General features: G+C 52.2%; 3 protein-coding genes across 29 annotated transcripts; all 3 read right to left on the bottom strand.

Annotated features, from left to right (window-relative positions):
- Positions 1-12,410: 12,410 nt before the first annotated feature.
- USP11 (ubiquitin specific peptidase 11) lies at positions 12,411-26,629 on the bottom strand. 4 transcript variants are annotated; one of them, XM_008272547.4, is made up of 21 exons: positions 26,424-26,629; positions 21,346-21,455; positions 21,027-21,157; positions 20,579-20,696; positions 20,032-20,177; positions 19,855-19,916; positions 19,634-19,730; positions 19,126-19,299; positions 18,865-19,023; positions 18,255-18,479; positions 18,047-18,130; positions 17,843-17,937; positions 16,214-16,420; positions 15,542-15,594; positions 15,083-15,346; positions 14,919-14,989; positions 14,533-14,645; positions 13,461-13,610; positions 13,238-13,353; positions 12,994-13,082; positions 12,411-12,910 (listed from the first exon to the last, which is right to left on the bottom strand). In XM_008272547.4, exons 1-21 carry the CDS (start codon positions 26,570-26,572, stop codon positions 12,788-12,790), a joined length of 2,736 nt encoding a protein of 911 aa, XP_008270769.3. In that variant the 5' UTR covers positions 26,573-26,629; the 3' UTR covers positions 12,411-12,787. The 4 variants fall into 4 exon arrangements, with proteins under 4 accessions (XP_008270769.3, XP_069923085.1, XP_069923084.1 ...); XM_070066984.1 differs by lacking the exon at positions 26,424-26,629 and adding an exon at positions 25,993-26,131; XM_070066983.1 differs by lacking the exon at positions 26,424-26,629 and adding an exon at positions 25,783-26,121.
- Positions 26,630-29,455: 2,826 nt separating this feature from the next.
- CDK16 (cyclin dependent kinase 16) lies at positions 29,456-41,187 on the bottom strand. Of its 14 annotated transcripts, none has more exons than XM_070067003.1 (16): positions 40,755-41,174; positions 35,390-35,597; positions 34,639-34,772; positions 34,414-34,539; positions 34,270-34,326; positions 34,056-34,170; positions 33,329-33,423; positions 33,177-33,239; positions 32,801-32,924; positions 32,527-32,647; positions 32,321-32,418; positions 32,131-32,236; positions 31,999-32,062; positions 31,766-31,856; positions 30,823-30,900; positions 29,456-30,740 (listed from the first exon to the last, which is right to left on the bottom strand). In XM_070067003.1, the coding sequence occupies exons 2-16, from the start codon at positions 35,589-35,591 to the stop codon at positions 30,703-30,705; spliced, it is 1,512 nt and encodes a 503-aa protein (XP_069923104.1). In that variant the 5' UTR covers positions 35,592-35,597; positions 40,755-41,174; the 3' UTR covers positions 29,456-30,702. The 14 variants fall into 14 exon arrangements, with proteins under 14 accessions (XP_069923104.1, XP_008270768.1, XP_069923108.1 ...); XM_008272546.4 differs by having other exon boundaries at positions 29,456-30,433; XM_070067007.1 differs by having other exon boundaries at positions 31,999-32,041.
- Positions 41,188-44,179: 2,992 nt separating this feature from the next.
- On the bottom strand, positions 44,180-67,070 carry UBA1 (ubiquitin like modifier activating enzyme 1). Of its 11 annotated transcripts, none has more exons than XM_070066310.1 (27): positions 66,889-67,070; positions 60,074-60,198; positions 59,801-59,917; positions 59,637-59,695; positions 59,366-59,534; positions 59,151-59,285; positions 58,079-58,185; positions 57,703-57,793; positions 57,466-57,598; positions 56,877-56,974; positions 56,612-56,758; positions 56,323-56,499; positions 56,118-56,222; positions 55,949-56,029; positions 55,466-55,621; positions 52,873-53,038; positions 52,559-52,755; positions 49,791-49,855; positions 49,358-49,553; positions 48,573-48,647; positions 48,263-48,452; positions 46,930-47,018; positions 46,537-46,629; positions 46,212-46,403; positions 44,880-44,981; positions 44,673-44,773; positions 44,180-44,506 (listed from the first exon to the last, which is right to left on the bottom strand). In XM_070066310.1, the coding sequence occupies exons 3-27, from the start codon at positions 59,915-59,917 to the stop codon at positions 44,371-44,373; spliced, it is 3,177 nt and encodes a 1,058-aa protein (XP_069922411.1). In that variant the 5' UTR covers positions 60,074-60,198; positions 66,889-67,070; the 3' UTR covers positions 44,180-44,370.
- Between the last annotated feature and the right edge of the window lie 1,682 nt (positions 67,071-68,752).

The following is a 68,752-nucleotide window of genomic DNA, read 5'->3' as shown; positions in this document are numbered from 1 at the left end:
TCCTCCACAGCATTTTTAAGATTTGAGAGCAGAAAGAATAGCAGAGAGAGCCACTATGGTCACAAATAACTGATGGTCACAAATGCGCGATCATGAACACAGAATCTCTTATAGATTAAAATTTGATTCACTAAAATGAGTAAAATGTGCACACATGTAATCAAGAGATCAAGAGACGTTGCCATAGCAACAGTCAGCCATATTGTGCCCCTCTTCATCGTTTATCATTGCTGGGGAATACAGTCACTATAATTGTATTCTTTCTAGAATATACACACACACTCAGGCTAAATACAATCCAATGACACATTCCAATACAATTGAGGCTCCACTGTTATTTCATTTGTGTCTTTGGAACCATGAAAACTCAGAAGAGCAAGAGCTCTATTCAGAGCACCATTCCACACACGATCATCCTCCGAGATCTGGCAGGTGGGCTCCAGGACTCCCCAGAGATTGCCAGATGCGTGGATGCTCAAGTGTCTTATATAAAATGATGTAGTATTTGCATGCCCTCTATGTGCATCCTCCCACACATTTAAGATCATCTCCAGATGGCTTATGAGACCCAATGCTTTGCGTATAGTTGTTGTAGACTGTATGCTTCGGGGAACGATGACAAGAAAAAAACTCTAATGTTCAGTGCAATTGCAATTTTTAAAAATGATTTCCAGGGGCTGCCGCTGTGGCATCGCGGGTAAAGCCACTGCCTGCAGTGCCGACATCCCATATGGGCGCCGGTTCTAGTCCTGGCTGCTCCTTTTCCAATCCTGCTCTCTACTATGGCCTGGGATAGCAGTAGAAGATGGCCCAAGTCCTTGGGCCCCTGCGCCCACGTGGGAGACCTGGAAGAAGCTCCTGGCTCCTGGCTTCAGATTGGCGTAGCTCTGGCTGTTGTGACCAACTGGGGAGTGAACCAGCAGATGGAAGACCTCTCTCTCTGCCTCTCCTTCCCTCTTTGTGTAACTCTGACTTTCAAATAAATAAATAAATCTTAAAAAAATGATTTCCAATCCATGCTTGAATCTGACGATGTAAAATGCAATTGGTGTGGAGGGCTGACAGTGTTACTTTCGTAACTGTTCAGAATGAGGTCAAGGCCAGAAAGGGAAGTTAGGAACGAGGTGCTGATGAGAAGCCAAGTGCACTTCTCTTAATCCTTAGAGAAAGAAGAAGTGGAAGCGACATTTGGAAGATGCTAACTTCAGACAGAGGAGGCACCCTGTGACATTGGAGAATGGTATCTCTCATACATGAAGCCTATGTGGAGGCTATGACGGAGCTCTAGAACGTGAACTGCTCTTTTATCTCTAATGTTATCATGCAACAATGCTTCAAAACCCCAAACGGCACTTTGGGAAGCTATTTATCAGGGAAATTAACAAGTGACTGCGGCAGTTTTTAAAATTGTACTTTTAAAGATTATTTATTTGAAAGAATTACACAGAGAGAGAAGAGACAGAGAGAGATCTTCCATTTGCAGGTTCACCACCCCCCTAAAATGGCTGCAACAGCCAGGGCTGGGCCAGGCCAAAGCCAGGAGACAGGAGCTTGTTTCAAGTTTCCTATGTGGGTGGCAGAGGCCCAAACACTTAGGCCATCCTTCACTGCTTTCCCAGGTACATTAGTAGGGAGCTGGATCGGAAGTGGGGTAGCTGGGATACAAACCAGCACCCACATGGGATGCTGGCACTACAGGCGGTGGCCCTCTAAAAATTGCATTTTCAAAAGACACAGAACTCTGGAATGCTTGGGAATACTCATACAATTTTTAAAAAAATTTATTTATTTATTTGAGAGGAAGAGTTACAGACAGTGAGAGGGAGAGAGAAAAAGAAATGTCTTCCTTCCATTGGTTCATTCCCTCAATGGCTGCAATGGCTGAGCTATGCCAATCCAAAGCCAGGAGCCAGGAGCTTCTTCCTGGTCTCCCATGTGGGTGCAGGGGCCCAAGGACTTAGGCCATCTTCTGCTTTCCCAGGCCATAGCAAAGAGCAGGATTGGAAAAGGAGCAGCCGGGACTAGAACCGGCGCCTATATGAGATGCCAGTGCCACAGGCGGAGGATTAACCTACTACGCCACGGCGCCGGCCCCCATACAATTTTAACTTAAAAAAATAACCAGGCGGCTGGCGCTGCAGCTCAATAGGCTAATCCTCCACCTGCGGCGCCGGCACACCAGGTTCTAGTCCCGGTCGGGGCACCAGATTCTGTCCCGGTTGCCCCTCTTCCAGGCCAGCTCTCTGCTGTGGCCCGGGAGTGCAGTGGAGGATGGCCCAAGTGCTTGGGCCCTGCACCCCATGGGAGACCAGGATAAGTATCTGGCTCCTGCCTTCGGATCCGCGCGGTGCGCTGGCCGCGGTGGCCATTGGAGGGTGAACCAACGGCAAAAGGAAGACCTTTCTCTCTGTCTCTCTCTCACTGGCCACTCTGCCTATCAAAAACACAAAAACAAAAAAAAAAAACAAACAAAAACAAACCAGGGATGGGTGTTAGGTACAGAGGTTAAGATGCCACTTGAGGGAATGGGGGCAGCATCGTGGCTCAGTGGGTTAAGCCACTGCCTGCAATGCCAGAATCCCACATGGGTGTTTGTTCAAGTCCCGGCTGCCCCAACTCCAATCCAGCTCCCCTTATTGTGCCTGGGAAAGCAGTGGATGGCCTACCTCTAACAAAACATTTTCTGTTGGAGCTTTCTACTGCGTTTTTAACAGCAAGAGAGATATAATGTATGCTTTGGAATATGATTAATATAAACTATTCATTCTACAAATTTGAGGGTACTTCAAAAAGTTCATGGAAGTGGAATTAAAAGATAAGTTCATAGGGCCAGCGCTGTGTCGTAGCAAGAAAAGCCACTGCCTGCAGTGCCAGTATCCCATATGGGCGCCAGTTCCGGTCCTGGCTGCCCCACTTCCGATCCAGCTCTCTGCTATAGCCTGGGAAAGCAGTAGAAGATGCCCCAAGTCCTTCGGTCCCTTCACTCGGATGCATGGGAGACCCAGAAGAAGCTCCCGGCTCTTGGCTTCAGATTGGCACAGCAGTCATTTGGGAAGTGAACCAGTGGATGGAAGACCTTTCTTTCTCTCTCTCTGCCTCTCTCTGTAACTTTGCTTTTCGAATAAATAAATAAACCTTTAAAAATTTTTAAAAGATAAGTTTATTTTAGTGCAAAGAAATTGAAAGGGCTGGCATTGTGGCTCACTTGGCTAATCCTCCGCCTGCAGCGCCGGCACCCTGGGTCTAGTCCCGGTTGGGGCACCAGATTCTGTCCCAGTTGCTCCTCTTCCAGTCCAACTCTCTGCTGTGGCCCGGGAAGGCAGTGGAGGATGGCCCAAGTGCTTGGGCCCTGCACCCGCATGGGAGACCAGGAGGAAGCACCTGGCTCCTAGCTTTGGATCGGCGTAGCACGCCAGCCGCAGCACGCTGGCCGTAGCGGCCATTTGGGGGGTGAACCAACAGAAAGGAAGAACTTTGTCTCTCTCTCACTAACTCTGCCTGTCAATAAATAAATAAATAAGTAAAATTTTTAAAAAGAGTGCAGATTCACTTTAAAAAAAAGAAATTGAAAGGATCCATGCATATTTTTTAAGATTTATTTATTTGACAGAGTTACAGAAAGAGGTAGATACACACACACACACAGGTCTTCTATCTGCTGATTCATTACCCAAATGGCTGCATGCCAGGAGCTCCTTCAGGGGCCCAAGGACTTGGGCCATCTACTGCTTTCCCAGGCCACAGCAGAAAGCTGGATTGGAAGTGGAGCAGCCGGAACTCAAAGCGGCACCCATATGGGATGCTGGCACTGCAGGCTGGGGCTTTAACCCGTTGTGCCACAGCACCAGCCCCCATGCATAGTTTTTACATAATGTACATTCTCATGAATTTTTGTAGTTCCCTTGTGTACATGGGATAACCTCTTATGCAAGATTATTTACAAAATAATCTATTTTTCTGGTATGTAAATGACCCCACCAGAACGGTGGCCATTTCCAGTGCAGCACAATCTGAAGCTTTCGTTGCTTCTATGTCCTGTAAAAACATGGAGGCAGCCCTGTGGCTTTGGTTTCCTTGTGGAAGTCTCCAGAACATGCCAAAGAAAGTGAGCAGACAGAGCCGACTTGCCTTGTAGCAGTCAAAGCATATGTTCAGGCTCTGTGCAACAGAATAACAACTGCGAGTTTTTGATTCCGGGCTAAGACAAAGCAACCATAAATAGCTGAAATTTGAAAAAGAATGTTGGAGAGAAAGAATGCTTTGTTAAATTGCTTACTTTCACAAACAAGCATTAAGCCCATGCTTGAGACACGTACATCCCATATTGGAGAGTGCTGGATGGAGTCTTGGCTACTCTGCTTCTGATCCAGCTCGCTGCTAACACACCTGAGAGGCAGCAGAAGATGGCCCATGTAGTTGTGTCCCTGCCACACACGCCAGAGACCCAGGTGGCGTTCCATGGCACCTGGCTTCAGCCTGGTCCAGCTCCAGGCTTTTGGATGGCAGATCTCTCTCACTCTCTTTCTCTGTCACTCTTTCAAATAAATATTTTTTTCTAAACTGCTTCCTTTCAAACGTCATGCCAGAACCATGGAAAAAGCAGCAATCTCGACAATCCCATGAGGCCAGGGCCTTGCCCTTCCCAGGCTGAAGAGTGCTTCACCACCAGGGCAGCATCCATCCCACTGTGGCCGTGGGAAGAGAGATGAGGCCAAGGAATGAAACGATCAAAGATAAGCAACAGGTTTCTAGAGCTGACCCCACCCACATGGCTCAGCCCTGCAAATGGCAGGAATCCGAGGGGGTTTCAAAGAGTTCACAGAGAAGGGAAGCTAAAAAGTGTTTATTTTGGTGCAAGTGAATGTGGAAATGTATCCGCAGTTTTCCCATAACACACGTTTTCCGTGAACCTTTGGAAGACCCCTCGTATACACGGATTCCAACATATTTTGCACGACGAACTTTGTCAAGGACCCTCCTACATTTCCTTTTCTCATCAGCAGAGTTGAAAAGTACTTTCTTTTTCTGTAAACGAACTAAAATGCTTTGGGGCACATGTTAGAAGAAACAGTAGAGGGACTGGTGCTATGGCGCAGCGGGTTAAAACCCTGGCCTGCAGTGCCGGCATCCCATATGGGTGCTGGTTCGAGTCCTGGCTGCTCCACTTCTGGTCCCGTTCCCTGCTATGGCCTGGGAAAGCAGTGGAAGATGGCCCAAATCCTTGGGCTCCTGCACCTGCGTGGAAGACCCAAAAGAAGCTCCTGGCTCCTGGCTTTGGATCAGTTCAGCTCTGGCCATTGTGGTCATTTGGGGAGTGAACTAGCAGATGGAACACATCTCTCTCTCTCTCTCTCTCTCTCTCCCTCCCTCTTTCAAATAAATAAAATATTTTTTTTAAAAAAAGGAAGACGAAACAGTAGAGAGTGAGGCCTTGGATAGGGCACCTGCCTAATGATACTTTTTTTTTTAAAGATTTATTTATTTGAAAGGCAGAATTACAGAGAGAGGGAAAGATGAGAGAGAGAGCGAGCGAGAGCGAGAGAGAGCACCTCCTTCCACTGGTTCACTCCCCAATGGCCACAACAGCTGGGGCTGGGCCAGAGTGAAGCCAGGCAGCTGGAACTCCATCCAGATCTCCCACGTGGGTGCAGGGGCCCAAACACTTGGGCCATCCTCCACTGCTTTCCCAGGCCATAGCAGGGAGCGGGACCAGAAGTGGAGCAGCCAAGACTCGAACTTGGCAGCTCAGTGCACCACGTTAGCCCCTGTAGGAGTCTCTTCACCGGCTTAACTCCTGTACTGGGCCTAACAGACCAAAGCACTATAGAGTGTAAACACAGCAACTAAGCTTGGTTGCTTGCAGGAGGCCCTGCAATTAAGTTGTAATGACCAGTTAAGCTGAAACCAACTAAGCTGTAGCCAATTAAAGTTGTACTCTATGCCTCACTTCTGTGTTCCTATAAATGTTGTGAGATCACCTTATCAGTTGGAATTCCCAGAATCTGCTTTAGTTCTGGGAGTTGATGGAAGCAGCAGATGGAAGATCTCTGTTTCTCCCTCTCTCTGTAACTCTGCCTTTCAAATAAAGAAAGAATTCATTAAAAAAAAATAGACTCCTACAAAACTTTATTTAACAGTCTCTTGGAATCCTGGGTACAGACTTAAAACACCAAAAACCTAGTCACATCTCTATAGTGTGCTTATGTATTGTTTTTACCAGTTGCTAACACAGGCAGTGACCAGCTCAGCTGGGCAACAGCTGAATGCGTCTGAACCAGGCCCAGCCATGCCACGTGTCACATTCTATGCACACCAGAACCTCAGGCCCAGAAGCCATGCGGGATTCCATGCCATTTCTGGAAGCCTTGTCCATGTGCTGCTTATTTTTCCTATTTTTCCATTCTCCCTTTTCCTGATTTTCTTTTTCCTTCATTTTTTTTTGGTCAAATGCCTTTATTTGTTTAAATAAAGACAGCAAATTTGGAGCAACTGAGTGTTAAACACCAAGCTAATGAAATGTGCTAGGGGGAAGTGAAAAGTCAGTTTACAAGAAACATAATTAACGCGTTCTTTGACTTTCCCTAAGCCTTTGTCTGGCGGAGGACAAGACAGAGGAACCATACTCAACCTTAATAAAATGAACGATGGTGTCGAGGCAAAAGGGGAGCAAAAAAGTTTGCATGGGAAACAAAAGCCAGAGAGGGGGTCCTGAGTTATCATAAACATGTTTCAGAAAAGCAAATCTTGGGGCCGGTGCTGTGGCACAGTGGATTAATACCCTGGCCTGAAGTGCCGGCATCCCATATGGGTGCCAGTTCTAGTCCTGGCTGCTCCACTTCAATCCAGCTTTCTGCTATGGCCTGGGAAAGCAGTAAAAGGTGGCCCAAGTCCTTGGGCCCCTGTACCAGTGTGGGAGATCAGGAAGAAGCTCCTGGCTCTTGGCTTCAGATCGGCACAGTTCTGGCCATTGCGGCCAATTGGGGAGTCAACCATCAGATGGAAGATCTCTCTCCCTCTCTCTCTGCCTCTCCTCTCTCTTTGTAAGTCTGACTTTCAAATAAATAAATAAATCTTTAAAAAAAAAAAAAAAAAAAAGAAAAGAAAAGCAAATCTTTTGTTTCCTTGTTTTGAGTCAGCAGCCATTTTCTCCTCCCCAAATTGGAAGCCTTCACATGGCCCTGACTCCCAATAAACTCTTCCCCTCATCACCCCTTGGAGAAAGTGAAATAAGACATTAGAGTTTTGGTGCTCGCACTGTGGCATAGCGGGTAGAGCCTGCCGCCTGCAGTGCCGGGATCCCATATGGGCACTGGTTTGGGTCCCGGCTGCTCCACTTTTGATCCGGCTCTCTGCTATGGCCTGGGAAAGCAGTAGAAGATGGCCCAAGTCCCTGGGCCCCTGCACCCATGTGGGAGACCCGGAAGAAGCTCTTGGCTCCTGGCTTTGGATTGGTGTAGCTCTGGCCATTGTGGCCATCTGGGGAGTGAACCAGCAGATGCAAGACCTCTCTCTCTGCCTCTTCCTTCTCTCTCTGTGTAACTCTTTCAAATAAAATAAACCTTTTAAAAAAAGACATTAAAGTTTTAGTGATCTCATATTGTCACCTTCATCTTTTTAACTTCCACATTTCTGTTTCCTGTCTCCTTATTGCACTAAAAGAATGTACACTTTTTAAAAGGGGCAATATGAAACAAATTCAAACAATATGGATAGCAACCTTTATATCTGTTTTTGTCCAGTTGTTACAGCAACTTTTTTAAAGATGAGTGCTACTGTGGCACCCAAAACTAAACATTCCACAGGTAGATGAACTTTTTAGGGATTTAAAGAATTTAAAGAATCCAACAGCATTAGAAGTAGTAAGTTTATGTATATGGAATTCTTACAACCCATATTTCTGCCTTTTAGTATATAGGACTACAAGTATATCAAGGCAAAAAGTTTGAATAATTATTGAGCTAAGACTCCATCTCAAGAAGTGAGAAAAAGAGCAAAGTTTTTTTTTTATTTTGAAAGATTTATTTATTTATTTGAAAGGCAGAGTTACAGAGAGAGAGAGAGAGAGAGAGAGAGAGAGTCTTCCACCTGCTGGTTTACTCCCCAAATGGCCACAAAAGCCAGAGCTGGGCCTTTTTGAAGCCTGCAGCCAGGAGCTTCTTCCAGGTCTCCCACATGAGTGCAGGGGCCTAAGCACGTGGGCCATCTTCTGCTGCATTCCCAGGCCATTAGCAGGGAGCTTGATGGGAAATGGAGCAGCCAGGACTCAAACCAGTGCCCATATGGGATGCTGGCACTGCTGGTGCCAGCTTTACCCACTACACCACAGTGCTGGTTCCACAGAATAAAAATCTACAAGTTGAAGGAAAGCACTTCTGCTTCCAGCCAAGACAGAGCATCATGGGCAAGACTTCGCTTCCTGTTTAAAACAATAGACCCAAACAAAATACATGTAACATCAGTTTTCAAAACAATGGACATTGGAAAAATAAGACAATAGAAACAAATGAGGTGAGCCCTGGGTACCTCCCCAGCTGCTGTCTTGACAGATTTTCAGGTCACTGATCAGGGAAGGAAACCCAGGCAGAGCTCTGCAGACTCTGAGTACAGCAGTCATAGCTGAGAGTCCACAGCAACCAGCACGGGATGTAGAATCAGACAAGAGTGCCGACAGAGAGGCTGGCACTGTGGCGTAGCGGGTAAAGCCACGGCCTACAGTGCCAGCATCCCATATGGATGCCGGTTGGAGTCCTGGCTGCTCCACTTCAGATCCAGCTCTCTGCTATGGCCTGGGAAAGCAGTGGAAGATGGCCCCAACTCCTTGGGCCCTTGCACCAGTGCGGGAGACCAGGAAGAAGCTCATGGCTCCTGGCTTCGTATCAGTGCAGCTCCGGCCGTTGCGGCCAGTGGATAGAAGACCTCTCTTTCTTTCTCTCTGCCTCTCCTTCTCTGTGTAACTCTTTCAAATAAATAATAAAAATAAATCTTAAAAAAATAGAGTGCCAACAGAAAGAAGCCAGGAGATGGGCAGAGGGTCCTCCTCCAGTCTTCAGCAGAGTTTGCTCAAGCACTGCGCGTGTGTGAGTACACTGCCTGAGGTTGGAGCAGCCATCCAAAAGGATTGCGTGAACAGCACCTGGCACTCATACAGAGTGGGAAACAGCGGCTGATCCCACTTACCCATCTGGAAATGTTCACAGGTAATTGAACAGAGAACTCGGAATGGTCTTGCCTCAGTCATGGGGAATAATTAGTCCTACACTGAATATCTCTTTGGAATCACCTAGCAAATCATAAAAGGAATACCTTAAAAGAGCAAACTGTTTCTAAGAAAATTAAATACTCCATACTATCCAAAGTGATCTTCAGACTCAATGTGATTCCTACCAAAAGACCAATGGTGCTCTCCACAGAAATAATCAATCCTAAAATTCATATGAAGTCACAAAAGACCCTGATTAGTCAAAGCAATCTAGAGAAAGAAGACCAAAGCTGGAAGCATCATATCACCTGATTTCAAACTATACTACAAAGCTAGAGTAACAAAAACTGCATCGCACTGGCATCAGATGAATATTTCAACTAAGGGAATGGGACAGAGATCCCAGAAACAAATCCACCTGTTTACAGTCAATTGATTTTTTACAAAAGTGCCAAGAACACACAGTGGTAAAAGGACAGTCATTCCAATAAATGGTGTTGGGAAAACTGGGTATCTATATGCAGAATGAAATTAGACCCTACCTCACACCATATACTAAGTCGACTCAAAATGGATTAAGACTTAAATCTAAGACCGAAAACTATGAAGCTACTAGTAGAAAACAGAGAAGCTTCATGACATTGGTCTGGGCAACAACTCTTTTGTACAAGACACCAAAAGCACAGGCCACAAAAGTAAAAGCAGGAAAGTGGGATTACAATCAAACTAAAAATCTTCTGCAAAGCAAAGGAAACAATCAACAGAGTGGAAAGACAACCTACAGAATGGGGAGAAATAGCAGCAGAAGATGGCCCAGGTCCTTGGGCCTCTGCACCCAAGTGGGAGACCCGGAAGAAGCTCCTGGCTTCTGGCTTCGGATTGGCTCAGCTCCAGCCATTGCAGCCATTTGGGGAGTGAACCAGCAGATGGAAGACCTATTTCTACCTCTCTCTATAACTGTCTCTCTTTTTTTTAAGATTTATTTATTCATTTGAAAGTCAGAGTTACACAGAGAGAGGAGAGGCAGAAAGAGAGAGAGGTCTTCCATCTGATGGTTCACTCCCCAATTGGCCGTAATGGCCAGAGCTGCACTGATCCAAAGCCAAGAGCCAGGAGCCTCCTCTGGGTCTCCCATGCCAGTGCAGGGGCCCAAGGACCTAGGCCATCTTCTACTGCTTTCCCAGGCCATAGCAGAGAGGTGGACAGGAAATGGAGCAGCTGGGACTCAAACTGGCGCCCATATGGGACGCCGGCACTGCATTGGCGGCTTTACCCGCTACGCCACAGCGCTGGCCTGGAGCCAGTTCTTTATACCTGCTTCCTCATCTGCAAAACGGGGCGACACCAGTGCCTAAGTCATACACGTGGTCTACGTAAGGATTCGACGGCAGCTTTTGTTTTCCTGGATCCAGGCATACTGAAACTAGCGTTTCTGGTTATTTTGCTGCAGTCTGAGTTGGGTTCCTTAACAGCAACCGCCTCCATGACCACCTGTGTCAATGAAGTGACTGGGAGGCTGGGGGGCGGGGCGCTGGGCAGTGGTAAGGCCGGTAGCTGTCACGGAGCAGGAGCCCCTAACTTGGTGTGAAAGGCTTGGTGGTTTGCTCACGTCCAGATGCCACTCGTTTGTCCGCCCTCCTCAGCTCCAGAGTTGTTCCCCCGGGGAGCCCGTTTCTCCGCAGTGACAGCGCCTGTGGGGGAGGTTGAGTGGAAAACGTTCCGCGCTTGAAGGGCACCTCAAGCTCAGAGACACCATGCCTGCCTGCTTAGGCATCGTGCCGGAGCAGGCGCTCCTCTTGCTCTTCTCTGGGGTGAGGCGGGGAGAACCTGCGTGGTGGGGGTGCGGAGGCCACGGTGGGAGGACGGTCGGGGGCAGTGCGGACAGGCTGGCCAGGTCTGCGAAGCTCGTGTGCAGGGGTGCTCCTAGGGGGCTGTGAGGTGCTCTGGTGGGATCTTTACACCCGGAAAGCACTCGTACACAGGGAGGCCCGTCTGTCCAGGTGCGTTCCTTCCACACGAGATGTGGTGCCACTTGTGTTCAGGCACAGATCTGTGGTCCTGGGTCCAGACAGGCCAGAGACCCCAACTGCGAACTGACGAGGTCATACTGACCTAACTGAGTCAGAGCAATTCCTGGACTCCTGTACATCTCTCTCCCCTTCTGAAACTGGAGATAGCAACTCCCACGAAAGACTGTTCTAAGGTGAGTGTTATTATGAGTCAAAATCAATTAAAAAAAAAAACTGGGCATATAGCTGGTTCTTACCACTTGGAACAGGGGATGGCTGTTGTGGTATTTGGGGGAGTTAACAAGTGGACAGGAGAGCTCTCTCTCTCTGGCATGGAGGGGCAAGAGGGATAAAAGGAGTTTGGATTAAAAAAAATTAGGAGAAGCTGGGTGTGGCTCACTAATTGTGACAAAGATATTAAGATGAGAGGTTAATAGGGGAAACAGGCTGAGGGGTATATGGGAACTTTTGGTTTTACTACCTCACAACTTTTGTGTTGCATATTTAAAACTATTCTGAAATAAAATGTAAAAAAAAAGATCTCTCCATCAGTATTTAGACAAGGCCATAAGCAAAGTGGAAGTTCTCCCTTCCATAACTTTGGCAGCTCATGGCAAGAGCCTCAGGTGATCACTGACATCATAAATAAGAGTGTCAATTGTTAAATTAATAACAGGAGTCAGGACCTCTGTCCAACGAGTTGTATCATGAGAATTAACTGCAAAACTTGTTCTCAAACAGTACTTTCTATGTTGTGTGTGTGTGGGTGCAAAGTGTTGAAATGATTACTTAGTATAAAGTTGGTCTTCGGTATATAAAGTTACTTAGAAATGAACCTTAATGAAGAATGGGATGGGAGAGGGAGTAGGGGGTGGGACGGGAGTGGGGGTAGGAGGGTGGGTATGGGGGGAAGAGCCACTATATTCCTGAAGTTGTACCTATGAAATTTGCATTCATTAAATAAAAGCTTTAAAAAAATCTCTGTCACTCTGCCTCTCAAGTAGAGGACAACACTTTGTCAAGATAAGGAAAAGTGCTCAGAGTAGCAGCACGTGGCACACGCTTGGTGCTCAGCGAGAACTTGGAGCAGCAAACTTGATACACCCGGCATTCGGGAAGCGCACCAACAGTCAGGTATAAACCCGTGCTTAGTTAAGCACGGGGTGGGGGGCAGGGTGGCGGGGAAAGAACCCACACCGCAGGACAGGGAACACAAGGCGCTTTATATATAACACACACAGCAGAAGGTACAGGATCTCAATAAGAAAATACACTCTCTGTTGAGGTGAACCCCCATAGCAGCCACTCAGAACACTCCAGGGTGAGGAAGAGGGAAAGGGACAACCATAAATAAAGACCAGGAGGGAGGGTACTGTTCTAAGGGGCACACACAGGCCGGGGGAGACACGACCTTCTCTCCCCGGGAAGAGCGCAATGCAGCGGCACAGAAAAACGGTAGCCACAACTAAGCCTTGTTAACGCCTGATGGGGGCACCGAGCACAGAGAAGAGAGTGGGGGGTGGACACAAGAAGCAAGGTGGCAGGGGGCTTCCTTCCCTGTGGCAGGCCCCAGGGCCGCTCAGTTAACTTCCATGAACTCCGCGCTGGAAGTGGAACTGCAGGCAGGGGAGGCCGGGGCCTGGGGCTGCAGGCGGCGCACCACATCCTGGCGTTGGTAGAAGAGTACGTAGGCTGCCTTGGACTGCCGGGAAAGCAGAGGAGTCAGTGTGGACTTCAGGGGGCATGGGCACACGGGGCAGGGAGGAGAGGGCACTGAGGCTGTACCTCAATCTGATTCTCATTCACAGGGGACACGCTGCTGTCATCAAAATAGTGCCACTGGCCGCTGTCCTTGTTGCAGGCAAATGTTGTGTCTGGAAGGGAGAGCGAGCCATCCTCATCCTCCCTCCCGCCCCGAAGAGGTCTGTTCAGGCTCACCCACCACCTAGTCAACCCGCTCGGGGCATCCTTCTGTGCCCAAGTCCAGACCCCTCCCAGGGCACGCCCCTGCCCGCAGCCTGGCACATACAGTGTCCATCGCGCATGCCCCCATAGTGGTTGGAAACCGCGATCAGGTCGTATTTGTACAGCTCGGGAGCCGACTCGTTCTGCGGTTTGATGACAAAGTCAGAGAAGTCCAGATCCCTGTGGGTGAAGACAGGGCCATGAATACCGGTGCCACTGCCCGCCTGCCCGCCCGCCCGCCCTTGCTCCCCACCTCTCCCCTGCCTCACACCCCCACCGCTCCTCACCGGATAGGAAACTGCACGAGGGTGTCCAGCTTCTCCCGGGAAAATTTGGAATAGGAGAAGCGCTTCAGATGAATGATGAGAATCTCCGGCAGCATCCACAGGTCCAGCTTCTTGGTGGCCAGCTGGTGCCGCTTGCAAGAGGGGCAGTACCTAGACACGTAGCCGAGCCGGGGAAGAGACACGTTCTGAGCACCTACTGCAGGCCTTGGTACTGTCTGGCCCACAGACACACTGTCCCAGCTGTAGCCCGCCCGGGGACATTAGTTAGGCTGCTCTCTCCTCGTTCAAGTCCCTCCCATTCACTGAGTCTCTCCCGCCTGCCTCCTGTATCCGTGCAGTTTCTGTACTGCTTTGTATTTGTGTCTGCTTTCTGGCCCGTGAGATGCCAGTCTTTAGTTTACACTCTTTCTGTATCTCTCGAGTTTTCTCTCTTCGTGTTTTAGGCATTCATTCGCTCCCCAGCTATCTGTTCATTGCCTACTGTTTCGCCCCTTGGGGCTATTTTATATTTCTGCTCTGTGGAGATGCTGCTGTTCCTTTTTGTATTTGGGAGACTGGCTTCCACATGGTCCTCTCCGCTCTATCCTGCCAGTGTCTGCACGTCTGCTGAACACCCGACACCAGGGTAAGCAGTTAGGAACCGAACTGGAAAGCCTCTCCCCTTGAGGAAGTTCTCTCTAGTGGAGAAGGCAGGGAACACAAACAGGGATCCCGGACATGATGTCAAGTGGCACTACTGAGCTAGAAAGAAAGGCAGGCTTGGCTGGAAGGCAGGCGCGCAGAGAGGGAATAGGGGGCGGACAGCGGGGGAGGGGTGGCGTTCGGCAGGGTAGTAAGAGGCGGCCTGCCTGACAGGTCACATTTGTCCAAAGACCCAAGCCCAGAGGTAACAGGGCAAAGAACACCCGTGGGAGCAGAGACAGCCCAGGTAAAGGCGTGCAGCAGGGAACGTGCTCACGGTGCCAGTGGCCAGTGGGGCAGGCGGGGTCTCCATCCGGGGGCCAGTGGAAGGAGACACGTTTCGAGAGGCAGCTGCCCTGGGCCCCGCCCACGCCCCACTCCAGGGCCTCACCAGGGGTTCTCCTTCTCCAGGGTCTCCATGGTGGTGAAGAGCTCGATGCACTCCTGCAGCTGCACCGGCGCCTTCTTCAGCACGTACCCGACACAGTCGTGCTTCACGTAGCCCTGGGGTGGGGTCAAGCGGTGGCCGTGGGGCCGGGCATGGGGGGGGCAGGGGGTGGGGTGGGGTGGGGTGGAAGACACAGGCTGAGGAGGAGGGGTCAGAGCACAGGCTTTGACTCTAGGGACCTGCTGCCCTGGAACGCTCAGCGCCACGTTCAGGTTCCAAGGTCAGGCAGCACCTGGACCTCGATCTGCTGGCTCTGCTCCCAGCTGGCAAAGGTGGGGGTGGGGGTATGCACTCTGAGCACCCCCGATCAGCCCTGGGATCTCATTTACCTCAGCCTCCACCTCATCATAGTAGCGCCGCTTCATCTCTGGTTCCCAGTCGATGGCGATGTACGGCTGGGCTGGGGTGAGGAGGGGTTGGTCATGGTTCCCGTTCCCAGGCAATCCCACCTCCCTGTCCCCTCCAAGCCCAGCTCCCGGCCAGAGGGAAATACTTTGAACGTCCTCAGGGGAAGTGGTACGGTCGCTGGTCCCATTGGAGTTCACCGTCTGCAGGGTGAACAGCTGCTTGCGCCGCCGCCGCGGGGGCCACTGGGATGACCGAAGGCAGTTGTCCAAGAGGAATGGGCACCTCCTTGTGACCCCAGAGCTGGGCCCAGCCTGCTCTGGCTCAGGTTCTCGGAGGCTGCCCCTAGTGGAGGGCCCAGGCATAGCATCTTTATCCTCGTCATCGCTGTCATCGTCGTCGTCCTCGTCACCTAGAATGGAGAGGATGTCAGAAGATTGGCCTGTGGGAGCCCCAGGGGATTAAGCTGCAGTGCACATCCAGAACCCTGGGTGGGTTAAGACCTGTCCCAGAACCCCCACCCGCTGAGCCCTGGCCCCTCACCCCCCACTCAGGCCATGGGACCACCTGGAAGGACCCTCATCCTCATCAACCGTCTCTCCCTCACCTTTCTCATCCCCATCGTCCTCATCATCTGAGCTGGGTTTGGTCACGTAGCGTCTGCGACAGAGCAGAGGAGACTCCCAAGGCAGGGCACAAAGACAGTGGGGCAGGGGGTGGGGGCGGGGCGGCGGGGGCAGAGCCTGGAATTTGACTGATGATGATGGGAAGTCACTGGTACACCCACACATCAATGGTTCTTACTTAAGGGCCTGGCAGGTCTAGAAGGTGACAGGCGATTGGTGGAGAGGCTAGCGTGGCAGCAGGGGCCGGAGGGCATAGCACCCTGTGAGCCACAGTCAGGAGCACGCATCTCACACACCACAAGTGCAGCCTCAGGAGGGAACTTTTGAGGGTAAAAAGAAGATGAAGATGACACATGGCTTTGCCTGGATTTTAGGCTATGATGAAAATCTTTCGGTAAAAACACAACCGGGTCTCTCCAGGGAGGAGACAGTGAAACGTGAAGATGAAGCTGTCTCTGCACTTTGTCCTGTTCACCTCTGTGTCTCTAGCACTTAAGACAGGCAGTAAGCAAAGCCAGAGATCTCGACAAAGCAAGAGCCCTCCAAATCCTTTGGCCGTGGGAAGTCTGAACTGCCTTGGGGATGTATCAACACGCAGCTGAATACCCAGGTCAGCCCGCACCTCCCTCAGCCCCCAGGAAGGGCACACTTACGAAAGCCGGTACATCAGGATGTTATACAGGCCCTCCCAGGAGAACCGGTCCCGGGGCACCGACACCAGGAGCGGGTGCCCAAAAAGCATCAGTCCATAGTAGGAGTTGTTGTAGTCTCGGGCTGGGGTGCGCTCCCGCATGTAGACAGGAACCACAATGTCCTCTCTTGAGCCCTCGATAGCCTCAATGCGACCTGTCACCTCATATCTGCAGAAGGCGGACAGCAGGTCATGCCCGATCACAGCAGCTCAAGGACTCCCTGACTCTGTCCCAGTTGCTCCACCCACTCCCTTCTTATAGTCTGGGGAAAAAATCCCTGTTTGATGCTTTACAAACTGTGAAATGACTTACACAGCACGTGACTTAGAAGTTGTTTTATAATGTACTCTAGTACGGCACTGAGGGGGTTAACAAAAACTTTTAGTGACAAAGGAATTTAAAAATCATCTATTAAAAAAACACTTTTCCAGGATCAGCACTGTAGTGCAGTGAGTTAAGCCATGGCTTCCAATGCTGGTATCCCATGTTGGAGCACGCGGCTGCTCTACTGATTCAGCACCCTGCTAATGCACCTGTAAAAGCAGCAGACGATGGCCCAAGTGCTTGGGCCTCTGCACCTACATGGGAGACCTGGAAGAAGCTCCAGGCTCCTGGCTTCAGCATGGCCAGCCCTGGCCGCTGCAGCTATTGGGGAGTGAGCCAGCAGACGGATGATCCACCCCCGAACCCTAACTCTGCCTTTCAAATTAAATAAATAAATAAGTAAATAAATATTAAAAAAAAAAAAAAAACACTTTTTCAGGGCCAACACTGTGGTGCAGTGAGTTAAGTGGCTGCTTGCAACAATGGCATCTCCTGTTAGAGCACTGGTTCAAATTACAGCTGCTCCACTTCCGATCCAGCACCCTGCAAATGTGCCTGGGAAAGCAGCAGAAGAGGCCTGAGCCCCTGCCACCAACCAGGGGGTCCTAAATGGAGTTGCAGGCTCCTGACTTCTGCCTGGCCCAGCCCCTGGCTGTTTAGACCATTTGGGGAGTGAACCAGCATTTGGAAGACCAATCTGCATCCCTCCCTCCCTCCCTCTCTCCCTCTCTCTCTGCCACTCACCTTTCAAATACACAAATAAATAAAAACACACACACAAAAAACCATTGCTTGGCTTACAAAGAACTTTTCTGCTCACAAAGCATGTTTAGTTTTTACTCAAAAACTGAAACAGATTTAAAAGTTGTTCCAAATGCTCCTGTGTTCAAAAATCATCTTAGTGTTCTGTATTTCAAAACCCCCTTTTTGTTCTGAAGACTTCAACAGAGTAAGGAACTCAGCTCAGAAGGCACAGAAGGAGCCCCGTGAGTGCTCAGTGAAAGAAAGGAACAGCGGCTTCCCTCCCATAATGAGGAAGAAAACACCCACAGACACCCTGTATTAAAGCTGTGTCCCTCAACACTCGCCTCGCTGACAGCACACACACGCCCCGGCCCTGCCACAGCACATGGCCAAAGGTCTACGCAGGGTGCCCGGCGAGGGAGGCCGAGGAAGGAAGAGGGCAGGTGGTGAAGGTAGAGCCACTACAAAGCAGCAGACCAGCTTCCCAAGGAACCAGCGTCTCCCCCTGGGCCCCTCACTCACACAAAGATGTCATCCCGGTCCAAGATGGTGCTCAGAGAGTCCTCCAGCTGGTAGAGCTTATAGAAGCGGTGGCTGAAGACATCGGCCACCATCATCTGAGAACAGGATAGGGGGACACTGGTCAGCCCGCAAGGTGTCCCCTGGCCCTTCTGCCTCCCCACCCTCTGAATCCCACCCCCGTGGGGCCTCCTTCTGCAGTCTCACCCTATCTGGTGCAATACCGGTGTGTTTGGACAGAGCCACGCACAGATCTGAGATGTTGCCTTTCTTGGGGACCACAACGCGGTGCTGAGGGGACAAAGAGTATCCACAAAAGATCAAAAGGGTCTGTGGTGAGCTGACACAGCGAACCTTAAGGTAGGGCACAGTGCCACGCTCCTGACCACCTGTCCTTCCCTGCGTCTCCCCATACCTGCTCGGGCTTGCGCCGGGGATCCATAGGGATGAAGAAGACCTCCATGACCCTCTTGTGGCTGACAGGAAGTGGGACACTGAGGTAGCAGAACGGGTCAAAGGTCACAGACACATTGCCACAATCAGGGCACACCAGAGTGGACTTGAAGAGGCCGTGGAACGTGTCCACGATCACAGAGTCGTTCCGCCGCTTGTGGTTCTGCCAGGCCTCCTGAGCCACCTCCTGTTGACAGGGTCATGATGGTGTGCGTGTGGCGGGAGGAGGGGCTCGCCCAGGGCAGGGCAGAATCATGGTTTCGGGTGGATTTGTACAGGGTTAAAGGGGAGGCTGCTGCTGAGGGCCGGCAGCACAGTTACAACTAAGCACATCTACTGCTCGCTCCGAGGGCTGGAGTTTATTTGGGGCAGGAGCTTGGGTTGGGGACAACTCTGAGCAGGTGCAGAGGCAGATATGGTGCTGGAGCTACGGGCCGAGACTGAGGCTGGAGTGGACGTCCAGGGTAAAGGAACTTAACAGCAAACAGGGGGATGCTGGGTACTCGGCGGCAGGCCAGAGAACTCCCGAGGCAGAGGCCGTGGGGGCTTCCGTGGGACTGAGGAGCACCCACCTGATCTGGCCGCCCAGCAGCGTCGCACAGCTCCACGTACTCCTTCTTCTTGACCCGGTTGAGGTCCTCATGCAGCCCATCCAGGAGGAATGACAGCAGCTCCTGCGAGTCGTGCTGCTGGTAGCCCAGAAACTGGGAGGCAAAATGGCCGACTTTGTTCTAAGGTGGGCAGGGCAGAGAGAGTGTGAGATGAGACGGAGGGAGTCAGCAGAGGCAGGAGGGGCGGCGGCGGGGTGAGGGCGCCCCAGGGTAGCGCCGCACCTTGAACACGTGCGGCACGATGGAGCGGTGGTGGCCCGACCACGCCTGCTTCACCAGGTCTGCGTAGGCCTCTGCGAGCTCCCCCTTCATGCCCAGCGGGTTGCGGAAGTTGAGCTCCTCCAGGTAGCGGTTGTTGAGGAAGTACTCAGTGAGCTGTGGCACGTTGCTGAGGCACTGCAGGGGCGGCAGGGCCAGGAGAGAGAGGAGGTGGCCAAGGTGTGGACAGGGAAAAGGAAAGAAAGAGGGAAGAGAAAGGGAAATCGGGAAAAAGAAGATATTAGTATTGCCCGAGGAGGAAGTGGTGGGAGGGGGTAGAGGGGAGGCTAGAGAAAGCAAGGGACAAGCAGAGAGCGAAGGGATTGGTGTTTCAGGGGTGCATACGGGCATGCTGACGCAGGCTTGTGAGGCCTGAGCTTCCAACCTGAGCCCTTGCCCCAGCCCCCTACTCTGTCCCCAGGTCTTGCCACCCACCCTGTGGCAGTGCCAGAAATGGTTGTAATGGCCAAACCTGTAGGGCTGAGTTCATGAAGCACGTGTTGCCCAGATTGGTAAGACCACAGATGCCCGGCTGGCCCTGGAAGTCCTCATCTTCTTCCGCTATGCTCCTGAGTTGGATGAGAAACGTGTCAGCGGAAGGCCTACTACGTATGGGGACGAGGGGCACATGGGTGCAATCACTTGGCTGACTGTGGGCCACCCCCACTGTGGACCAACCACCCAAAGGCTTACATGACATGCAGCTGCGCGCTGGGCCAAGTGCCATCTCTGTTTCGGGTCTCCATAATAATCAGCTGGGTTGGAAAAGGAGAAAGAAGGGATGCAGAGGCATTCATGGAGGGCCTGGTGGGCACTTCCTCCTCTCTTCCCCCCAGCCTACCTGAGCAGAAAAGTCCTCCCTACTCTTACCTGCCCAGACTCTAGGGCAGCGTCCAGCACTGTGACGTGTGGGTCACACAGGCGATCTAGAGTGCCTTCTGAGTTCTTGACCCAAAGCCGCGTGTCCACGTGAGATTCCACCAGAAACTGCTGCCGTGCTGTCCGTAGTATTAGGTCTGTGAGGGTTGATGGGGCACATTCAAGATTTTCTTGGGCCTCAGAACTGACCCATGTTAGCATCCCCGACTCATCTTCACATTCTTAGTCAATACTCCATGTCCCCAGACCAATCTCCAAGTGGCTGATCCACACTCAGGACTTCAGATTCCCAGCAAATACCCTCTGCCCTACATCTAAACCACTGGGGTGCTGCTCACACAACTCTGGAAACTCTAGCAGAACCCCCTCCCCCACGCCGAGTGTCTCCCACTAACTTGAGCGATGCCTTCCTGGTCCTCCAAGGTCTGATGGGTGCACTCTCAAGTGTGCCACAGCCTACTCCCATGCACACTCATGTCACTGAGCTATGACTCACAGCTGGGAACACCAACAACCATTCCATGCGCCCTGGACTCACCAACAGAATCCGTGTGGCTGAATTGAACAGTGCGAGGTGAGCTCATATCATTGTGCTGGACAAGCAGCAGTTCCACCGGGTACACCTCAACCTTCTGGATGCTAGGCAGTTCTATGACCTGTGAAGACAGTGGTACATACACAGGCATGCTCACATAGGATGCACACAGACACAAGCACAATAACCCGAGGTCAAAGGAACAAACACGCTGGCTTTTGATAGTAGCAGATGACGACACACAGCCATCTGTAAGTGGAGCTGAACTCACACAACAGACACATGCAGACACCTGCAGCACGAGCTGTGAGCCGAGACACAGGTGACTCTACCCGGAAAACACGGATGTGCACACACACGTGGGTCTGGACCCACCCCGGACCTCTAAGGCCTTCCTCGCACCCAACCTCCCATGGAATCTACCTATCGGCACCCTCCCAATCCACTATACCTTGCGTTCAATGGGTGGCTGGCCATGCTCTAAACCATACCAGCTGACCAGGTAACGCCAAGCAGCTGCTGGCAGCAGTACGTAATCCTTGCCTTCCACCAAGCCCTGCTTGAGGCGCCAATTTATTTGATCTGTGGGGTGGGGGAGGGGGAGGGAAGGGTGGTTAAAAAAAAGAATCAGGGAAGGAATCTGACAAGTAACTCTGGCCATCCTACCCATGAGCTAGCACAGAAAATGGGCTTCCGGCCATCTGTAGGGACAGAGGGCACAAGATCTCCAGGGCTAGGTTAGTGAGAAGGACGCAGGAGAGGCCTGATACCTTCAAAGAGCTTGGCATTGTTGATGCAGCCAGGAAAGGTGCAGGAGTCCTGGTTGCCTTCCTGGACGTACAGCTCCCACTGTTTATACCAGTCTCGCTCCACAAGGAACCTAGGGCCAGACAGGGAAAAGGGTGTTACATGGTTACCTGGAGATTCAAGTTACCTGGAGATTCGCGATTCATGTACAACTTCCACCAACATACTGCAATTCAACATGAGAACTGTCAAATCATACAAATATACATCAGAAGCAAAAGTTAGTCAGTGTGGGACCGGCGCTGTGGCGTAGCGGGTAAAGCTGCTGCCTACAGTGCCGGCACCCCAAATGGCACCGGTTTGAATCCTGGCTGCTCCACTTCCGATCCAGCTCTCTACTATGGCCTGGGAAAGTGGTAGAAGATGACCCAAGTCCTTGGGCCCCTGCACCCGCATGGGAGACCTAGAAGAAGCTCTTGGCTCTGGGTCCAGCTCAGCTCCAGCTGTTGTGGCCACTTAGGAAGTGAACCAGCAGATGGAAGACCTCTCATCTCTCTGTCTCTCTCTTAACTCTGCCTTTCAAAAAAACAATAAATATTTGTTTTAAAAAAAGAAAAATGCTGAGACATTCTAAAGTCTGGAATATACTCATCATGTAGTAAGCGTTACTGCTCTGACCCCAAGGCCTGAATGTAAAAGTGTAGACACAGAAACATATAACCTTCCTCCCACACACAACTGCTTTGCTATGAACTTCTGATGCATAAAAAGGCTGCCTTAAATATTTAACAGCCCCAAATGAACACTTTTTAGAAAATAACCAAATTGATGGAATACGCATAACATGGTCCTGGTCTGTTTCCCAGCAGTTTAATCTCATAAATGTTGATCTCTTACACATCAACGTTTTCTTGTTCATAAAAGCATCGGAGAGGTGGGAGTTGGGAAGCACAGAACAATCTTGGAATAGACTAGAATTCACCTGACTACTGTGGAGTTTCTTGCCCAGTTTGGATGGTTTGTTTTTTGTTGTAGTGACCGCTCCCAAACCCTGCCACAGTGCTCACATTTTTCTCATTTCTGAGAAAATCTGGTTATTTTAGTTATGCTAATGATTTACATAAATGGGTTAATTATATAATAATGACAGAAAAATAGAAACATGGATATAAGAAATGGTTCCCTACTTGTTTCTTAAAAGGCTGTTGGTTTATTCAGATGGTTAATGTAACACTGTTGTACTAAATTTTATTATACCTGTATATGCCTAAATACATATATATATATATAAAGGCATATTAACAAATCCTTTACTGTAAGTTGTTAAATGACTAACATACCAAAGGTGGAAAACTAGATTTGGGGTCTTTTTCTGTAAGACAACTATATGGAGTCCAGGGCAATACTGCTAAGATGTTCCTCAAAAAGATCTGAGCTTGCATCAACAAAGGAAGGGCAGTAAGAACAATCACATTTCTCCAACATGGTCCAAATAGTAGTTACTTTCTAACTTTAATTAGTTTACAATTTTTATATGAGCTTTCATTTTTCCAACTAAAAAAGAAGTTTAGCTTCCTATGTCAATTATAATCAGATATAATCAGATATGCTAACATAAGTATCTACCAATGTTTCTTGGGTCAATCTCCTATGAGACACTGTTGCCTTCCATTCACCCACTGCTGCAAGGCTCTGAACTCAACCACTCTGTTTCCTTCACCTAAACAGGAACCCTGGGACTGCTTACCTCTGCTGGCCAACTATCCACACCCTGCCCAGACCTGCTCGACTCCCTGGTTACAGCTCATTTCATTGTGTTCATAGGTGGTTCACACTCGAAAAGAAAAACTACCAATTTCTGAAGATATACTGTCATAAATTTGAATTTACTCCTAAAATATAAGCTGTGCCCAGAAGTCATATCAATTCAGACAACCAAATTATTAATTGCCCTCGTCCAGATCTGGCAACTGACACAAGATACAAAGTGCAAATAACAATATTCATACAAGGTCTGTGATTTGGGGTTAACCCATGACTTCAAGATGCTTTGTAAACATGTATTTCTTGACCATTGCAGCCAATCCCTAAAAAACGGATAGCAAAGTAACCTTGAGATGCTTTGTCGTCACCTAAATAGATCAGCATTTAAAAAGTGGAGTTTAGCAAAAATGCTCCATAGTGCCCACAAGAGCTGAACCGGCACTGGTGTGATAATTTTTTTTAATAAGGTAAAATTCACATAACATAAAACTAACCATTTTAAGGTTAACCGGTAATGCAGTGGGGTTTAGAACATTCACAATGTTGTACAATCATGACCTCTACCTAGCTCCATTCATCACTACAAAAGGAAACCTGGTACTGGTGGGTAATTGTAAAGAGTGCTGCCAAGGATGACAGGGTCTCATGGCCTACCTACCAAATGACACAGTCATGACAAGGCTGTCATGGTAGGAAGGGTCCGAGAAACCAAGCCTGGAGCCCTCTGAAACATCTCCAAGCGGGCTATAACACATTCTGCCTACTGTTTGTTTTCAAGACCCGCTGAGGCTTTTCCCTGCTGGAGAGCTATGAGGTAATGGCAGAGAAACATTGTTTGGTTTTTGTATCCCTATCTGGGGAATCTCAATGTATCTCTCCAGTAACAGGGACCACACTTCACTGCTACTGTTACTGAAGGACTCAATGCAGGAAAGCCTCACTAGAAAGCCCTCTGAGGTTTCACGTGGCTGCCAAACAGCAGGAGACCAACATGGCTGACCATGACGGAGAAAGAGGGAGGGAGTGTGTCATCAGGGAGGTGGCAGTAAGAAGTAGAATGGAAGCAGGGGACCAGCCTCTCAAAGCCCTGTAAGCCACTTACACAGCATGAGATGCGAAGCTAGGAGAATACTGTGAGGAATGGACATGATACATAGTTCAAAAATCCCTTACTGTGTGCCTAAAGAGAAAACTGGCGCCCTTTGTAGCCCAGAAACTAGCCTAACAAGCATCCAGGTTAACATCACAAATGCTGCTGTCATGTGGAGCCCATGGATAGCCTGACAGGACAAGGGCTCACAGTATGTATCCAGCACGAATTCCTATGTGTCATATATGAAGTCTGATTTCATACATATATACATACACACACTCTGTATGTGCCTAGGGAGCAAATACTATTTAGGGATGCATACACAGGAGGTAGAACACTGAAGCAAAAGGAGAGCTAGTTAGCTTGGAATTCAGGGTAAGAGCTGCTCCTCCCCGGATGGGGGAGGAGAATGTCCCTCTGGGAGGGGCCCAGAAGGGTATCTTTAAGGTGATGTTCCCAATGCTAACCTCGGTGGTCACTTCACGTGTTTTTCCTTTATCATATTTCAGGTTGTTTTTTTTTTACTTTGACATAGACTAAGAAAAGTGGCAGAAATAATATACAAATTACTCCCTGTACGCTCTGCACCCAGAGTCCCCAAATCTAACATCTTACCCATTTTCTCAATTATTGCATTTGGGGGATGTTTTTAATGTATTTTAAAATCGACAAAAATCCTGCCTGTTTGTGTTGCTGCAGCCGGATGTTTTGACATGTGTATACACTGTGGACTGATTAAAGCTAATGAACATATCCATCACACCATGTACTAATCACTTTTTTCTTGTAATGAGAACATTTAAATCTGCCACTTATTTTCAAAAATGTAACACACTATTATTAATGTGAATCACCACGGTTTACAACAAGCCTCCCGAACTTCACTCCTCGGATTTTGTATCCTTTCACCAACATCTTCCCAATCCCCCTCATGTACATTTTCTGCAATATACTATTTTTTTTTCAATCATTTGGGTATAAGCTTGGTTACATGACGGTTCTTTACCTCTACATTTTTCAGTACCTAAGTCCTAAAAACAAGGATATTCTTTCAAAAAGACTATGTTCACAACCAAGAAATGAACAGTACTCATAGCTAACCTATGGACTTCAGGCACATTTCACCTTTTTTTCCCATCGTCTTTTTCAGTAAAAGATAAAAAGACAATTTTATAAGAAAAACAACCCTCATGGATCCAACTGAGGATCACATGTTGCATTTAGTTATCAGAACTTGTTCAACTAAATCAATTCTCTCACTCTGGAATAGTTCTTCAGCCTTTGTCTTTCACAACCATGACATTTTTGAAGAATATAGGCGGTTTATGTTACTAGGATGTCCATCAATCTGGACTGAATAATTATTTTGTACCATAATCTTTTTACGTCTTACGTATTTCAGAATTTCAAAGGCGAGATGCGATTCGGTGAAAATGAAGAAAAAAACAGAACATTTCAGAAGTCATTCATTAGAGAAATCGATAAAATCCGATTTATCGCTAGGCAGTGATTTTTACTGCTTATTTTTTCGGATTGTAAGAAGAAAAAGAAGTACTAAAAAAGAAACCGAATTTAACATCAAGGTCCCTCCCACGTTAATCACCTGCTCTTCCTCCCGTCCTGGGAAAAATACCTCCTCTCAACTCAAAAACCTCGCCGCCTCACAAACTTTACACCTTCGCAGGCGCCATTTTCTGCCTCTTCGGTACCGCCTCCTCTCCAGTCTGTCCCAGCCTCAGGCCACGCCCCTCGGCCCACGTCACGAACTTGGCTTCGCTCTTTCACACGTAATCCCTCGCTCCCAGCGACCTACAGCGGTTGGCCCCGATCCTGCTCTTCTGCTGACGTCCCAACGCTCGCCGCGTTCGCAAGCTCCCGAGAGCAATCGCAAACCGCTTAGAACCCTGAGATACTCCCTTACGCAACGCAGGCCACGCCCCCCGCCTTACGTCGCAGAGCCCGCCTTCTTCCCAAGCAGGCGGGGTTCCACCTCCATAGACGGCTCCCTTTGGGCCCCGCCCCCACAACTAGCCCCATTTTGTTCTCAGTCGTCAGGTTGTACCTCATAGGCCCCTCCCCTTTCCCAGACACTGCCATTCATCTCAAGCACGACCCCGCCCCTCTCTCCCGCTGTCCGCCCCCCCAGCCCCTCCCCCGCCCCCTCAAGCAGTTCTCCGCGGACCTCGGCTGCCAAACCCTCCGCGGTGGTTATCGCCCCCACCGTCCGCGGCAGCCCAACCTCACCAGCTTTCGCCGGCTCGCAGAGGACGCTCTCGCCCATTCTCGCCATTCTCTATCTGGTGTCGCTGGCTGTCGAGGCCGGGCACAGCTTCGCGTCGTGGCTGTCTGGCCGCGGCCGCGGCCGCAGCTCGATCCGCTGCGACCGCCGCCATCGCCGTTCGTCCTCTCTCTGCCGACGCAACTGGAGATAGGAAGACCCTCGATTGCCACTTCCGGATTCTGGTACCGGAAACGGAAGCAGAGCCCCCCGAACAACCAGGGGACTACTGCCATCTTGGAAATGGGCCCCAGGCTTAGACGAGTTGGGGGGCTGGGCGTACATCGGGGAGAGGCGGGGTAAAACATCCAGTTGGGAACGAACACAGACAACTAAACAAGGGTTGTGGGACTCTAACGCCATGTTGAGTTAGGGTAAAAGGTTGCATGGAAAGCAGAGGCCGAGGCTCTAGAGGTGGGCGAGGGCAAGTTGGGAGTGTTGTGGTCACAAAGGCCCTGAGTTTTCCCAGCCGTGTGCTTTTCTGAGAACCGCGGACCCCGACCTTGGGGACAATGTTTCTGTTATCCAGACTGGAATGCTCTCCCTTCATGGCACTACTGTTCTCAGCTGTGAAAACTCAATGCATCCCCAGAGAGAGCGGCCCAGGCCTGCCATTGTGTCTTCAGAATCCCTGTTGAAGGCAAAGTAGCCCCGGGCCCTGGGTGTTTGTTGGAGTCACAACAAGCGGTAACTAATAGTCTGGCCAGTTTAAGTGCTTTATTGAACTTAAATAGTAGCCTCAGGTAGCAGGTACTATCTTGTTGCTCAGGGGCAACTATGGGGGAAGCTGGGGACCAGAAATGTTACCTCACTGCCTCCTGGCTAGTTAAGTGGTAGTGCTGTGTGTGGTTCCTGCCGGTGGAAATCTGGTTCCGGGGCTGTCACCTTAAACACCAGGCCAGGAATTCTCAAACTGTGGTCCGAGGCTATCTATTGGTCCAGGAAACCTTCTCGGGGGATTCACAAAGTCAAAACTATTTTCACAGTACTTTCCATTCTCTGATGCGTGTACAGAATTATCTAGAAGCTACCTGATATAAGAAGGAAACTCTTTGGGTGTCTTCAATCTTTAATATAAAGGGATCCTGAGACCAAAAGTTTGAGAACAGTCGACAAGGCCGGGGTTTTTTAATCTCAGCACTGTGATTTATGTGTTGTAGAGAGGATGTTTAGTTGCATTCTTGGATTCTACCACCAGATCACCCCTCAGGACAAGGAATTGGCTCCCTGCCAGATGCCCACCCCACTCCCGGGCTTGGGGTAGGGGCTGTCCTTGGCTGAGAGCCACTGCACTGTGCTATGCTCTTTCTCTGTTAGGGCTCCCAGTTCTACCTGTTGGTGGTACCTTTAATGTATTCCTCTGTGGTTCCTAGCATCTAGCTGCCTATTGGCTGTCTTCATCCAGCCGTGCCTTAAGTTCCCCAGGACAGGATCATGATTCTTGCTTGGGCTGTTTGTGACTTCCTTCACTGTCCCCACAGGCAAAAACAAACCTTACCTTTTCTACACCCCTGACCCATGCACACACAGGTGTCTCTCTCTCTCTCTGCAATACCCCCCCCAATCATTTCCCCACAGGATCTCCTAATTTACCCCTTATTTTCAGTTAACCTTGGTGAGGCAGAGATTGTCTTTATTACTGTGATTCTAAACCCTGAGGAAGAGAAGCCCTTTCACTTGGTGGGGGGCGGGTCCCCAAACAAAGTGGCATGAGTTGGGTCTGGCACATGGCAAACAGCTGATCTTCGAGCCCTTCTGAATCTTGTCAGCTACTCAGAATTGATGCTCCTCATTGCCCATCTGCAGAATCCCCCCTCTTCGTTTACCTGGGCTGCCAGGTAAATCCAATCATCTCCTGGCCTTGACTTAACTTTCTCCACTTCCCAGAGGCCAGCTTCTGCCCACATCCAGACCCTACCACTTCTCAGAGCAGTTGGGCGATTTCTAGTCCTGAGTCCAGCCTGGCAATGTTATCCTCTTGCAAGGTCTTCAGTTTCCCAGCTACCCTTGCTGCCAGAGGTGGCTGTGTCACCAGATTCTAGCTAAGGGATGGCATGGGAAGTCTGCTGAGCCTGTGGAAGTTCCAGCCCTGTTTCAAGAAAATAGGTGGGACTCCTGTTTCCTCAGTTTGCTTTGCCACCTCTGGGGACACAGAAGCCATCATGGCACCTTGAAGCTGCAAGCTATCACTGAAGTACTTATAAGGACACAGCAGAGAGACTAGAGAACCACAGGCTCCCACTGCTGGGCTTCAGTAAACAATCACTTAGGCTTGCTATTACTCGCACTATTTGCCGGCCCCATCCAGTGCACCTCTTCTGCCCGAAGTCTATCCTTGCCTTTACCCAGGATGGTGGGGACAGGGGCTTGAATTCACAGGAAAAAGAAAACCAAAACCTCAACTATCCTCACACCTGAGGGCAAGACCCAGACTAGGCCATCTGACCTCTACCCTTACAATCCATAGCATCCTTCCCAGGGTCATCTCATCCATGCCTGTGGTTCCCATTACTTCCTGGACACCAATAATCCATACTTCCAGTTCTATCACCCCATGTATTAGACTCCCCTAATCCGCTTAGTGGTCTAGAACCTACTCTCTCACATTCCCTCTCCCAGTGCCCCAGACACATACGTGGCGATATTAGGCCTCTCTGCCACATCCTCCAACCCCTGCTTCTATTGGGCCTTCAGACAGCCTCATTACACCCTCCTGCCTCTACTTTCTTCCAGGCTTCCTCCTGGTCCTGGGTTAATCTCCGCTTCTGCTTGATTCTCAGCTCATCAACACTGTTCAGCCTGCCCTGCCTGCCTCAGCTCTATGTGCCAGTAAATGTGTAGCACTTCAGATGCCTTTTTCAGTCATGTGGTATCTGTGGCCCATTCCCAGTGCTCTTCTAGACAACGAGGGCCAGGTATCAGTTCCCTGAGGTCCCAGTAGTCACTCCCACCAACACAGTGGGCTTAGCCCCCACACCCACAGGATTTGCAATCAGGCTTTACACTTTAGACTTTTTAATATTTCATACAGCGATTATGGTGCATTCAGGAACCCAACCCCCCAAACCCCATGAGGAGGGCTCCCACCCCTGCCCTCCCACCCCATTTGAGGGCCCCAGGGCTTAGGGTGGAACAAGGGGAGGTAACCACCCATCCGGGGGCTGACCCCGAAGAAGACTGTCCCTGCCCTGCCTCACCCCCCACCCAGGGGTTGGGGGCAACATCTGGGCACACACCTCCACATGCCCCTCTGTCCCTGCTGTGCACATATACACACTATGGCTCCTTGCTGAGTTGGTCAGTTCCTGGCAGGGCCCCTACTCAACAGCACCAAGTGGGATGGGGGCAGAAGGGTTGGGCTGGGAAGACCCTGAGAAGGAAGGAGGCCCCGGCTACAGGACTGCAGGAGGGAGAGTGGGCCCCCCACCTTGTCCATCTCCCAGAGTCTCCAGTAGCCCCCAGATCCCCCTGCGGCTGGGGATGGCAGGCGGGGGTAGGAAGGCGAGTGGCCGAGGCATGCTTTCCTATAGCCGATCCCAGGGTCTGGTGAAGGTCAGGGTTGTGAATAGGGGCTGTGTCCCTGCCTCTGAAAGGCTGGGAGCGGGGCTTCATTGCACAAAATACTGTGGGAGGGCCACACGCAGGGGGTGGGGCCCAGCCAGTCTGTATACAGAGATATTGCATTTAAAAAAATGAAAACCTCATTTAAAATAATTAAAAAAGAAACCAACAATGAATGAAACAAACAAAAAAGGCCCACACAACATGAGGCAGATGGGGTAGGCAGGAAAGCAGCCAGGGGACACCTCAGACCCAAGGCATTGCCACCATGTTGTCTGAGTCGAGAGCCCCAGCCTGGGCTAGCTCCGGACCCCTGGCTGGCCATGGGGTAGTGGTCCTGGGGGAGGATACGACGAGGAGGGAGAGGCCTGGCCTCAGTGTGGGAGGCTGGCACGGCCATGCTGTCCGCCGGCAACTACCAAGACAAAGAGAGACAGACAGACAGACCAGGCGTAGGAGCGATGAGAGCTTTGTTAGCACCCAGGAGACAGGCCAATGGGTGAGTTGACAGTGGTCAGATGTTTGCACAGGCAGCAAGGGACAAGTGGGCAGGTGAGCATGGCTCAGGCAGGTAGGTAGGCAGGCAGCAAGCAGGGAGGATGCAGTTGGGGGCTGCCCTGTGAGGGGTGTGGCATCCCTCCAGCCGCTGCCTGCTGGGGCCTCGGTCTGTGGCTTAGAATCGGCTTAGAACTCGGTGTCCACCACGTGGAAAGCTGGCCTGCCTGCAGGGGGAAGCAGAGCGGATGGCTGTTGGTGGGCAAGCAGGTAGGGGGGTGGGATGGGGAAGGGAGGGACCACACCTACCTGAGTCAGGCATTGATGAAGACCGAAGGCTGGCCTCTTTTTGTAGCTGGATCTCCTTTAGTGCAAATATGGAAGTAGCTGTGGGTGGAGGAGACACAAAAATGAGCTGATGACTTGTTGGAATAGCTAGGGACTCATCCTATTATTCTGTCTAGTAGTGATGTATGCATCTTACGCACATATGAGGGGGTCCTCAAAAAGCTCATAAGTACATATTATGAAAAAAAAAAAAAACTCAGGGATTCCAGTATTTTTTTTTTGTACCTAAATGAACTTGTCTGAGCAGGACTTAGCTCCCCAAACTTGGGCAGATGTTATGTTGAGGGTGGCTGGATGAAGGGTGGAGACTTGATCTCATTGTGATGTCTGAGTGGGCAGGGGGCCTGGTGAGAGCTACTTAGGTCATTGGGGGACTGCCCTCAGAATGTAATTCTTGCGAGGGGGTGGCTTATTTAAATTGAGTTCATCTTAGTTTTTCTTTTCGCTTCTTGGCTCACCCCATGACTGTCCCTGTGTACCCACTGTCCCAGTGCCAGGTTCATGGGGGTGCCTGGTTCTGAACCATGATCCTCAAAAATGTCATACAAAATAACACCTTTTCCTTCCCAAGAAGGTCCTCTTGGGTATTTCAGTTAATTTTCAGGTAATGAAAAGCTGACTAACACATGATCTTTCTGAAGTAGCCTCACACATCACAAGGAATGTCTGCTTCAACATGTTAAAATCTATCCTATGTATATTTGAAACATTTCATGAGTGGAAAAAGGAACTAAAAAACAAGAAATAGCATTTTTATAACAAACACAACCCGTCACACAGTATGAAGCTGTCCTTCCTGTAGAAGTGGCATACTCAGAACCCTCCACGATGCACCCAGCTGTCCCCGGCAGTCCCGTTCCCCGTGGCCCCTCCACCAGCCAGTCCATCCCCTAGCTCCACTCACTGTCAGGAAGTTTGTGGATCCGCTCCCCCAGACTGAGGAAGAATGGATGTTTCATGGCATCCTCTGCGGAGATCCGATTTCGACCCTCAAACTGAATTGGAGCAGAGGAATATTAGTATTTTCAACAAATAGGTCCCCTCTTCCTGCTCACCTTAGACCCTGTCCTCGGGAGTCTGTGTTCTCACGTCGGGAATCCCCTCCCAACCATGGCTGGCCCAGGAAGGTGGTCTCACCTGCAGCAGCTTGGTCAGGAGGTCGGCCCCGTCGCTATCAAGTCTACCACAAGGACAAGGGGATCTGCTTTACATTGAGTTTGGGCACTCTGGCCCCTAACACCTGCCCGCCCACCCACCCACTAGCCTCACCGGGGTGCATGGCTCAAAAGGGCCTCGGCTCGGTACTTGGGGTAGTTGTATGTCTTGAACTCCTCATTGGACATGATGCCTGGCCACGTCTCCTCAGTTGGGGTTCCTGGCAGGGGAGAAGAGTCACCCTAAACTTCTCACAGGTCCTCCCTGCATATCTCCACAGCAATTAGGGCTCATGCCTCCTTACCCAAGATGCGGAAGATGAAGTGCAGCTGTTCCTCTACTGTGGAGCCCGGAAAGAGGGGCCGGCCTGTTGCCATCTCATAGAAGATGCAGCCCACACCCCTGGGCATGGAGGACACAGTGGATGGGGAGGCAGTTGGCTAGGTGGCTATTGTGACCAAGCCACCCCCTTCAATGCACGGCCCCAGCCATACTTCCACCTGTCCTCACCACATGTCAATCTGGGTCGAGTAGTCTGTGGACCCAAGCAGGATGTCGGGGGGCCGGTACCACAGTGTCACCACCTCGTTGGAGTATGTCTTCGTTGGGATTGACTTGGCTCGGGCCAGGCCTGGGAGGCAGAGAGAAGGGGCATCTGAAACGAGGAGATTGCTGGCAAAGTCTGGAGAGGCTCAAGGGGAACGAGACCAGGCAACTGTGGGGAAGGAGGAGGCTGGCAGAATGAGGCTGGGGATCAATGGGAAGAAAGGGGAGGCAGCAGTACCAAAGTCAGCCAGCTTGAGCTCTCCCCTCTCATTGATGAGCAGATTCTGGGGCTTGAGGTCTCGGTGTAGCACCTTCTGCCGGTGGCAGTAGGCCAGGCCACGGAGCAGCTGGAACAGGAACAGCTGAGGACCCAGGAATGACAGGCAGAGGTCAAAGAGTATCTACCAGTCCAACCCCCAGCAAGCACTGCTTCCCCCCCTCCCCAGACAGCCAGCCCAGAGCCGTGTCACACACAAGAGGACAGGGTCCCAGTGCCCTCCAAGGGCTTCCAACAACTACAAAAAAGCCAAATGGGAAAAGTCCATTTGTCGGAGATTTGAAGGGTACAGTGAGAGGGGGACCCCTGGTGCCCCTGCTTCCTGCCCCACACCCACTTTCACGTTGTGCATGTTGATGATGTTCCCACAGTCATCCAGATACTGCTTCAGGTCCTTGTCCTGAGGACAGACAGAGCGGGACAGAACAAGGGTCACATTCTGTCATTCCTAGTCATCTCCCTACTTCCCTGCAAGACCTACTGCCTTACCAGATACTCAAAGACAAGGGTGAGGGACTTCTCCGTGTGGATGATGTCATGTAGTGTGACGATATTGGCATGTTTGAGGTCCTTGAGCAGGGACACTGCAAGAAGCAAGGAATGGGAAGGGGGAAAGTCAGGACAGAGGTGAGGACAAGGACTGGGCAGGGATGACGAGCCCATGGTTTCCTTCTTTCCCCATGCAGTCTGGGGTACCACCTCACAACCACCAGCTCTGACCCACCCTATGCCAGGAAGGTGGGTCTTCATGTTCCACATGTAGAAATAAGGTTCAAGAAGAGGACTGGGCAAGAATTAGATTTTCACAACCTGCTTTTAGTTTCTGGGAAGGGGCCTAGCTCTGACCCTCAGTACACAGGCCTGTAGCATCGTGTGAAGTTGAGCTTGCACACTCAATTTCTGTGCAATCCAAATTCATTCCATTTGATATTCTGACTATACACTTTGGAGCAAGTACACTGGTGAGGATTATCAAAGATGCTGTCAGAACCAAAGTGAGCACCCTGGTTTGCAATTCATCTACCTTTCCTCCAAGCAGGAACCGATTTCTGGTGACTCTGATTATTACCCAGATATAGGGTTGATGGGCATTCTCATAGATGCTAGTGTGTTGGAAGGGGGAGTTCCAGAACCCTCTGTCTCTGCTCACACCATGGAGTGAGGATGTACATGTGTCGTGAGGAAAGCCTGGGAAAGGTGGGCCAGGGATCTGTACCTTCCCGGATGGCGGTGCAGGGTGCTCCCTCTTCATGTTCCAGCCTGATCTCCTTGAGTGCCACAAGGTTGTCCGTGAGCTTGCTTTTGCCTTTGTAGACGGTGGCATAGGTACCCTGGGGGTGTGAGCAAGTGTGACAGGAGAGGCGTAATGAGGCTGCAGGGAGCTCCTGCTGACCCTCATCCCCACCGTGGGTCTCCTGGCTGTCTCTCACCTCACCCAGCTTGTCCAGCTTGATATAGGTCTCCAATTTCCCAAAGCCAATCTCAGACTGTGGGATAAAGTAGGCAGGTCGAAGCAGGCTCAGGGGAGGGGACAGGGAGAGGAAGGAGAGAGGACAGGAACAGAAAGTGCTCACCAGACTGACACGGCGGAGGCGGCGGCTGAGGGGCTTGTCAAAGATGGGGCTATTGAGGGTCAGCTTCTCAAGGTAGCCCTCAGGCAGCCGGATGTCGGCTGGTAGTGATAGGCGCTTGTTGATATCCTACCAAGCAAGACAGGGGCGAAAAGGGACCATGAGCTCTACCTCCCTACCTCCAGCCCCCTTTTCCAGTTCCCATCACCCGAACAGTGAGTTAAGCACCTCAGTGGAGATCTTGCGCGGGGGGTGGTTGCGCATGCGCACTCGCACTGGAGACTGCACCTCATCCGAGGACGTGGCTGAAGCCTGGTCACTCTCCCCATCAGACCCCATCTTCAAGTCCTCGTGTACAATCTCTGGTGGCAGGGAGAGGGGGAGGGTATGCCAGATGGGGTCAGGAACCCCAAGACACTCCCTCTCCCATGCAATACATTCCCTCCTCATACATGTGCATGCATGGCCCCTGGAGCAGCCCACAGTTCCTCAAGGAGAAGGTGGTGGGGCCTAGGGGAGCTTAGGCAGGTCCAGGACAGAGAGGGAGACGGACAACAGTCACCTAGTGGAGTACCCATTCCAGGGTGAGTTGAAAATGCAGCTAGCCTGAACTGGGGCCAATAGGCAGGTGGTGGCAGAGGTAGCCAAGCGCTCTGGGAGGCAAGTGCACTGGATAGGTAGGTGCCAGGAGGCCTGAGGGGGCCACCGCAGGGTGCAGGAGAAGGGCAGAGGAAACCTTGGGGCAGGTGCAACATGCAAGGTACGTCTCCTCCCCTGGGGCCTGGCACAAAGCCAAGGACAGGGGCACAGTTGGACAGAGAATGCTGAGAGAGGATGGCAGGGAAGGGGAAAAAACAGCACACATGGAACAGGAAAGGGGAAGAAAATGGGAGCACAAGTCTAAGAGGAACTGGATCGGGAGGCAGCACCTGGGAACCAGCCTAGAGACATGAGACCAAGGAGTAGTTTGTGGACCCACCTGGTGCAGAGCTGAGTGGGCCCCGTCCAGAGCGAGGTTCTCCTGGGGCGGTACGTGTGGGGGCCTCTCCAAGGTCACTGCCACCGCCACCGCCGCTCTCGTCTAGGCCTATCTGTTCTGGGGCACCATTGGTCTTGTCTATGCCTCGGCCCCCTCGGAGTGTCATTGACAGCTGCCGTTTGATCTTCTTCATCCGATCCATGGCGACCTGAGTAAGGGCACAGGGCTCCTCTATTAGCATCTGCTGGTCCACTAGGAGGCCCCTAAAACCCACAACCTAGTAGGGAACACCAACGTGAACTTGTGTCAGTGGCTGCCCACCCACTGTGGGCCCCTGGCCCTGTTCAGGAGTCCTGAGAAAGCCGTATGGATGGGGACCCTTGTCAGTGCCCGCCCACCCAGAACCAGCCCCTGGGCCCTGCTCCTGAGGGGCTTACCTGGGTACTCAGACTTGGGTGGCTGGCTGAGGGCAAGGGCCCACTAGGTAGACTGATGGTCTCTAGGGTGGCAGCCTCACTGTGGGAGCAGAAGGCTCCACAGCAGGTATTGTCAGGTGCAGCGGCAGTAATGGACCCAGGTTTGGGTGGTACAGGAGGCTCTCCCAGAACCAAGGAACCATGGCCCTGGGCACGCCCATAAAACATTATGTTCCGCTGGCACCAGCCCCACATCACCCCCAACTGCCAAGGTAGAATGCTCTCTCTAGCCATAAGGAACTCCGTGCTTCCCTCAGTGACCATCGTCATGGTGACAAGTGAACCAAACCATTAAGTCTGCTCATGTAGGGGATGCAGGGAGGATCCTACTCAGACCCTACCACTGGGTTGAGAGACCCCCCCCCCCATTTCAATATAGACCAGCTATCCTCAGGACTGCTGGAAATGTTTGATCTGGTAGGCACCTACAGGCCCAATCCAGATTTTTAAAAGCCAGGTCACATTTCTCCTCTACTTGAAAATGAACCACAGCCCCCTTATCACCCCAAATAAAGAGCCCAGTCCTCAATGTGGCCTACAAGGTCTTATACCTCAGTTGCCCTGTTACCTCGAGGATCATTCCTAGTTGTTGTTCTGTACCACACCCAGCAGAGTCCCACTTCAGGGCCTTTGCACTGGCTGTTCCTGGTACCTGGAATACCTTCCCCCAGATTTTGAAACAGCTCACTCCCCACTCCCTTCAGGTCATTGATCTAATCTCAACTTTTCACGTGAAGCTTCCGTGAATATCTAAAATCTCAACCATCCTGAGCTCCCTCATCTTGCCAACTATCCCCCTCAGAACTCATCACCTCCTTGGAGATAACACATCTACTTATTGGTTTCTTTTATTCTTTACTGTCTCCTCACTGCCACAACTAGAAGATCAGCTCTGCCAGGATAAATGTCTTTCTGTTTAGGTCACAGTTATATCCTGAGGACCTAGAATAGTGACTGACACAGCAGATGCCCAAAAGCGCTTATGGCAGAAATGACTGCATCAGGGAGCTGAGAGCCTAGGAACCATCTCTGCTGAGGCAGGGGGTCCCTGCTATTTAGGAACAACCCCCAACAAGGGTGCTCCAAAGATGCTGGCATCGACAGGAAGATGACCTAGATGGGCTGCTGGAGGGAATGGGGCCACCAAAAGGCTTAGGCTGGCCTTCTTCTACTTCCTCCTCGGTGCTGGGCCAGCAAGGAGGGGGAAAGACCTGGCCCAGGAACCATCTGGACTCACAGCAGGGCCCAAGATGGCCCTGGCCCAAGGGAAGTAGAGCTAGATAGGAGGTCGAGGATGAGGCTGGGGCTAGATTTGAGGAGAGAAATCTGTTACCCTGAAACCTGGTGCTTAGCCAAGCAGTTCCCACCCCTACTCCTGCCTGCTTGAACTCACCACCCCCATGGAGGGGTAGAGGGACTAGCCTAGCAGAAAGACCTAAGAGAAGACAAGGTCCATCCACACAGAACCCAGCATAACAGCGACAAAACAATCCTGGACCCAAGGCCGAAGAAGGCAAAGTGTGCCCAGCTCCCAAAGACTATCTTGTGTCCCCATATGGCACAGATATCCAGTTGCTTCGCATGTTGTGATAGGCAATGGGGCAAGGGCTGGGGAGACTGTTAGCAGGACTTAAAGGATGATGGGAGGGAGCCAGAATGAACTACGGCCTCTGAGTGGAAATGCCAAGGGCTGAACATGTTGAAGAGTTCAGTTGTGGTGAGAGGTTTTAGGAAGATGGGGAACAAGATATGTACCAAGCAGCACTCCCAATAAGGGGTGTGCACCCTGGGCAGGTTCCTGTGAACAGATACTTGAACAATTATATGCAACAAAACTTCCAAAATAGTATCATTTCAGCTGTCTGAGTTTTTCATAGTTAAGAATAAGGAGGGAGGAAGAACTGGACACACAATTCTACCCCCAAAAAATCACAGGTCTTTCTTGATCATTCCTGACCCTCAAGGACACACACCCATCCTCAGACTACTCTCACACCCACAGATCCTGGCCCCCACTTAGCACACAGACCACTGATGAGGATACACTCCTCACACTTCACCACACCTCCTGAGTCCTGACCTCGCCAGCATGCACTAGACTCTCAAGAAGGCCTCACTGTATCTTAACTGCTATTGGCACCCGTGACCTCCCTGTGTACCTTTAACCCCCAGAGGTGTTCAAAGCCCTATGGTATCCCACTGAACTCCACTGAGCATTCCTGCGGCCCCTTCCAAGAAACGTTTGCCACCACATGGTTGGGCCCTTCCCTGGCCCAGCTACCTGTCAGTTTCTCCATAGCACCGATGTCTCCCCCTCCATTAACATACTGCTCCCCTTACCTGATTCTGACCCCTATTACCATGCATTTGGGGTGCTCTACAGCTGACCTGCATGAGTACTCACAGGATCTTCACGCTGCTCTGAATCCCATTAACACAAAGTGAACCTTGCAGATCCCTAACTAGTTGGGCACAGTCAGGCCCCATCATCGACACACATTCCTGTCCTCGTATTACCCTATCCCCTCCATCACAAAGTGAACCTTTATCCTGACCCCTATTAGCACATGCTGGGCCTCACGCAGCGCTGCTCCGCATTAGCACACCCTGAACCTTTACTCAACCGTGTTCCCCAGGGACACACAAACATACCATTCTACAACAGCCTGACCCTCATTAGTGCACAAAGCTCTTCTTTCTACCCCAACCCTCAGCAGCACACACTGCAGCTCTCCATGGCTCGGATCTACTGTAGCACACCTAGACCATCGCATGTCCTGTCCTCTGTGTCTCTTTGCTTCAACTCCTCTGCAGCCATAACCCCTATTGGTTTACACTTGGGTCCCTTCACAAGCCCTGCTCCCCCTTATTACACTGTAGGTCCCCTGCACAGCTTTATCTCCCATCAGCACTCCCTGGAGTCTCAATACATTAAAGCTCTCCACGGACACACACGCAGGCACACACTGTCTTCACCATGTTCTTATGCTGATCAGCACATTCCAGAACTCACACTGTTCTGGCTCCCCCTCCACTTGACATACATATTAAGAGCCTCTATGGGGAGCCAGAATTGTGGTGCAGTGGGGTTAAGCTGCTACCTAGGACCTGGGAATGCCATATGGGTGCCGGTTCAAATCCCTACTGGCTGCTCCACTTCCAACCCACCTCCCTGTTAATGTGCTTGAGACAGCAGTAGCAGATGGTCCAAGTGGCACCCACATGGGAGACCCGGAAGAAGCTCCTGGCTTCAGCCTGGCCTGGGCCACAGCCGCTTGAGGACTTAACCAGCAGATGGAAGATTGATCTCTCTGTCTCCCCCCCCCTCTTTCTCTGTAACTCTTGCCTTTCAAATAAAAAAGTCTTCTTTAAAAAGTGGCTCTATGGTTCTAAGCCCACATGAGCAATCACTAGAACTTCATGTATTACCTTGTACTTCCTTGACATGCCCTGGAGACCTGCATTCCCCACTTTTCATGGACATACGCTCAGTACCCTAACCCTTAGCGCACCAAGTCCCTTACAGTACTAGGACATTTCCCTCACCACTACCCCCCCCATCTGCAGGGCCTTCAAAAAGTTCGTGGAAGATGGAAGGGAAAGCTGATGTGAGTTTTCCATGAACTTTCTGAATCACACACACACACACACAATTCTGACATTCAGTAGTACAGGGCTCAGGTCTTCACTGTCCCACCCCCACAACACACTCATCAAGTCCATCTGTCACTCTGCCCCCACTACCCACCCCTTCCAGGACCACATGCACACACAGCCATGAGCCCCATCAGCACACTCCGCACTGGAGTCTCAGCGGCGCACTCGGGACCCTCACACTGTAGCCTCCCATGGGCAAGCAAAGAAACATTAACACCGTACTGACACTTATCAGTCTCGGGGCCTCAGAGCCCTGATCCTATCAGCACACTTGCTGGTACCTCTACATTCCTACCCATCATTATACACTGGGTCTCTCTACAGCCATAGCCCCTACTAGCGTGTCCTGGAACTGTCCCGATACCCTACCCCTATTATTACATACCCCGCTGTCCCTCGCTGTCCTGCACCCCCTTCCATGAGCACACAGCCCTAAGGCTTGTGACCACATGCTTGAACCCCTGCGGAGGTCAGCCCCCCTCCCCCCTCCCTCCCTGGTAGTAAACCTCAAGCCTTTCACCACCATGCCACCCATTTCCAAACTCTCTGGTCCTTAGATTACCCCGTTAACACCCACAGCACTCCCCATCCCTAGCTCCTAGGACGGGCCCAGGGCGGGGCCAAGGTCAGGGGAGGCCCCGAATGACCCCCCTGTCCGGTGCATTCTGGGAAATTCGTTGGGGGTGGGGGCACCTGCCAGCCCTGCAGGCCAGACCCCTGGGCAGGGCCCGGGGTCGCGTTCTTTCTATAGGAGGAAGGACAGCCCCCACCCCACGTCTCGGGGACGCGCTCACCGGCGGGGGCGCGCGAGCAACCTCAGAGCCGCGGGGCCGGCGCGGCGGCGCCTGGGGCGGCGGCCTGGCCACAGGCCGCGCGACCTCCTTCTCCTCCAGTTCGCCGCAGGCGCCCGTCCCAGTAGTCTTCGGCCATGGCTGCTGGGCCCGGGCCGCCGCCGGCTGAGGAGGAGGAGGCGGCGGCGGCGGCGGTGGCTGAGGCGGAGGCGGCGTCCCGCTCAGCCGGCCATGAGCTTGGCCGCTGCGGGCGATGCCCCCGGGCTCGTTGGCGCCGGCTCGAATCCGAGTGCTCACGGCGACTTGCGGCTCAGAGCCGACTGCTCGCGGAGACGCGGATCCCAGGGCCGAGCAGCCAACGGCCCAACCGCCGCGCGCGCCGCGCTCCGCGCATGCGCACGCACGCGCTGGACAGGGTGAAGCGGGTAGGAGGGGACTTACCTCGGACTGCACGTACCAAAAGACCCGTCCGCTGCGGGAGGGGGTGCGGCCATTGCGCGCCCACAGAGGAATGTGGCGCCTGCCCTGGAACGGCGCCAGAGGGGCAAGTGCAGAAGCTGCTTAGGACTCAGTTCGGGTCTTGCCAGAAGTTTGCTAGTGTCTAGGTGAGCAGCAGCCCTAGTCAGGCGTGCCAGTCACCGCTCGCTCCCCCTACTCAGTCTCATTTGGTACATCCCCATGGTGGCAAACGGGACTTTTGCAAGAAGGAAAAAGACAAATGAGGCTGTCAGTTTTGGTCCCTTGAGGTGCTTCAGCAAGCAGGAATTTTAAAGGTTCGCGAGAAGATGACTTTTCTAGGACAGGCGGCTTGGGTAATCATTGGCCTTTACCACCTCAGCTAGGACAGGCTGGCCCCGCCCCGCTGTTCCCTCCACCGCTAGCTCTTTTGCTACTGTGAACGTTTGCAGCCCCGCCCTTTGAGGTTATTGCCCAACCAATCGGGTTGGCGTCCTGTAGTGAGGCAAAGCAAGAATGAAGGGCGTGGTTCAGCTTTTCTCCCTCAGCCCCCACTCCTCTACACGTTTTTTCATTGGTTTTCCCCATCAGGGAAGGGGGCCTCCTTTTTGTTCTGAGCTCCTCTCTCACTATAGAACAAATATTCCTCCAGGTGATTGGCCAAGAACGCTCAATGGAGTTTTGTCCCACCTTTATTCCCTCCCATTTCCTCCAGCAGGTCCCTCGGGGGCGGAGTCAAGGCTGAAAAGACAGGAAAAAGGCGGCCCTTTACAGGGGCGGGCTCTGTTACTGCGCAGGCTCGGAACTTTTGAGAGGGGCGGGGCCTCTTTCGGCTCACCAGAGTATCTGCGTATGCACGCTGAACTGAGTTTTCCTGCACCTCTCATCCACCACTACTTGGCCGCCGCAGCCCTGCCCACGGTTCCCCTCACTCTGCGGTTTTTATTTTTATCTATTGGGTGCCGGTTGTGTGCCAAGCACTACCAGACAGACCTAATCCGTTGCTCCTCTCTGCCTGGAAAGCCCCACAACATCCCCACGTTCAGCTGAGATGGTGGCAGCCTTTTGAGACATCCTTATGCTGCACAAAAGCACCCTCCCCTACCTCTTCTGGGCTTCCCTTTTCGGGCAGCCTTGGTTTAACCAGTTAGAATTTTCAGTAAGTTAAGGCCCATGTTCCCGGCCATGATGGGAGTGGAAATAGTTCAAAGACAAAAGTCCTCACCATCAGCTAGACATCAGGTCCATCCCTTACCTCCTACCCTGCTAACTCCAGGCACACTAGCCTCCTCCTAGCTCTTCCTGATTAACTCAGGCACCATCCAGCCTTGCGGACTTTGCACTTGACTGTAATGTTCTTGTCGCATACCCACATGCCTTGTTCCCTCACTTATTCCAATTCCCTGAGTCACTGCCACTTGCTGCAGGAAGCCTTCCCTGACTGCCCTATTTAAAAGTTCCTACCTGCACCCCAGTCATTCCAGATCCCCAGATCTGGCTCTCTTCTTCACCCTTCAAACAGCATTGATCCACTCCCTAACATACAATTTATTGTGTTTATTGTCTAACCTGGGTCTTTGCCTAGAAGAACATAAGATCCAGGAGGACAGGAATTTTTTCTTTTATCCCATACTGTGTCCCTGGTGCCTACAATGGTGCCTGGCACACAGTCAGCCGTGAACAGATGTTTGTTGGAATACCCAAATGGCAAACAGCTCCAAAAACCAAGAGACTTCCTGTGCCACCTTGTCCTTTGTGCCTGCCGGGTACCGGGGGCTCAGTGACGTCACCAACCACTGCTTGCTGAGCCCTGGTCTCCTAATCTGGCTGGTGTTATAACGGTAGACAAACACAACAGACAAGCAAAATGGCATGGGGAGGAAGGCAGGGACTAAGACGGAACCAGGAGCCAGGATTCACAGGGACCCAGAAGCTGGCTTTGATGGAGAAGGATGTCAGCTTACAAATAAAGTGAAATGGGATCCAAGTGCTGTGGGGGTGCAGAGGGGTAGCCGGAGACTCAGAAGCTGTAACAGGGGAGACAGTCAGCGGAGGCGGTGTGGAGTACCTGTCAGGGAGCTGGGATAGTGGAGAAAGGGGGACAGAGTAGTAGTTTGTGGGCAAGCCTCGGCTGCTATAATGGTGGAGACTGTGGACAGAGCTGTGAAGTGTCTGTCTGGTGTACCCTGGAACAGTAATAATGGAGAAGTGCCTGTGGTGGGAAAACTTCTACACTTAGCTTAGATAGACAGCCAGCATCACCATACAGATACCGGGGGTTGAGTCCTTTTGTCTTCATTGTTCTGGTAGGGAATCGAAAGGAACTGTAGAAGGATGAGGTCACCCAAGCAGAATGGGCCAAGAAAAAAAAATGGTGCCAAGAAGGAGGGCAAGGGCATACACCGTGCCAGGGGCTCAGAGCTGGCCCAGGAGGCAGCAGATACAGGGCCAGGTTGCAATGGGAGTCAGGTGAGGTTCTGGAACAGATTGAGCTATTCCCTATAGTCAGGGTTGAGTGCAGTAAGGGGCCTTGATAATGGGTAGGACACAGAAACTGGTGTCTTGCTAGGTTAAGGGACAGACGTATAGGTGGTATCCTGGGGGGCCAGAAGCTAACGAAGGAAGGAACAGATGTGGAAGTAGCCAGTCAGGCTGCTGCTGGGAACTGTCTCCAGTGCTCAGCCAAGACCAAGGATAGAGGATGGCAGCTCTATAGTCCTGATGGGGGTGGGGGCGAGTCTCCCGCTGTAGCCAGTGAACACTCTACACCCCTTCGCCAGCTCTCTCCTTCAACGCAGGAGGCCTGAGGACCATCAAGGGCAGTCAGGACACACAGACCAGGAGCCAAGAGGGACAGGGTGAGGCAGAAAAGGGGCTTTCCTCTATGGATGTTCTCAGCCAAATATTCCCATTAAAAACTGCAAAGCATGCCTGAGGTGAGCACTGGCATTCCTGAGGTCAGCTGAGCTGTTCAGGGACCCCTATGGCAGACAAGGTGAACTAGGTAGCACCACAGGTATTTCCGGTGCTGGCAGCCATGACGGTCAATGCCTGTCCGGGGTCTGAGCGGAGGGCTCTGCCTCAAGGACATCAGGCATGCTGGCCAGGCCTCGGCAGCATGGAAACCAGAGTTTTCCTCACAGAGGAGGAAGTCACAACCCAGGGAAGGTGGAAATTGCACGCGGCTCAAAAACAAACTCACATGGACCCAGGTACCCGCTCTCTCTAGCCTCACCAGTGCCTTCATTTCTTTGTGAGCAGAGAGGGCAGGAAGAAGTGACAATTCCCATATTTTCTCTGTCCAGGGAACTGGCAGCTGGGGAGGGGCTGAGCCCTGTGGGTTACCATCTGAACCAGGCAGCTCCAGGAAGCCTCTTTTCTTCCCTGGAACCAGCAGGGCAGGCCACATCTGGGTTAATAGTTTTTTATTAGGATTCAGGTTCCAAACAAGGTAAAAAGCAGTGGCAAGAAGGGTTCAGGGGGTAACAAGGGAACACCAGGCCTGGCTAGGTGGGCCACTGCCGGAGGCCAAATGGGAACCCGGGGCTGAAAGGGGCCTGGGGTGGGTGGATCGGGGCTGGCCTAGGGGAGCGGCCGAGGGTTAACGGATGGTATATCGGACGTAGGGGACTTCGACGTCCTCGCCGCTCTCGTCGTTGCAGCACAGCTCAAGCACCAGCGCCCGCACGTGGCGGCCCAGCTTTCGCTTCGACACACGGCTTACAATCTCTGTCATCCTAAGGCGTTGGGGGAATCGGGGGTGGGGTCAGAGAGGCAGACAGCAAGAAACGAGGGCAGGGAGGTAGGGGGCACAGGAGGGAAAAGGCAGGAATGGGATAGCTGCCACGGGGAGGCGTCCCCACCCACACAGGGCCTCCCCAGCATGCCCTGTAGCCAACTCACGGCTGGTCCAACCGTTCCTTGAGCTTCGCAGCTGGCATAAAGAAGGAATAGAGCATGGACACACCCTGGGACAGCATGGTAATCTCCAATTTGTGCTCTGTCTGCAGAGGGGAGGACAGGGGACACCAGTGTCATGGGAGTGGACAGACCAGCAAGTCACCTGCATGCCTTGCCTCCCAGGTAGGGTGAGTGGGAAGGGGAGCTTACCTTAAAGTAGTCGAGGAATTGTTTGAGGGTCATCTCCTCACCGTTGGGCTGCAGTCCCTGAACCTCAAAGCGATCCCACAATGTCCACTCTTGGTTATAGTACTGCGGGACAAGGAGGGCACGGTAGGACAGGGGCTACCCGAGAGGGTCCAGGCTCATCTGCCTCCATCACTCCCCACTCACGCACACACGTCACAGCAGATCAAACTCTCTTGTTCCAAATCTTCCCGTGGTTTCCTTCACACTCTCACTCATCACTGAAACCCTTTTGATGACTGAGAAGGCCCCATGCCATTGGAATCCTAGTTTCTTCTCTTCTCCTACCTGCCTAGTGCTCTCACTCACTTTGCTCTACCAACATTTTATTCCTTGAAAATGCCAGACACACTCCTACTCCTACCTCAGGACCCTTGCAAGGACTGAGTCCTTTGGCCTGGAATGTACCCCCAGCAACCAAAGCCCGCGTGGCTTGTCCCAGCACCTCCTCCAAGTCAGAGCTCAAACGTCATCTCTTCCGTGAGGCCTTTCACTTATCATGTTATTTATACTCTATTGGATGAACATGACCTTAGCACCTAGAGGGGTACCTACCTGTGCAGAGTAGGTGCTCAGCAAATATTTGAGTGACTTAATGAGTGAAGCGAGTAAAGCAATAAGCACAGGGGTAAGCATCCACAAGATGCTGGCTGCTATTACTGTAAGGTTATAAATAATCCCCCAGCTCACATTCAAACATCCCATGTTCTCCTGTGGGTTTCTTGTTTCTTACAGGCAGAATCATACTGGTGCCTAGCACGTGGCAAGTCTTCTTTTTTTTTTTTTTTTTTTGACAGGCAGAGTTAGACAGTGAGAGAGAGAGACAGAGAGAAAGGTCTTCCTTTACCGTTGGTTCACCCTCCAATGGCCGCTGCGCCCAATGCGATGTGGCCGGCGCACTGCGCTGATCCGATGGCAGGAGCCAGGTGCTTCTCCTGGTCTCCCATGGGGTGCAGGGCCCAAGCACTTGGGCCATCCTCCACTGCACTCCCTGGCCACAGCAGAGAGCTGGCCTGGAAGAGGGGCAACCGGGACAGAATCCGGCGCCCTGACCAGGACTAGAACCCGGTGTGCTGGCGCCGCAAGTGGAGGATTAGCCTATTGCGCCGCAGCGCCGGCCACATGGCAAGTCTTAAACAATGTGATTAACAAATAAATAAATAAGGCACACACTAAAGGAACAGGTATCCCTCAACAGTAACTCACCTGACAACAAGATATAACGGCAAACCAGAGCCAGCTCTCCAGAGACACATCCCACCCACAAACCCACCTGCTGATGATGCAGGCCCATACCTGGTGACGTGGTGCAGCCAGAGGTTCAGAGAAACCGAAAAACGGCAGGGCCAGGTTGAGGAAACCATTCTTGTAGGAGTCGAGGTGTCGGTGTCCCTGCACTACCTTGTACAGCTCCAGACACACAAGGCCAACGACAGCTGCTGTGGTCGTGGCAATGGCTGGGATGATCTTCCCTGCAATCAGCTTGCTCTACAAGACAGGACGGGACCACGAAGGCGATAGCTATTGCTGTTGCAAGAGGCTCTGGGTCTACAGGAGAGGCCAAACAGAGCAAGTCAAGCCCAGGTAGAGGGAGAGGGACATCAGTCTAGATTCCCCTCACCTTGTGCCGGTCTGCAGGGGGAATGTCATAGTTTTCGGCCCGGAGGTTGGATGCGGCCACAATGAAGTCCATGTGAAAGTTACTATCATCATCCTGGTATGAGTAGGAAGGGTGGAAAGACAGGAAGATAGTAGGAAGAGGATGAGATGAAGAAGATGTGTTCTGGCCTCCCTCTAGGGACACAGGTATTTCCCACTGCAATTACCGGCTTGGACTCTGCTAGCTCACAAGGGGATAGCTGGGAACACCTACTCACTCAGAGCCGTGAGGCGGGCCCATGAGCTGATCCCCACAAAGGCCTGGGGGCTGGCTCCAGATGCTCAGAGACCCGTTCTCTCCAGGCCATCCGTGTTTACCCCGCCCTCCCGCCCTCTCCAGGCCCCTGCCCGTCACCTTCTCAAAGTCAATGGGGTACATCTTGAATCCAGGGAGCTTGTCGGGGCTAGGCAGCGTAGCCTTGAGCTCCTCTAAACGGCTGTCGTCTGCACAAAGAGAGAGGGACACCATCAGCCTTTAGATTCCAGGCCAGGGTCTGGGTGGAGATGGGAGCTCGGGCTGGGGCAAAGGGCATTCAGGTGGTACAGGACTTGGAGAGCAGTGACATCCTGGGAGCAAACAGGGCAAGGGGAGAAGCAGAGCAGGAGGATGGAGTACACATCTGGGAAAGACAGACAGAAAGAGGCAGAGGCTATCAAGAGGGATCTCTCTAGAGACAATGAAGAGGGAAAATGACATTAGGAGGCAGAGATGAAGAGTTCGAGGCAGGAGAGCTGTGGATGCCGGGGAGAACGGTGCACAGAGAGGTGGGGGGGGGCACAGCACATGATATATGGGAAAAGGAGAAATGAAAAAGACACATGTAGAAAAAGCTGGGGGAAAATACAAAGATGTGGATCCAGAGGATATGGAGGGGGAGACAGAGCAGACAGGCAAAGTGGGAACAGGAATACACGCTAGGGTGAGATAGGTGGGAGGAAATGTAGAAGGAAAAAAACTTGAAGAAATACACAGAGAGGAACATGAAGGGACAGCCATTTCCACAGGAAGACGGGGTCACAGGAAGGGCACTGGGAGGAGATATAAGAAAGGGGGCAACTTAGGGGGAGTTAAGGTGCACTACAGACACGCAGGAGGGAAGGGACGTGGACAAATCCGAGCAGTCATCCCAGAGTTCAGATAATGCTTACTGTGACAAAAGCTGCATGGCTTTCAAAACTTTTCACACCAAAATAAGCTTATCTTTCAATTTCTCTTTTTTAAGATACCAGTGGCCAGTAAGCTATGGCCCCAAATTATAGACAGCACTAGTGGGCTGAAGGTGCATTAGGGAAACAGAGGCAGAGGTGCAGATGGGGAGATGGGAGGAGATCTGGAAGGAGACAAAGCAGGCAGGTATCAAGGGAGACAGACCACTGCTGGAGGTCACGTCTCTTAGTTGAACAGGTAAGAAGCAAAGAACTACATCAAGTCAGATTCGTGTAGAGCAAGAGAAGCAAACAGCTCTGAGGGTCAAAGAAAGTGGGAAGGAGAAGGTGGGAGATCAATTTGCCCTCAACTGACTCTTCACGTCCAAGAGGACAGGAGGATGGAAGGAAGGTGTGGGTAAGCTGCAGGTCTGTGGGGGCCTGGGGCCACAGAGCCAGGAGCACAGGACTGGTGGGGAAGATGGACGAGGACAGGGACAAACAAGGAGTTGACTTCTGGCTAACTGGCCAAGCACCCTCACCAACAGAAGCATTGGCGCTCTGCAGCTCCTGGTCAGAAACGTGGATTTTGACGCCAGACTTGGGGGTAAACTCGGGGACCTGTACAGACTGCAGGAGTGTGGCCACAGCAGCTCGGTCCTGAGAGCCTGCCAGCCCGTAGGTCTGGGCAAACAGGTTGGCAGCAGCCATCACATAGTCCAGATGCAGAGGCTGGGAAAAAGGACAGAGAAGAGTGAGCATGGCAGCCCTTGAGTGGGCAGCTACCACCACCTTCCCAGCCACCTGCCCTCCATCTGACCACAGGGGACTCCCAGGGAGGAGGAGACTTACGTTGCTAACATCAAAGGTGAGTGGGTGAGGACAACGTTTGGGCCCAGACCAGAAGGGAGCTCCCGAGCTTGTGAGCTAAGGAATAGATATTTTTGAAGAATAGGACCTGAGAGTGGGGGCCATTCTGCCAATCCTGACTCCTCACCTTGGCCCCAGACATGCCCCAACTCACTACCCCTGGCGAGGCTCTAAAAGGGGGTCAATCACGAAAGACCCACACTGCAGGGTCCTGTCGAGGGAAGTTCCAAAGCCACACTGAACCAGGGAGCACTACCGATTCCTGGGCACCCACTCTGTGTAAGACACGTGGCCGTTTAACAGACTCTTGTGGGCTTCCCAGGCACTGTACTAACCAAACGTTGATAAATACCAGTTAATTCTCACAATCACCCCCTATTATTTCTACTTCACAGGCGAGGACACGGAAGTGCAGAGAGAAGTTATGTGACTTGCCCAAGTTCAAATGAGGCTAGGATTTGAATCCACACTGATTCTTGTGCTGGTAACTCAATTTCTTCCCCACAGTCCCTGCAGCCCTGACTGGGAGTTGGGTGTGACCCTGCCCATACCACAGGGAAGGGAAATAGAAATCAAATCTCCTGCTCCAAGAAGCAGGAATGAGAAAAAACAGGTCAGGGTTAATCATTCTTCTGCGATACCCCCACGCCTCAGGGCACCAGCTGCAGCTAGACTAATGAGTGGGCGGCACCACCTGGAGAGCCCACAGCAGGCCCCCGTGTCAGGGGCATGCGTTCTGCCAAGGGAAGCCAGCAAGAGGGTGATACCTGGTCGGGAGGGAAGTTGTGCAACAGCTGCCGGATATTGTTAGAATACTGGGTGTGCCAGTGGTGGCAGGCCCAGGTCACACAGTCTGCCCAGCTCTGCGGTCGCTGCAGCACCAGGCTGCGCTGCACAGCCTCCAGCACCTCCAGTGGCTGGGTACCCGCCAGCCGCAATGTCCGCTCCACAAACTTAGGGTCTCTATCAGGAAGCAGAGGGGATAGAGGGGCACATTACGCAGCAGCCCCAGGAGTGGGCTCCAGCGCAATCCCACTTTCTCCATGGAAGGCTAGTTCTGACCACCAACAGTCTGAGGCCAGAGCAGTCACTGATTCATTTAAAAAGTGTGTCTGGTGCTGAGTGCAAGTGGTGAGGAGCAGCCAGGCTGCCCTGATTGGCAGGCAGGGGACAGGGTAAGCAGGCAGGTGAGTTACTCACGTGAGGTACTGGTTGACATTTTCCGCTGGCTGCTTGAAGAGGCCTTCAAATTCATCCCGAGCCCACTGCAGACAGAGCACATGGATTACAATGGGCCCACAGGTGATAGCATGAGGTTTCACAGGCATCAGAAAGGCCATCAATAGGGGCCAGCGCTGAGGAGTAGTGAGTAAAGCCACTGCCATCTGCAGTGCTAGCATCACATATGGGTGCCCGGTTCAAATCCTAGCTGCTCCACTTCCAATCAAGCTCCCTGCTAATGTGCCTGGGAAAGCAGTAGAAGATGGCCCAAGTGCTTGGGCCCCTGCACCCACATGGGAGACCCAAAAGAAGCTCCCGGCTTTGGGTCAGCCCAACTCCGGCCATTGCAGCCATTTGCGGAGTGAACTAGTGGGTGGAAGACCTCTCCCTCTCTCTGCTTCTGCCCCTCTGTAGTTCTTTCAAATAAATAAATCAACCTTAAAAAAAGAGAGAGAGAAAGGCCATCAGTAAAATAAAGTAAGTAGGGAATTGCACAACTTCCCTTGGAGAGAGGAGCCCCTAAACCACTGCTCCAAAAAAATTTACCATTTTTTTTTAAAGATTTAGTTATTTATTTGAAAGGCAAAGTTACAGAGAGAGAGAGAGAGACAGAGACAGTGAGTGAGCCGGTTCACTCCCTTGACTCCAGGAGCCAGGAGAATCATCAGCATCTCCCATGTGGCCATGGGTGCAAGGGCCCAAGCAATTGGGCTATCTTCCACTGAACAAAAGTGGAGCAGCCGGCATTGGAACCAATGCCCCTGTGGGATTGCCAGCACTGTAGGCAGCAGCTTAATCCACTGTACCACAATGCCAGCCCCAAAATTTACCATTTACATCTGTGTACCTCACTCTAGGTATGCTATACCTCAATGAAACGTATTGGAAGAAAGGTGTTAAAATATTTTTTTTAAAAAATCAGACCCAAACCATTCCTATCCAGGCCCTGCGGTCTCAGCAGAACACAAGACAGAGGGGCTCTGTCCTCTGAGGATTACTGGGGGAGTAAATGTAATCATTAGCTATGTCGTCTGGAGTATACACATACGAAGAGTAGAGATCCAAGTTCAAACTCCAGCTCTGCCACCTAGGACTTAATTTTGTGACTTCAGGACACCTAACACCCCTAACTTTGTGTTCTCATCTCCAACAGTATATATTTAAAGGTGACAAAATAGTGTGAGTTCACACAGTAAGTGCAAAGTGCTTTACAACAGCCCTGTGCGGTAGACGCTATCATTACCTCCAGATTCGACAGAGGAGGAATGTGAGAAGCTGCATGGAGAGGTTAAGTCAAAGTCACACATGGTCTAGTGAGACTGTGGTGGTTGCACAAACACACCCACTCTGGAACTGCAGGATCAGAAGGCAAAGTGATAGATGGAATGGATTCTTCCCCTCCCTATTTCAGTCCCACCCTCTCACACTACTCACAAAACATTCTGAATGGTCTGGCTTCAAACACAGCCCTAAGAATCATTCTGATGGCACCATGATAATCCTCGGGTCCTACTTTCTTTTTTACTGATTTATTTGAAAGGCAGAGTAACAGAGAAGGAGAGGGAGAGAAACAGAGAGATACAGATCTTCCATCTGCTGGTTCACTCCCAACAATGCCAACAACAGCCAGAGGGCTGGGTCAGGCCAAAGCCAAGAGCCAGAAACCCCATCCGGGTCTCCCACGTGGGTGGCAGGAACCCAAGTACTTGGGCCATCATCAGATGCCTCCCAGGCACATTAACAAGATGCTGGATCAGAAACGGAGGCGCGATTTGATCCCAGGCACTCCATTGTGGTATACAGGTATCCCAAGCTGTGGCTTCACCTACTGCCCCACAACGCCCACCCTGCTTGCTGAGGTTCTATTTTGTGGCCTGGGTGCTGGTCACCTAGGGCTGTTCTCACTTTGGAAAACTTCAGCTAAATGATACATACACTGTTTGGCACATATGTACATCACACACACACACACACACACAGAGTCATCCTGACAAGCCAGCTGTTAAACTCATTTCAAACAACAGCTGGAACACCTGAGTATGGCCTGAGTCTTAGAGACAAGTAACTGGAAAAGATGTTAAGAAATGACTGGTACGTTTTGTTGAGCATGAAAACGGTTGTTTCGGTTCCACATCAGCAGTTCCCTATTAGGAATGCTTTGTCACTCCCTCTCACCCCTAGCCAACAGCTGGCACTGTGTGGGGACATTTTCAGTTGTTACAATGGAGCGGGGGAGGATGAAGGTTCGCTGCAAGCATCTAGTGGACAAAGCCAGGGATGCTGTGAGACATCCTATACCTCTCCCATCCCAGAGGTCAACAGTGCCGAGGTGGAAAAACCCTATTCTGCAGGAACAGGTCCTTTGCACAGGCACACACAAACAATGGCGAGCAGAGGGTTGTGATGGCCAAGATGGGCTCTACCAGAAAGAAGCAAAAAACTATAGGAAATGAAGAAGAAAAGGTGGCAAATCATTGCCAACTGCTAAATCTTGGCAAAGAGTGGTATTTGGGTATTCGCCACAGTACCCTTTCTGCTTGTCTGAATTCAGAAACGAATCCACGGTGAAAGTGAATGAGTCATTCCAGAAACCTATGCTGCCAGGTCGAAGTGAGGTGGCAGTGGTTTGGAGAAAAAGCACATCTCACACTCCCACGTGCATCACTGCATGTGTTCCATGGATGGTGGCAGGGAGGCAAGCTGGGTGCCTCCCCCTTCCCCTTCCCCCTCCTCCCAGAGCTGCTCACCTGAAGAGTGTGTTCGATGGCGTTGGGGAAGTTCTTCAGGGTACAGATGGGGATGGACTTCTCAGGTGGGTCTTGGCTGGAGCTGTAGGACTCTGTCAGGAAGGGGATCACCACCTGGACGTTGCCCTTGGTGCCCAGGGTGCCTGATTCGAGCAGCGGCTTCCGGTAGTACACGCAGCGGCGGTCCATGTACATGCCTGTGGGGAGGGCGGGGAATGGAATGTCAGGAGAGAACAGAGGCAGGTACTCCACAACACAGACCCGCAAACGCACACAACTCTGCCCTTGACCTCCTCACCCGCCTCCCAACTCACGGGCATCCACGTTGTCTAAGGCGTTGGCCACGCCATCCAGAGTTTGGAAGAAATCGTCGTCGTAGATACGTTCAGTGTCAGGACCCACACGGTTCTGGTGGCTTGTCACCCGGATATGTGGATTCATCTGGTGCACAGCTGCAGCAGCTGTGTCAGATTTTAACTTCTGCGAGGTGTGGGGAGGGGGTGCGGGGAGGCGAGGGAGCACAGTTCCAGGGAGGAGATAGGGGAAGAGAACTCAGTTATCTGTTCATTCACTCAACAAATGTCTGTAGGGAGCTGACCTCCTAAGGACTGATTTACTTAATGCTAGGGAAGTTCAGACCAAGTTCAAGAGGTTCCTTGGTTCAGTGAGAGACACTCTGTGACAATACTACATGTCCAGGGCTGTGGCATATGTGGCTGGGGCTCAGTGCAGAGGGAAAACAGGGGACACAGACAGACTGGAGACGACGGGCCAGACACTGGTTCTTCTGTCTACCGAACATCTATTGATCTTTTAGGCAACAACAGCACCCAGGATTGGAATAGATCCTTCCTCATCCCTCAAAAAAAAAAAGGAATGCTAACACACAGACGGGCAGGATCCTTGTAAAGGCCAAGTCAGGGCCCCTCTTTGCTCAGAACCCTTCCCTGGCTCCCAAACCCTCATCTCCTACCACACTCTCCCAGTGCAGGATCTTTGCATGGGTTCCTGTCTTGGCCTGCAGCACTCTTCCCCAGAAGAGGGCGCTCTAGTCCTTCACATCTAAGTCTTTGCAGAAAGGAGGTCTTCCTTAACCACTGTACTCAAAACTGCAAACCAACTTCCTTGGCACACCCAGCTTTCCTTCTTTTCCCTTTTTCCTTTGCAGAGCATTCATTACCACCTAACCACAGACCTCACTATGATACTGTATGTACTGTACATATCTACTTCTTCCTTGGTGTACCCCGAGGGCCTAGAGCAGCACCTATACCTAACTATTTGGTGAATGAATGAAAAGGGAACTAGATTCTGGGCAAGCAAAAATGACAGTCCTGTGGAAGGCCTCCCAGAGATCCCTGTATAACCCAGTTTCCACCTGTGCCAAGATCTGTGAACCCAACTGATTTAAACCACAGTCCTTAGAAAGGTTAGTCCTTGGCTGCGGTCTGGGACCCTGGATGTCTGCAAGGTGCCCATGATTCTCTACCAGGTCACGATGGTCCAATGAGCCTCAACTGTGCCCCCAAACAATGTGGTTCATTCCCTCCGGGAATCTGGAATTTTGCTATAGGACCAGCCTCCAGTAAAATCCCTGAGTACTAGGTATCTAATAAGCTTCTCACAAATCCCTGAATGGAGAAACTAAGCATGTCCTGTGCAACTCCACTAGGAGACAACTCTTACAAACTAGAACCTGACTTCATTCCATGGGCCTCTAACCTTTGCTGATTTGGGTCTGTATCCTTTCACTATAATCAATTACAGCCTTGGGGCCCATGTTGTGGCACAGTGTGTTAAGCCAGCACCTGTGACGCCACTGGCATCCCATAAAAACACTAGTTACAGTCCTGGCTGCTCCAGTTCCAATCCAGCTCCCTGCTAATGCACCTGGGAAAACAGCAGAAGATGGCCCACGTGGGAGACCTGGGTAGAGTTGCTGGCTCCTGGTTTCAGCCTGTCCCACTGCAGTCATCTGGGGAGTGAACCAATGAATGGAAAATCTATCTCTCCCTCTCTCTGTGTAATTCTGCCTTTCATACTTACTTGAAAGGCAGAATTACACAGAGAGCAGAGAGGCAGAGCGAGAGCGAGAGAGGTCTTCCATCTGCCGATTCCCCAATTGGCTGCAATGGCCGGAGCTGCGCCAATCCGAAGCTGAGAGCCAAAGCTTCTTCTGGGTCTCCCACATGGGTGCAGGGCCCAAGCACTTGGGCCATCTTCTACTGCTTTCCCAGGCCACATCAGAGAGTTGGATCAGAAGTGGAGCAGCCGAGTCTCGAACCAGCGCCCACATGGGATGCCGGCTCTTCAGGCCAGGGCGTTAACCCACTGCACCACAGCACTGGCCCCGTAAATATATCTTAAAAAAAAAAAAACAAAAACAAAAACAAAAACCCACAGCCTTGGGACTGGCGCTGTGACATAGTGGGTAAAGTTGCCACCTGCAGTGCCGGCACCTTATATGGACACCGGTTTGAGTCCCGGCTGTTCCACTTCTGATCCAACTCTCTGCTGTGGCCTGGGAAAGCAGTAGAAGATGGCCCAAGTACTTGGGCCTTGCACCCATGTAGGAGACCCGGAAGAAACTCCTGGCTTTGGCCATTTGGGCAGTAAACCAGCAGATGGAAGACCTCTCTGTCTCTGCCTCTCTGTAACTTTGCCTTTCAAATAAATAAATAAATCATTAAAAAAAAAAAAAAACCACCACAGCTTGTATACACGCCGAGTCCTGTGAGTTCTCCCAGTGAATCATCAAGCCTGGAGTAGTTTTAGAGGCCCTCAACACAGTCACAACCAGCACTGATAAGAGATCAAAGAAAACAGGGTGGAGGTTTCTCGAATGAATGACAAGAGAAAGTGAGGGACAGAGGGATGAAAGAACACCTTGGACCCCATTGTACTCACCGTGACATCCCAGGGCCGGAATAGAAACTGTCGGTTCAGATTAGATTTCTCAATGGTGTCCATGTCTGTGACAATTATTTCTCCGTTCTCACCACAGCCCAGCCCAATCATGGCAAAGTTCTTGAGCAGCTCACAGCCAATAGCCCCTGCACCCACCTAAGAGGCAGCCAAGAAGACAGAGAGGCTGATCAGGGTGATGAAGGTTAGTGCAAAACCACCCATCACTCCTTAGTCCCCCCGAGCCAGCAGGAGAGAGGAAGAAGGTCTAGTAGTACATCTTCAGGTCCCCAAACCTAGTCATTTGAGGAAGGAGGCACCAGATAGGCAGACAAGGACACACAACTTTCCTTGAAGAGATGTGATATGAGTACAAGAAACAAAAGACCCTCCCTCTTCCCTCAGGATGCAGGAGGTGGCCTTGGAAGAGATAGGGCCTGAAGCCAGGGGAGGTGAAGGTAGCAGGTGTCCAATGGGATCACTCACCAGGAAGTACTTCTGCCTGCCCAGCTTCTCTTGCAGGTCTGAGCCAAACACAGCCACCTGCCCATCATAACGGTTCTGGCGCTGAGGAGCATGAAGGGAGGAGGTTGAGAGAGGGCCCTCTTCAGAAACGTCCCCAATGATGCCTTCCCCACAGGCCCTACTCACTTACCGGGAGGCACTTGTCCTCTGTGAGGGATTCTTTGTCCTCCGGGAGACACTCAAGGGCATCAAAGTACAGCCACTGCATGATGGGCATAAACTTTCCAGAGCAGGCCTGGGGATGGGGAAGGAGACAGGAGGTGGCCAGCGATTAACTGGGGCCTGACACAGGTGGACGGCCAAGTGGTGGACCCTAATTCTCCACTCCCACTGACCTTCATGACTTCCTGGGCAGCCAGGCCCCCAATGAAGGCATTGATGGGCGCCAGGTCCCCGGCTGCCACAAAGGCCAGGTTCCGGATGAGGTCCTCATCCAGGCTATCTTGCTGCACTGCCGACGAGGCTTTAGAGTTCACAGCGCGTGCTAGGGTCACCAGCTCTGCTGCATCCTCCTGGTGGGCCAGGGGAACAAAAGAAAAAAAAAAGAGAGAGGCTCTGTCAGGCCACCATGGGAGGAAAAAGAGCAAACAGGTAGAGGCGTGGTTCCCCCACCCACCGTCCCACCTCGTTCCGGGGTCTAGGTGGCCGGCTGTGCTGTGCACAGAACTTGTGCAAGGCCTGGAAGCCAATGTGAAGCTGAGCGGGGCGAGAAAACTTGGCGAAGTCCGTCATCACAAAGTCAGGCTCTGCCAGCGAGGCTGACAAGGATTTCTGTTGGAGAGAGACAGGGCATGGGAACCAGAAGAGAGGAACAGAAGAGGGGGAAACGCCTCAAGCCAGCCCCCCCACCCCCCGCCCCCAAGCCCACTGCCCTCTCCAACACACTCACAAAGCTTATCTTCTTAGGTACTTTGACCTGGCTGACAATGCCTCCACGGATGTAATCGGAGAAGTTGGAGGTGTCACAGATGCTAAAGGTGTAAGGACCTATGATGGATGGGGAAGTTGTCAAGTCTACCCACCCTCCCTAAAAATCCTCCACACCCACAAGGTATGAGAAATAATTGTTTTCCCCCAGCTCAGACACCAAGAACTATCTCCCCTCTTCCCCCGACAAGTTCCACTTGGGGATCAGAAACTATCTCTGGTCTGCCCCAGACCCAACTTAAACCCCACAACAGCCTGCGTCTCTGCTCCCCATCCCAATCAGCTGAAGTATGAGTACATCCTGATCTGCCTCGTTCAAACACCAGAGACCTCCCCGTTCAGACTCCAAGAGCCATTCCCCTAGCAATAGCTCTGACACAGACGGCATCTCTCCCCCATGCCCGCCGGCTCTGCTTGGACCAGGGGACTCTGTCTCTGGTTCATCTCAGACACCCAGGATGTGTCTGTCTCCCCTCACCGGGAACCCAGGGACATCATCCCCCCTTCACTGCGCTCCTGGCTCCCCTGAGTCCCCCATGGCCTCGGCTCACCCAGGACTTTGATCTCTATGGGCTGGTTTCCATTGAGCTCAGTCATGCCCTGTACTTCGGAGAAGGAAACAAAATCGCCACTCTCAAACCCATGTCGGGCCTCATCCAGGCAGGTAACCACACCAGGGTTGTCCTAGTTAAAGAAGGAGTGAGCCTCAGAGGCAGGCTGAGGGTACCAGGAGCACACAAGGACTGCCACTGCCCATCTACCTGCCAGGAGCCAAGTCTGGTCCTTACCTTGGTGACCATAGAAACCATGGCGCTGAGGGGCTGCTCCCCGTTGGAATCTGTGAGGATCATTTCCTCTCCAAAGTCGCAGAAGAGTTGCCTGTAGGGAGAGACAACAGGGCTGATGCCAAAGTCCCCTCCCCGCCCCCCGCCCAAGACCCATGCATCCCTCAAAACGCAGTGAGTACTTGCTGAGCAAATTCTCAGTCCATCACTGCTGGAATCACCGCAGGAACCAGACGGCACTCAGGCCACAGGAGGACAGAGGAACACAAAATAATCCAAAACTCAGGTGGCTGGGGAGGGATGAGGGCACAGGAGCCTGGGGGTCTCAGTCTGGGCCTGACAGAGGTCAGGGACAAAGAGAGTGGGGGGCAGCACTCACCCAAACAAGCCTCTCGTGTCTGCCACTACCAGCTTGATGCCACGGCTATGACAGAACTCGCCCACGCGCAGCTGGTCCTCCAGGGGGCTGTTAGTGAGGACCACCACCTGCAGGGATGGAGCGGCTCAGCAGGGAGGCCCAGGCCGGGGGCCTGGCACTGGGGCGAAGCGGGGAGAACAATGAAGGGAGGTTGTGCAGAGGGCTAAAGTGTCCTTAAGGCCCAGGTGCTGGGCTTTTTGCCACTTCAGTCCTCTTTCACAAAGGCAAAGTACCTACTGTGTGTCAGACTCCACCAGGGTGAGCCTTGGCAAAGAGAAAACCGAATCCCTAAAGCATGCCTGGAAAGGCGCAGAGGCAGCCGGGAGGATGGAGTATGCAGAACAGCTGACTCACTTGTTTGACAAACACCCACTGCTGCCTGCCTACAACCCTGCCGTGCCCTGGGAGAGGCAGCCAGCGTCTGAGCTCACTCCTACCACACCCACCTGCTCCCGATTCTCAGGACAACGCCTGCCCGGCCCCGTCCTGGGGACTTTGCTCTCTGCCTCATACGTCCATCCTGACCCGCCAGGGTGAGCTCCTACTTAGCCACATCGGGATTCAGCTGTGGTGCCCTTGGCTTCCTGGGACACCTCAGGACTGACTCTCAGCTTCCACAGCTCCTCTTTGCAGTCCAGACATTTTAATGAATACCCATGGAACCCTTACCACGTGGCAGCTGCTTAACCCTCACCAAAACTCTGAGGTCAGTACTGCTCCCATGCCCAGACTACAAAGAGGGAAAACCAAGAGCCAGAGACTAAGGGACCTGCCCAAACCCTACCAGGAGAGCGAGAGGCTCCTGGCAGGGCAGTGTGGCCCTGGCGCCTGTGCTCAGGCCCCTAAGCTGCACTGTCTGCCTGCACGCATCCTCCTCCCAGAAAGGCCAGTCCCAAATCTCATCCTGCTGGCACCCTCTAGGCTCCCCCAGGACAAAACCTGGCACACAGGGTCAGCCCATTAAGCAAGTGCTGAGCACCCAGAGATGGGATCTGCACATGGGGCAAGAGGCTGTGTGGTACCCCCAAGGTACCTGGAAGCCACTGAGGAAGTCCTCAACCAGCGGCCCAGTGTAGGCGGTGACAGGCACGTAGCTGTTGAGTTCAGCGAGGCGGGGCTGTGACACCTCAGCGCGGTTTTTCCCTATGTCCTCCTCTCGCAGGTAGAACTGCAACGGCAGAAAGGTCAAGGGAGATGGCATCCAGAGGAGCTGGTCTCTCAGCAGCAGGCGAGGGGGCAAGGAGGTACCTGGGAGGAGAGGTCAGCCCACTGGGCCGTGCCCTGGTCATGGAGGGTCACGGCCTTGACCCCGCCAAGGATGATGTTCTTCGCGATCTCTACCCCCAGGCCCCGCAGGCCTGACACCAGAACGCTGGATGTCTGGAGCCGCTTCATCGCCTCATGGCCCAACACATACCTGTCAGGTTAAGGGGCACTCCAAGTCAGGACCCGGCCCACCCAACCCTCCCTTCGCAGTACCCCGCCTCCCACCTCTCAGCCCAGCCTCGGCCCCGCTTACAGCTGCCGGGAGTAAAGGCCCTCATCGATGTCTGCTTCACTGCCGTTCTTCGCCATTCCCTAGGGAGGGAGAGGACGCGCCGGGTCAGGAAGACAGGCAGGAGCGGGGCACGGACAAACAGGGGTACCTTCCCACCTGCCAGTCTCCAGAGAGAAGACACTCACGTTGGTTGGCGCCGAGGGCACTTGGGGCAACACGGACTGGGCAGGGGAGCAGTTAGAACCCGGCTTTGGATCAGGCCCGGACACGCGACGTTTCTTGGACAGCGGCGAGCTGGACATCTGGAGGGCAAGAGGAAGGCAGGAGTGAGCCTGGTGCCCGCGAGGACATTACTTGATTGGTCAGTGGGAACTGCAGGGGACGACTTCAACATGAGTCCCACATGAGTCCCCCCATTTTACACAAGAGGAGACAGGCAGATTGGTGAGGTGACTTGCCCAAGGTCACTCAGCCGTCAGAGGTAAGAGCTGAACCCAGGTGGTGTGGCTGGCAGATCCATGCAGCTCACCACTGAGCCAGCTGCCTCGCCCCAGCCCAGCGTAGTGACGGACAGACTCCAATCCTGCAGGATGACGGGAGTAACAAGAACACATTGTGGAGAAGTCAGCAAACGTATGTGGCTTCAGGACAGCTCCAGTTTTCAAGTCTCTAGCCAGCTACTCCTTGGCAGCTGTAATCAAACTCTTATGGGCCTCAGTTTCCTCATTTGTAAAATGGGGGCAGGGGGAGGCGATACTACCACTTACCTTACCCATGGGGCTGAGGTGAGAAAAAACACAGACCGAGGAGCCTGGCACGGAGTAGGCAAGCAGTAATAAGCAACCATTCTCCTCTCCCTCCATCCCACGGACGGCAGGGGGAGGAAAGGGGAGGAGGGTGGGAGAGGGAAAGGAGGCCTGGACATCCAGCAGGGTGGCATGATGGCAGGAGACACCTTGCTGAGAACCTACTCTCCAGAGTGGCTCTGGCAGGAGTTTTGCAGAGTCCAACCCCCTAACCCCAGCTTTGCTAGAGAGTCGGCCCAGGTTAAAAAAGGAAAACAAAACAAAAGAAAACACAATGTTGCAGGAAGAAAGGAAAAGCAAATGCAAACACACACTTTGAAGTCTTGGCTACAAGTGGAGGGAGCCCCTGATACAAACTAACACTTCATGAACCTTGCCTGCTCTGTCTGTCCTCAGGGGGCCTCCCCACCAGCTTTAGACTACTATTAATAGCCCCCAACTCACACTGTGAAGGAAAAAAAGTTGCATTCAGACACGTTAGTGACTTGATCAAAATTCCCAGAGTGTAGCTAAGCTGGGAACAGACTAGGATCTGCTGACTCCGAAGCCCAGGCTACCTCCCGGTATTATCACATTTCATCCCAATGGCCCTGACCCTGCAGGGCATGGTTTAGCGTCCTCACCGCACAAATGAGAAACCCTGAGCTCATGAGGTCAAGTAACTTGCTGAAGGTCACGTGCCAGCTCCCAGAGACAGAACAAGTGTGCCCTGGAAGAGAAATCTGGTGGTGGTGGAGTGCGTGTGTGTCACTGGATCCAGAAACATCTCCCCTCAGCCCCACTGCTCCGCTGAGCACTGAGCCTTTCACTCACACCCATGTCCTCCTACACTGAGCCCCTGGTGACCCCTGATCACACCCAGGGCCATCAGTCTACCTGAGATTCCACCTGTCATACCTCTGCACTGACCACAACGACAAGAGCTTCCTACCACCTACCAAGAGCTTACTGCCTGTCAACCACAGGGTAAACGGTTTGGTCTAACCCTGACAGTGCCCATGAACTACACAGCCTTATGCCCATACCACAAGTGGGAAAAGCAAGGGCTCTGAGAACCCATTCACTCACCCACAGTCAGGCAGTTAGCTGGTAGGGAGTTTGCTGAACGCGTCCTGGGAGAATGGAGTCGGGACTCGGCTCAGAGCCCACCTTCCCAACCCCCAAGGGCTAAGGACATGAGGGGAGGCAGGAGGCTGGCTAGAGCCTCTGAGTCTGCCAGTGCTAAGAGCCAGCTTAGGTAGGAAGAGCCTTGATGGGTCAGCAGAGAGACAAAGGCAATTCCACACGTCCCACATCTGGGCAAGGAGCTCATTTCTGCGGAGCCCCATCACCTCTAACAGCTGAGACAAAAGGACTGTCCTGAAGGGGCTGCTGGGAGGCTTAAAGGGCTGCTCCCACGTAGAGTCCAATTGCAAAGGTTTGGAACTGCCCTAGTCTCAAGGCCAAGTCAAAGGGGCCTAGGGCAAAAACCCCTGCAGAGTAGCCAAACATCCCCAAGGTCAGAAAAAGGAGAAGACAGTCTCAAGCCTTACTCTGGCAGCATTCGCCCAGATTCCCCAGAAGGCACATATACTGGGGATCATTTGGCAAAGCTGGCCTGGGACTTCATAGATCTTCAAGACTTAACCGAGGGTCTCCAAACCATCATTCTGAAGCCTGAGCTTACTCCATCCCCAAAGCAGAGAAGGTTCGAGGGAGGAGTCCTCGAGTAGGTTTGAGGCAGCATGCCCGGGGCCACCCAACCAGGAGAGAGGAGCCAAGGCAGGAGAAGGGAGGCTGGGGCCTGTCAAAGTTTCCCAGAGAGAGAACAACCGCGAAGCCCGTTGGGAAAGCGAGAGAAGGGCCTCAGGAAGCGGCTGTCTGTGCACGAGGAGGCTCTCAGAGAGAAGGACTAGGGGGTGTTAGAAGGCAGGCAGGAGGGCAGCTAGGGAAGGGTGGTGAGAAAGATCCGATCAGTCTGGGTCTCTGCAAAAGGATCTTCGGGGAAGGGCAGGGCAGTTGCAATGGAGGCCTCCAGAGGCTGCAGGGAGGTGGGAGGGACGCTGCTGGAGCTCACGGAGGCTGCCCAGGGAATGGGTAGGGGCTCGCTGAACCTCAAGAAGCTGCAGGAAGCTGCTGGGGCCTGCAGGGAGAGACATGCTCCGCCAGGGAACACTGCAGCTCCGAGGGACTCTGGGGGACAGCTGCAGGCGGCAGAAAAGAAACCTTTGAGCAAAAACTGCCAGGGACTTGCAGGGCAAGAGGTGTCTCGGACACGGATGCCCGAGTGCCAGCAGGCGGGGGAGAGGGTGGATGCTGAGGAGCTGGGAGAGGTCCCTGCGGACAGGCCTCCGAGGCAGGATCTCTGATGGAGCACAAAGGGGCTGGCTGGGCTCTGGCGGCATCAAAGGGAGAGGAGAAGCTGAGCGGACACACACCGGTCACGCCTAGGTCTCCAGCTGGGGTCAGGCATCTCTACACCCCACCCGGTGCACGCTGAGTAGATGCTGAGAAAGGGGGTGGGGGTGGGGGGCGGTTCTACTCTGTCCGGAGAACAAGAGAGCCTGCTGGAGGGAAGGGACATCTGCCAGGGACACTGGGGTCCCTGGGAGGCTGAGGGGCTTGGAATGTCCAAGCTTGCATGCCTCGGGCTGAAAAAGCTGGGGCCTGATGTGAGGTTGAGAGATCCATGAGAAGCAGCTGAAACTAAGGCAGCGCTCGGGTCTGGGGAGCCAAGTCCCCAAGGGAAGGGGCCTGCACGAGCAGATGGTCACGGGGGACCCCTGATGGAGGACTGCTGTTGTCTCTACAGTCCCTCCCCAGGGGGTCTGGGCCCCTGCAAAGACACTGCGGTGGGGGGGGGGATGTTAAGACTGATGGGGAAGATGCTAAGGTCTGCGAGGGGTAATCTCTGAATACCAGAAACACGGCAAAAAAAAAAAAGGGGGGGGGTGTTGCCTGCAAGCAGAGGTCTCTAAGGGCAGACTCTGGGCTTGGAAGGAGCCTCTGAACAGCAATGGAGACACCCCTGCCGGGAGATCCATGAGATGCCACAAGGGAGACTCTGATAGGAAAGCCAGGACCAAATGGCCTTTCTCAGGGTGTAAGCCCCCAGGGAAGCTCTCAGAGCAGCTGGTGTGTGCTTAGGGGCCCGGGGATGGGTGGGGGTGGGGGAGGGTCCTGAAAGAAAATGCTAAAGAAGATTCTCAAAAATGAAGGCCATGTAGTCTCTCTCCAAGGTCTAGCCTCTCTTGAAAGCCACAAAGGCAAACCCTGAAGCGCTCGTGAGATATTGCAAGGGAGATTCTGGGAGCAGGTCTTTAATGCATCCAATGGCACGCGGCTTTGATCAGCAAATGCTGATCCCAGAGTCTCCTTTGGGTAATGGGAGGTGGGGGGGTGCTGTGATCTGCAGTACCAGGTTCCGGACAGGATCGGGTCCCCAACTAAGGATATTGGGCCCAAGTCTATAAAAGCAGATCCTGCAACTGACCCCAAGGTCAGATTTGAGAGCCCGAGGGAATGGGGTGGTCCTGGAAGGGAAATACCTGCCCCGCCCCAGAATCTGCACCCCCACCACGCACACACCCCATCCTGCCACCGATCCTCGGTGTCCAAATCACCATGGCCCGCCCCGACATCAGCCTAGCACGCTGCCGGTTCATGCCCCTCCAATGCCTCCCGACACCCTTGCCCCTGCACTGAGATAGGCTGTTTTTTACCAATGCCGGTTCCCCGGGTCGTGCCGCCGCCAACTCCTCAAGGAGCCGAAGCCAAGCCCGGCCGCCACCCTCCTCCTTCTCCCCACCGCCTGGGCCGCCTAGAATCGCCGCCGCCGCCGCTGCCTCCTCCCCCGGCCGTTGTGGTTGTGGTCGTCCCTGCTACCTCCTTCACCTCACCCGCCGACACAAGATGGCGGCCACGAAGCCCAGGGCCGGAACAAAACCTTGGGTCCCACCCCCAGAAACCCGGATGCAAGAACGCCGCGCCCGTTCATGAATCATGTATAATCTTCCCTGGCAGGTTGTTACTCATTCGTTTAGAAGAGGAACGGCTCCACCTGGTGGCTACGGCAGCAATAACTAGGAAAACAGGTAAAACAGAGGCCACGCCCCATGGAACGCGAAGGACTGAATTGCTGCCACCACGCTGCAACAGAAACCAAGAAAGGCCCTCAAGGCCATGCTTTCTGATCACAAGTCGTAACTGCAGCCGAGTAGATGGTAGACTAACACCCAGAAGCCAGAAAGCCGACGTTACAACATGGAAGTCACACCCCCACTGCTCATGAATAATGAATGATCTTGCAGCAGCCCGGAAGCCAAGGAGACCAAAGCTACAGCTTAATCATGAATAATGCATGAGGCCCAGTGGGCTGGAACAAAAGGGGCGGGCCCGCCTATTGCTGCATCTAAATTGGGCTACCGCAGGGAGCACCTACTCCCTCTGCTCCTGAATAATGAATACTGCTACTGCAGCAGCTCAACCTGGAGACTGAGAGGTCAAGAAAGGTCCCACCCACTTCATGAATTATGCATGAGACTAGGCGGACAGAAACACTCGAGACAGCGCCAACCAGCAAATAGGGATTAAGATACTATAGTCAGGGCAACATGGCCACGCCTTCCCGTTCGCGAGCAATAGAAGACACCACAGAGCCACAGGGAAAACCCAGGGGGAGTGTAGCCTCAACACTCCCCGACTAACTGCTCAGGAACCAGGGCTGCCTTAGTCCAACCAAATCCAGACTCACAGGTCTTTGGCAGGTGCCTCAGTTTCCAGAGTCTTAAGATGGGGACAGTAGCAGAACGCATGCACCTCATAGAGATAAAATGAGCTATTACGGAAAGCAGCGACCGTGAATTACAGAACGAACCTTAGAACAGTGCTGGCTTGAGGCACTGTTGCGTTTTAAAATATAGATATATTAATATAAAGCTAAGAGGCAAATATTTATTCCTGTTAGCATAAAATTAGTTATGTGTAAGTATATACACCCAGCCAGTAGAGAAATTCTCAACTTGGGCTATTGTTTATCTATAAGATGGGAATTACAGCGGTAACTTACCTTGAGATGGATGTTTAAATCAGTTAATGTGTAGAAAGGACTCAAAACGGTGCTTGACACATAGTTAAGTGGTATAGGACTAGCATTAGGAGGAGCGCTCTTATATAGGGCGGGGGACGCATTATGACGCTGCGTTGCCAAGACTACGGACGTTAGACGTAGACTTCTCCTCGGGTTTGAATTGTGGCTTAGCCACTCACTGCCCGTGTAACATTAAGACAAATTAGTATCACTGTGCCCCAGTTTTCTCATCTATGAAGTGGGCTAATAATAACCTACCTCCTAGGATTGTTGTGAAGATTAACTAGGCTAATAAAGTAGCTAAATGAGTGGAAGCGAATCATTATCCTCATACCTTTTTTAGGTTCACAGAAAGATTTGCCAAACATCACACCACTGGCAAGGACTGATTTGAATTCAGAGCCTCCGCTGGTAATATGCGATGGCTGCCCCATAAAAAATGTCCAGTGCACGAAGCCTCATCCCTTCGCTAGAGGCAAGGCTTAAACCCTGGAACCTATAAGGGAAAGCTAACCACGGAACAGGCAGAAGAGGCGGGTGGAAGCCACGCCCCTTGTGAATTATGCACAATACCCCTAGAAAAGCCACAGAAAACTCCGGGCGCTACTTACTCACCTCTGTGAATGATCAGTAAACTCTAGCTTGGGCGGCAAAATCAGAACACCCTTTCAGCACTCCCTTTCGGCACCCTGATCCGCCGCTTCGTGAACAATTCACAGCCCAGACCTCCAGGGGACACCAGGTGCGAAGAAGGCAATCAGCTTCCCACCACAGCCCCTCCTCCTCATGAATAATGAATGAAGCCGCAGCCAAAGAAGGCCCGGTGGCATTACGTCCGCTCAGGAGAAGCCTGGCAGACAGTTCCTTTCCCAGCCTGAGCTGGAGGGGGTCCTCTCCCGGGGTCTGGGCCCCTGGTGTGTCCAGGCTCACCGTCCCGAGGAGCCAAGCTCAAGGACTTCAACAGAGACCCAGAAGTCACAAAGACCACAGACACCCCCACAATGCCACGTTGGTCCTGAACCCGTCCCGAAACAAGCAAACCCTGCCCAAATCCCGCCTTGACTTAAGTAACCTCAAACTTCCACTCTCCCCTTGCGGAAGAGCCCGTATGCTGCCCACAGATAGGGCACCCATGCACGGACCCAAACACCTCCCCCCAGCCTCTACCTGCGTAAACCAGCGTCCGAGGGGGTACTTCCAAAACAGACTCCCTAATCCCGCCCCAGAGTTCCCAAACGCCATCTCGGAAGGGTCTCCTCAGAAGCAGACACCTCTAAATACCATCCCGGGCCCAGAGGCTCCAAATACACCCATTAGGGGACCCCCGAAGTTGGGGTTTAGGGGAGCACCCTTCTCCAAATGCTGTCCAGGGGCTTGGGGGCATGGTGCTCCAGCTCACCCCCTACGCCGGGCGGAAGCCTCGCCTTCCTGCTGGAGATGAGCCGAAGCCACGGGGCAACGGAAGAGAAAACCACCTCCGGTGTACTAGAGAGCCAGAGTTTGCGCGGAGCTCGGAAGCGCGGGGCCTTAGAGGGCCCCGGGCCTGGGATGTACCACCGACGCATTGCTAGAGGGGCGAGCGCGCGTGCTCCCGTGCCGCCGGCTCAAGTTTCAGTTCCAGATACCCCTACAGCTTGTGGTACAGCCCCAGTGCGCGAGGCATGCTGGGGTTGGTAGTCCCCTCTGGCTAGTGCTTGGTGCACGTGGTGGGCATCAGCGCCCCGACTATGAGAAAATTTAAGCCTGGGCTGTGGAATTCCTGGATCCCTGCTCTGAGGCGATGGGAAGAGGGAATGGAACGTAGAGGTGCCCCCAGATGGAAAGACACACCCATCCTGCAGATGGAAAGGTTGAGGCTTAGGTGACCAACGAAGTTTGTTCATGTGACATTTATGGCTGTGGGCCAGGTGCTGGCTCGTCTTCCTTGCCGTTATGCAGCGGACATTCCAGCGTGAGAGATAGACTATAAACGTATCAAATAAGTAAAAATTATGGTCCCACATTTAAGTATATTATAATGATATCTATGGCTATATGACATAAATTATATGTGATAAAGCATACATATAACGACTACATCCTATATAACATGATAGGTGCAAGGTGTCCAGCGCGTAACAAATCTTCCCAGGCAGACGCACCCGGGCGAGGTTCCAAGGCCCCAACAGAGCAACAGAGCGGGGGGCGGGGAAGTCGCACGTCAGAGATTGGGAGAGCTCCTTTTATAGATTCAGGGCATACGGGTTAAAGGTTGAGGCGGGTCTGATCCTCATTGGTTGACCTTTAGGCACCCGCAGGGACCTTGACAAGGACTTTTCTTCCCCGCAGGTACAGGCAGGGACTTCTCCATTCCCGGAAGTATAGGCCTTCCTCCTTGCAGATCCCAAAGCTACCGATAGGTACTGTTGATGGTGAATAATTTACATATTTGTGTATAATAAATGTCACTAAATATCGAAATGTGTTTATTGTATGAGTATATAAAGTTGTATATAGTTGTGCATCACTTAACAATGGGGATCCGTCATTTTTAACATTATGTATGTATATATGTATTTGAAAGGCAGAATAATTGAGAGAGAGGCAGAGACACAAGGAGTGATCCACCTGGTTCATTCTCCAAACGCCTGCCCCTGGGACTCCATCCGGGTCTCCCACTTGGGTGGAGACCCAAGCACGTGGGCCATCAGCTGCTGCCTTCCCAGGCGCATCAGCAGGGAGCTGGATCAGAAGCCAAGCAGCCTGGCTGCAAACCAGCACTTGGATATGGGATGTAGCCGCACAGTGCCCACAATATACCTATCACGTGTTCCTGTGCTGAATTGTATCATGATGAGTAATTGTAATGCAATGGTAGGATTTTTCTATCTAAGCAGGGACATCTGGCTGAACCTGGGGTTGGTATGCCCACATGTTATATGGGAGCGCCTGGAGAATGGAGTTTAGGGGGAAAAGTGGATGCCAGAAACCCAGCAGAAAGGCTCCTGCAAGATTCCAGGAAGTGATGATGGAGGTTCAGATCAAGGTGATGAAAGTAGTTAAGGAGGGATTGAATTCTGGGTTGGTTCTGAAGATAAAGATGCCAGGGTTTGCCGAGGGCAGACCAGGGTGTAGAAAAGAGGAGTCCTGGCTGACCCCCAGGTTCCCAGCCTGAGCAGCTGGAAGAATGGGGTAGCCATGAACTGGCATGGAAAATACTCCATTGGGAGCAGGTGTGGAACAAAAGCAGGAGTTGGGTGTTGATGCTGTTACATTCAAGGTGC

Source organism: Oryctolagus cuniculus, chromosome X, assembly GCF_964237555.1.
Source record: "Oryctolagus cuniculus chromosome X, mOryCun1.1, whole genome shotgun sequence".
NCBI classification, from domain to species: domain Eukaryota; kingdom Metazoa; phylum Chordata; class Mammalia; order Lagomorpha; family Leporidae; genus Oryctolagus; species Oryctolagus cuniculus.
This window is presented reverse-complemented; position numbering and strand designations above follow the sequence as displayed.

Coding starts and splice junctions, on each gene's coding strand:
- USP11 (XM_008272547.4), bottom strand. CDS start 26,572: ATGGCGGCGGTCGCAGCGGATCGAGCTGCGGCCGCGGCCGCGGCCAGA. Junction 20,697..21,026: donor AGCCACCCATTGAACGCAAG/GTATAGTGGATT, acceptor CTGTCTTCACAG/GTCATAGAACTGCCTAGCAT. Junction 18,131..18,254: donor CCCGGCGCAAGCCCGAGCAG/GTATGGGGAGAC, acceptor TTGTCCCCTCAG/CACCGCGTTGTGGTCCCCAA.
- UBA1 (XM_070066310.1), bottom strand. CDS start 59,917: ATGTCCAGCTCGCCGCTGTCCAAGAAACGTCGCGTGTCCGGGCCTGAT. Junction 59,286..59,365: donor GGGCTGACCTCTCCTCCCAG/GTACCTCCTTGC, acceptor CTGCCGTTGCAG/TTCTACCTGCGAGAGGAGGA. Junction 56,030..56,117: donor CAGAGGACAAGTGCCTCCCG/GTAAGTGAGTAG, acceptor CATGCTCCTCAG/CGCCAGAACCGTTATGATGG.
- CDK16 (XM_008272542.4), bottom strand. CDS start 36,135: ATGACGATGGTCACTGAGGGAAGCACGGAGTTCCTTATGGCTAGAGAG. Junction 32,925..33,176: donor TCAACATGCACAACGTGAAA/GTGGGTGTGGGG, acceptor CTGGGTCCTCAG/CTGTTCCTGTTCCAGCTGCT. Junction 32,419..32,526: donor TCGACCCAGATTGACATGTG/GTGAGGACAGGT, acceptor CTCCATGCCCAG/GGGTGTGGGCTGCATCTTCT.